Below are 72,089 nucleotides of genomic sequence, written 5' to 3' on the forward strand. Positions count from 1 at the left end.
CTGGAACTCTTCCAAAAGCTTTAAAAAAATTAAAAAATGGAATTATATTTGACATTTCTTGACACCTGCATTAATACTGTATGACTAATAAAAGCATGTCAGTTGCATGAACTGAACCAGTGATCAACATGCACCCAGAATGCACATGAGTAAAAACGCAGTAAAAGGAAGTAGTCTTCACTGCCTATAGGTCACTTCCAGTCAAAGGTTAAAATTCAAAGACTGAATAATCAAAGTGCTCATTTTCTCAGTAGGACTATCTTCTGCTAGGAGGATGATAACAGTGGCATCAACAAGTATCATCATGATACCACCATTTTGTTTTCTTTGGATTCTTGTTACATGTTCACACAAAGAAAGAATTATCTGGTGGTCATCTCTGAGGAGAGTCAAAAGGATATCGACTACTAAATTTAAATAGAAGTTGAAATTTTTCTCCTTCATATAAGGTACCTGGTGCACCTTCCATGTCTACAATCCACTGTGTGATTGAATTTTGAACACTCTTTTCATTTAAAGTCATCCCAGGAGGTGGGTCATTCTGCAAAGCCAACAGTTCTTTCTGTAGTCGTTTCTGCATTGAAGCCATGATGGAACCATCCCCTCAAGGCGAGCGAGGCCAGAGACGCTGAAATTTTATTTTAATGTGAGTAAGAGACAGAGGTGTTTCTTTGATGTTTATATTCTACATCTGTAAGTAATCCTCTAATGCTTGGTGTGGTGGTGTCTGTAATCCCAGCTATCTGAGGCAGGAAGATCACAAGTTCCAGGCCAGCCTGGGAAACTTAGGAAGTCCGGTCTCAAAAATGGGTGTTATAGTCAGGGTTTGCAGGGGAATAGATTTAATACAGGACACATAACTTGTATGATTATTTTATAATATTCACCTAAAAAGGAAAATGCAGAGGAGTACAAGAGATTTGTCTACATGCTAGAGATCCAAAGAATTCAGCCAAGGGCCTGGATCCCACAACAACGTCCCACACAAGTCCAACTAAAGGCCTAGAGCCCAAGGCAATGCTCTCCAGGAGTCCAGCCAGAGGCCTAGAGCCCAGAGCAATGTCTCATGCAAGTCTGTATTGAGGATCTGCACCAGGAAGTCCTGTGGTAGAAGCTAGAAAATTTGCGCTGCTGCGGTGAAGGATCTATGCACCAGACTGAGGGATCTGCCCAGGAGCCAGGAAGTGACAAGTCTAATACCAGAGCCCCCTGATGAAAACAGCAGCTATTCCCAGTGACAGTGAGGACCTGAGCTCCTCTGATGATAACAGCCAAATTCCTTTCAGGAAAACCAGCCATGGCTAGCTTTTCCAGGAAAATCAACAACCCCTCTGGTTCTCCTTTTATGTGGTTGGCAACAATTCTCAGGTGGGTCTTCCATGCCCAGAACCACGCTGACTCAGTTCAACTGGGTGTTCCAAGTTGCCCATTAGTTAATCCACTACAATGGGGGAGAAGGGGTGAAGATGTAGCTCAGTGAAACACTGTGTGTTTAATTCCCAGTACCATACACACACTCACATGCACACAAATCTAATATTTTAATAAAATTATTGTTTATGAAGCATATATTTTAAGATTTTGCCTTCAAAACAGTTAACAATAATTTGAACAAAGGTGAAAACAAAAATTCAATGGTTAGCATTTACATATAAAAATAAATTTTATGGAAACTATATAATGTGATGATCTAGTTTCAATTATACACAGAAGTCTCACTATTTGTTTTTACAAATTTGGAAGAAGAGTAATCTTAAAATAGTAAGGTGCAAAAGATATATGTTAATGGTAGTGTGAGTTTTCAAGTCCTTCATACTGATTCAGTACAGGACAGAGCACACAGAGACCCAGGATCCCCTGCTGGACATCTCTGCCACGGACACGACCCTGGTGGGAAAGGAGCAAAGAGCTCTATGCACAAGCAAGGATGGTGCTGACCTCCCCAGTGCCAGCAGGTCAAGGATGCAGAGAGAAGCAGCCCGTGGAGGTCCAAGGGGGATCTAGACACCTGCCTAGGTGAGGGACCTGGAACTCCCATAAGCTTTCTGCCTGTATGGTCCTCAGGAGCATGCTGTCTGCCCTTCCCCAGTCCAGGCTGAGACCTTCTCCCCCCTCCCCAGAGGTGCTTTCCACAAAGGGTCCAAGATGCAGACCCAGTCCAGACTCCTCCCAAAGGGGAATAAAGAGGGCCAGGGCTCACAATCATCCTGGCACATGGAGTAACTGGTTAATTAACGGGTTAATAGTGTAGGGTAGAACATGCTGCTGTGGCCTCCTGGGATGATGTCCTGGGAGGGTACCTGTGTGGCAGCTACACACCAAGAGGGTCTTGACAGCCTGTTTTGGGTTCTGTGGACCTGGGCTCCCAATCAGTCTAGAGGGACATGTGCCTGGTAGAGCAGGCAAGGAGGGTAGCCTCACAGCTGAACTGTGAAGAGGGCACAGAGGGATGTTGTGGGGGCTCCCTGAGATCAGCCTGGGACACCCCTGCCTTTGCAAGCACAGGTTGAGCTTGGAGCTGCAAGGTGGGCATTGCACAGTGGCCAGGAAGGGTGGACCATGCAGGCATCGCTGAGGGCTCTCCTGACCCACTGTCGGGATGAGCAAACAGAGCCCCAGAGCTTAGGTCATATGAGCAGAAGCATTGAGCCAAGGCCTCACCTCTGCCCTGTATGGCTCTCACAGGTCTCTGACCTCCTGGGTTGCCCGAAGGTAGGACAGGACCCCTTGTCTGCTGCTGGTGGTCAGAAGCTACTTCTCTCAGATGCCGTTGACATCCCCTTCCCCACAGACAGTACCCCTGTGAGCCCTTAGCGCAGCCCAAGCCAGAAGAACCTGGCACTGCACAGAGGCCTGGCTGGCCTCACTAAGCGCCTGGGGGATCCCTTGTGGCCTGTTCCTCTAGCATATGTGGGGGGGGGGGGTTCCTGCTGCACCTCCCCGACTCCTCCCCACCCACTCCCGAGGCTGCGAGGCCACGTCCCTCCTCCTCCAGTTACAGGTCCGGCCACAGCCTTCCAGCCCCGCCCCTCCCGTTACCCAGCGGTCAGAGCCCATTTCTGAGTCAGCCAGGCCACGCCCCTCCTCTTCCTCGCTCTGTCCCCGGCCCTCCCGAGACTCACCCCCGCGCCCTCCCGTGACCCGGCAGGGGCTCCTGAGGAGACCGCCCGAGGTGGCAGCACCTGAGGCAGCCACTCCATGTCCCTTCTTCTGTGCGCCGCCCTGGCTGTGCCCACTCCTCTCCTGAGCCGCGCACGTGCTGCCTAAGTCCACAGCGCTTTACGCCCCCACAGACTGCAGCCTAGGAGGAGAGGCCACAGAGCGCTGGCTGGTGAGGAGTCTCAGTCCCTGGCCTCGGCCTTCCCTCAGGACCCAATCCCAGGGCAACGTGGGCTCTGGGTCCCCCGGCCTCGCTCACCCCTGCCCGCGACCCCTTGGCCCCTGGCCCAGGCCTCCAGGCCCACCCTCCTGGAGAGTCACAGCAGGCCACACTGAGTGGAAGGGCCGAGGCCAGCGCCGCACACGCCTGCTGACGCACGTGGACCTTTGACCGCCAGGGCTTCAAGAACCGACAGCGTGCGCTTTCACAGCGAGCCGGAGGAGGACGTGCCGCTGGTGAGTAGCCCTCAGTCCCTAGAGCAGTGTGTTGTCCCGGAGGAGCCTGAAGGGCTGCCATGAAGGAAGTTTGTGGAGTTGGGAGTCAAAGGAAAATTAGGCAGTTTCCTGGCTTAGTAGAGAACCAAGACCAAAAGCACAGAACATGTATTTATGTTCTTACAGTCACTGAAATATTAGACTAGTTGGAAGATTGTGTTAATGTAGAAAGATTCAAAGTAGAAGATGCACTCAAAACTCTCCAATGTCTAGGCCGGGGACTTAGCTCTGGTGCAGGCACCTGCCTCTCAAGCGAAAGGTCCTGAGTTAGATCCCGGTACCAAAAAAAAAAAAAAAAACAACTCTCCAGTGCCACAAAACTGTATATGCAGATTATCTGGAAAAACTGAAGCTGGGTTGCTCTCCAACCAATGGAAATTCCACAGTCCCCTTCCTTCCAGATAATAATGACTTGTGAACATTGCACTGACCTCTGTGTTGCCATATATTATCAGATAGACTCAGGAGGACTTCTCCTACTGTCCTTGGCAAACATCTGAATGATGCTCAGAAACTGTCTAAATTTGCCATGGAGGGATTTCAAACAATTTGTATGGTTTTCAGATGCTTTCAAATCTCTTTAAAAACATAGTATAAAATACTTTAATAAGCCAAAGCCATGAGGAATTTTGTAAGATGCCTTAACTGTGCCCTCTCGCCCAATGTTATTTTTTTTCACAGAATTTTCTTTTTTTCGTCCATGTAATCAATTTTGCTTATTTTCTCAGATCAGATTACTTGTGATATTCCCCTTAAATTGTTTTTCTCATTTGCAGCATTATCTTATTTAACATATCTATGGTGGGAATTAATTAAAATATTTTTGGTATTAAAATCCATCCATCCCATAACTTATTTCATGAAATCTTGACTTTTAATTGATAAATTGCAGATTCAGGCTATTTCTCTATGATCTTCTGTTTTGACAAAGAACTCCAATTTGCTATTCTGGGAATGTATCGATTCATTTGTTTGAATTTTCACAATTGTTATTGTATCATTATCAACTACATATGGTTATTTCCCCTAAAAGTCTGTAGTAGTTTAAAATGAAATATAACTCAATAGGGTTGTTAATTTTTAGGGAAATATTGTTAGCAAAATGCAGGTAGTACATTGTCATGAAAACTATCTTTCATGGAATTTATTTGGCATGCCTGGTTGCCAATTCTGTTATCTATAATCTCTCTTTACATAGAATACCTTAGAATCATATTTTCCTCAGTGCACGTTGCTCTTAAAACATATTTTCAGTTTTTTAATTTAGTGACACCTCTTCAATTAAACTTTTTGTTTACTAGTAACCACAGGATTGGTGTCTAAATTTCAATTCCAGCCAGTGATGGCTGTATCATAGTGGAGTAAAATGGCTCTCTTGCCATTCAGCTGTTACAGGCTTAAAATTGTTAGGATACCTTTGAATGTCTCATCTTTTCTAGGTTGTCAGTAAGTACTGTTTGTCACATAACTTTTGAGGCACTAGAATACACCTGAATTAAGAATGATTTCATCTTGTACTTGTTTTTATACTTACTTAAAATCAGGTATCCCATCTAAAGTGTGTACCTTGTCTGAAACTCCCACACTTCCCCAACGAGGTCAGAGATGAGAGAGGAGGAAAAAACTTTGACTAGCATGTGGGGTTGGAAGACTGCAAGAATTTTTTACATAGACATTAGCCTTTTATAAATATTACAACCAATGAGTACATAGTAGCAAAAGTATAGTTAAAACATTTGCTCGATAAATTGTTAACTTTTAGAGATATAATAGCTACCAAAAATAGAGTCCTTATACTGAAGGAAAATTGGTGCCATTTTGAAAATGAGATCTTGTCCCATAAATGCAGCTGAACTAAATGTAAATGTTAGTCCACAAATTAATGCTGTCAGAAGAATAAGTAGAAAAACTTTCAACCAGTAACTTTCCATTTTAAATTATGTAGTGTAATCAAACATGGTCATACAGAATTTTTATATTTTTCTTTCTACAGGGGTTATGTATTCTGGGTATTTTTTTAAAAGAAACATTTTAAATCCTACAAATCAACATTTTCTGTCAATCACATATGGACTAAGATTTTTTCAGTAATCTTTGAAATTCCTTCCAATTACATATGTAACAGCAGAAAAACTGGTTTGTTCTTGTATGTAAAGCTACTTCCATCTGAAATGCAGCCACAAGTACTTAATGGGAACTTACCATGTACATGATATTTTTGGAGGTAATAATCCATGAACTTATTTTATAAACTCTTGAAGTATGTATTTACTATATAAAATGTACAGTTTAATATCAGGCATCTGTTAAATTAGCCTATAAACATTGTATAATTGTCATTGATCTAATAATTTTCTTTGGTATATAATTCTTTGATATATTCTGTGATGTAATTTTCTTTGAGATAGTAAACCTGTTAATGGCTGCTTAGGCTCATACACTCGTTTGTCTGCTTGGCACTGACCAAATGAAAGGGGGGGCATATATTTGGATAAAAAGGAAAAAAGGACTTACTTAAAGCTAGCCTGAGGAGATAGAGGGGCCCATTTACCTCAAATCACCATTTCCCATTTATAGGTGGCCAAGGGTTTTTTATAGTAAGGAACAGAGGAGAGGAGTGAACACAAAAATAGAACACAGATCTGTATATTTGCTTTATCATTTATAACCATCTGCAGCTCATCTTTTTTTTTTTAAGAAACCAGGCTCCTGGACTCCTAGGGCTGGCATCTGTATATTTTGTCATTTTTTAAGGTTGAGGGGCGGTGGTAGAGGAAGCTGCTTATACCCTAGGCCTCAGGAAGCCATTTGTCTTTAAAGGAAAAAAAATGTTTTATTTTTTAGTGCCAGTTACATATTCCCCCTTGCTTATTTTAGCCCTCATTCTTTGGGGCATTGAGGTGCCATGTTGTCTGGCTGGCTGCCTTATATTTCACTGGCCTATTGATTTTATCAAAGATAGATGGAACAGGACCAAAGAGAAGCCAGATGTTTGAGCCTGAAAATTTATCACTAAAAAGTAGTGGAGTCAAATATAAAAGAAAGCCAAAGTCGGGGGATATCAGACCAATACAGCTGATAAAGAGCTTTTTGCTTTTAGGCAGTCATGCATGAAAACTCTCTTTTATAACCTTAGTAGCTGTATTTATGTCAGTAGGGTTGACACACAGATGACTCCTTGATGCTCCCAGCTTTTCCCCCTTGTCTGTACATTAATTTTTTTTTAAAGGCATTGCCAATTAAGCATCTGCAGCATTGGCTCCCATTGCTGATTTCCCCAGTGAGGGTCAGTCTGAACATGTCCCACATTGGAAGATGATTGGACTTAGTGACAAAAACTCTTTTTGCCAAATTTGAGCAATAACAGATTCAGAAAGGGTAGCTCTTAGGCTACGTTTATATAGACTTTATTGTCAAGTGTAATTTTCTCTGTCTTGTAGTCAGCACCCTTAAACATACCCATTTTGACAAGTAAAGCTTATAGGCAGATATAACAAGCCAAAAAGAGCAAAGCAAATTTGCTCTATATAGTAGACTTGACCTAAGAAACACAGTGACCAAGTTAATTAAAGAAAGCCAATATTTTTGTGAAACAAGCTTAGTTTTGCCAGAAAGCTATATCAAACATATATGTAAGTCTCCACTTTTTTTAAACTGATGTGAATTTTCACTAGGAGAAAGCATGCAATTTATTAATACCAAGACCAAGAATTATATCTTATTATCACATTTAGGATTTTGTAGGTAAGTATATAGAATTTTGAACAATTATGAATATAGTATGCAAGAATTAGTGTTTCTTTTACCAAGTAAGAGGATATAATTTTTAGGAAGACCAATATTTATTGACTAAGAAGAATGTGACTTGTGTCAGTATTTTGACTATTAGCAATATATTTGGTAACAGTATAACAAAACAATTTAGTTATTTTTATCACATTAAGACAATCACAACTGACTAGTTTTGTTTTAAATTTTATTAAGAACAGATCAATATGTTAAGCTTTATTGTTTTAACTGATTTTGACATTTGTGTATACAGTATTGTAATTTTTAAAGTATTTTTAGAACTAATCATATCTAAGTAGAAATGTTTTATTGAAGAGTTATACTATTAACATATCATCAACTTATAGGAAAAACGTAACTTTCATGTTACCATAAAATTATGCCACCCCAATAGGTCATCAGTCATTTTAAAATTATGTTATTAACTCTTTTTTAAGTCTCAAACTGTCATATATTGATGTAAACACTGTATATCTAAAGAATAACATATATATAGAACATATTTTAGGTAAGAAACATCCAAAATCATTATTTTTGAACCTTATAAGGATTTTTGGTAAAAGTAGTGATTTAAAAATAAAAACTCATTTTAAGTACTTAATTTAAGCAAAGATAGACAATAAAATAATAGCAGATTATTTATTATAGAGAAGCAAGCAAGCATTTTAGTATTTCTTAAAACTATTAGCATTAGGCAGAATAAACAAACCCATTAATAAAGCAAGAAAGTTATAGCTATTAACTCAGGATCTTGCACTTAGGAGGCAGACACAGCACCACTGAGCTAAATCCCTGGTCCCTATTAAATCTTTATAACAAACGATTTTTTATTTTTTTAAACTAACTGCCATTAGAATATTAAATAAATTGTGCTTATATGAATGATTAACATCTTAAAATCATGAATAGATTATAACCCTCAATTGCTTTGAGACTTATTTTTAAGCTCATTTTAATTAGTTACCTATAGTTTGACAAGGGTCTCTTTTTAGATATTTGATCTTATATTAATATTTTATATATCAGAAATCTCTGAAATCTATTTAATATTTACATAAGTTATCCATTATAAATTTTAAGCAAATAACATATGAATTTGTATTTAGCAAATGTTTTAGTGTTTTCAATTAATTGTAAATAACTTAGAGACTTTATTTTTCTACTTAATTTATAACCCATTATCTTTACATCATCAATAAAATTTAAAACATTTGACAAACACAAGTCAATGTCTTAAATCAATCTTTTTGTTGAAGAAGAAAATTTAAAAGTTGTAGTCAGTATCTCAAAATTCCATTTCCATGCCCTATAACAGAATAGTATTTAATTTTTTGAAGGACTTTTTGGGGCTTTTGAACTTGAACCTTTATATTGACTCCAATTATTTTTAACCAAATTTTTATGTCACCAAAAGCAAATTATTTTGGATAATAAGTGTCACTGGCTGGGTCTGAAGGTTCCTGAAGCTGAAATAAAAAGCTTAACCACCCCTTTAAAATAAGTATGCAGATTTGCTGGCTCCCCTCATGGAAAAAGAATTTTCAGGAGGCATTAGTAAAAGAAGCATGAGAATGATTTATTAGAGGTAGATAAAGGATGCACTCAAAGGCAGGGTGCAGGTGGTCAAACAAATAAGGGACACTACAGTTGGGAATTGAGGATCTTTTATGTGTTTTGGGCGGTTGAAATTTGTGGAATTCATTAATTTAGATTCTTATCATGTCTTTATTCTTAGTGGGTGGCAGAGGACAGCCCACCCCCTAGTGAGGGAATGAGAAATCTCAACAGTGATCCATCTTTGTGACCAAAGGAGAAGGTCACTGAGGGAATACAGGTGCCCTGTAATGACCGAGTGGGTAGCCTGGGGAACCCCACTTCATAGAGGAGTTTTACAGGGTGAAACCCACGTGAGTACAATGTGGGCCACAGCCATGAACATCCAGTATTGAGGGATGGGTCATGGGGTGGACTTTAAGACCTAATAGTCAATCAGATTATTACAATTTCTAGGTAAGGGATGGATCCAAACACCCAATATAAAGCAGCTGAGAACAAATCGTCCCTAGGTCCTCCATCTTTCCCAAGCCCACTACTCTGATTTGTTTTGGGTAGCTATCTCTGCTCCATTTTGCCCCACTTCCAATGAAGTATCTCAGAAAATGTCTTCTTGGGCCAGGGATTTAGCTCAGTGGTGCCGGTGCGTGCCTCGAAAGTGCAAGGTCCCGAGTTTGATCCCCAATACCAAAAAAAAAAGTCTTCTTTTTCTTAAACATTATATCTCTAATTTTTTATTGATATTAAGTTTACAAATTCTAGAGCGCTGCTACTTCCATTGTTGGGCAGTGGGGCTGGTTCCCTGCCCTGCAGCAGCAGACAGTGCTCATCCCCTAGGCAGGACAATGACACTGTGCAAATATCCTATTAGCCTTATTATATGACAGGCCACAGTATAGGTATTATGTAAGTAGTAAGGGTCATGTGGGAGATGAATTAGGACCTTCAAATGATATAAAGGAAGTATAGCTCCCAACTTGTTAGATGTCTGATACTCCCAGTTCGTGTTCTCTATAATTGAAGAATGAATTCTAGGAACAACAGAAGTTAAGAGTAGGAAAACACTGAGAGTATAGCTCAGGAGAGGAAGGAAGGGCTCCAATGGACTACCTGAGGACCCCACTTTACAGGGAAGTTTTTATAGAACAAAAGCCATATGGGTACAACGTGGGTTAAAGCTATGATCAACCAATAAGGTTACAAGTGTGGTTGCTTAGGTAATGGTGATCCAATGGGGAAGCAAGTCATGTAGCAAGAGTACATGGAAAGAAAAGAGCTTCTCAGGAAGGTGATGGATCTGGGAGTCTTGGCCACCCGGTGAGGTGACTGGTGCCTATATAGACTTTACTAGGCCAGGTCTTACCACTTGTCTCCTCCCATGGGGAACTATGTAGGCCTGGTTCTTCTGTCCTTATCCTGAGGCCTGGCTTTTCACTGATGTGTCTCTGGCCACAAGTGTGTTGTGTTTTTACCTTTTGTCCTGACTTTCTGAAGGCCCTGTCTTGTCTGACTGCCTATAATATTTTTACCGAACTTAGCTGTCTATAATAAGGAGACACAGTGAGAATACAATTGCAGTATTAGGATCCAGTATGTAGTTACATATTCATAGTAAGAGGCCACTCTGCAGATATTTTATTATGATCAGGACTCCATAGTATGTTATTGTGTTTTTAATAAGGGGCAATATTGTGGAGATTAAATTACCATCGGGGCCACTTTGTAGATGTTATATATATAAGCTACTCTATGGATATTAAATTTAGAAGCCACTCTGTGAATATTAAATCAGTAGTAGAGGCCAGGTGTGGACATTAGTACTAGGGGTCCACCGTTAGACATCATAGGTCCCTGTGTTGCTTTGACACTAGTGTCAGAGGGCACTGTGTGAATAGCACTTTAGTACTGCAGGCTGCAGTGGGGACATTACTTACTCTGAGCCCCAGTGTGGACGTTATCTCAGTCAACTCAAGGCTTGGGTGTCCATTGAAAACAGTAGTCACCATGAGGGACACCCATCAAATGAAGCCCTTCCACTGCAGAGCTCTTGGCAGACCCACCTGACCACCTGCACTCAGGCCACAGACAGAAGCTTCGCACTCATGGTTGCACACCAAACACAGCCACCTCCTGGCCCTCAGTCCTGAACATGAGATGTGGAACTCTGCCCTCTGTGGACTCAGGCCTCTGGCATCCTCCTTGCTGCATCAAGTCAGGAAAATTGGGAGCACACGCCCTCTGGTGGCCATGGGAACTCAGTTTGGTAGGCTCCAAATTCAGGGAGACAGGCATGCCCCCTACTAGCCTTCCAGCAAAACAAAAGAAATCCGGTTTTGTATTCGCATTATTCAATGTCATAGTTTTGGAAATCCTAACTGAAACTCACTGCCCATGTTTGTATCAAAAAATGATGATGGAACAAGTATTTGGGAACCATATCAATTTAAATTCATATAGAGAGAAACTTTGAAATTTAGTCCAAGATTCAGAGGCAGGGAGGGAATGAATTACAGACCAGGCCTTCTTGGTGGAAAATGCAATCTGAGCTTCTCTGAGGGTTGAGAGCAAGATACAATGTACCACCAGGCTGATAGATTTACTGAAACTTTCCCTAACTCAAGAAAAATCAAAAAGGCTTGAGAAGGTGGGGCGTGGTGGCCTACACCTATCCTCCCAGCACAAAAGAACAAGAACAAAAAAAAATGAAGACAAAGGGGAAAAAGCCAAATTCCGGTCTACACAGCTTATAGATGGAACCATGCCTTGGCTAAGAGTCTGTCTTTAAAAAATTAACTAAAGAAAAAAACAACACCACCTTGAGTTGTAGGGTCCTCAAAGATCTCACCCAAAGTCACCTCCCCCAGCACCAGCATTTTTACACACACACGCACACACACACACACACACACACACACACACACCCTTTTGAAGACTAATGGTCCTCTGGACTGGTTAGTTTTGGTAGAGAGGCAAAGTCTAGGGAAGATTGTCATGACAGTCATGTTTTCAAAAATGAAAAGAGAGGGTCTGTGAGTGTAGGTCAATAGGCTGTACTTGCTTGGAAGCAGAGGGTCCTATCTGGGTCTAATTCCTAGTACTACAAAAAAGAAAGAGAAACAAATGGAAAGGAAGGAACCAAGGAGGGAAGGAAGGGAGAGAGGGAGGGAGGGAGAAAGGAAGAAACAAGGAAAGGAGAGAGGAAAAGGAGGGTTTAAAACACACTATGGGTTATGCATGGGTGACAGGAGAGCTGTGGATTCCACTTGACAGGGCAGCAGAGAAGGAAACACCCTAGAAGGAAAAACTGGTCGACCTGCGCACCTGCCAGGAAAAGACTGCAGGTCAAGCACCAGGCTATGATCCAGGGCAAGTGAGGTCCCTACCTGCTGGGCAACTAACTGCCCTTACTCCACAGAAATGAGGGAGGCAACGTTAGGGAGCAGGTTTAATATATGACAATTAAAAGATCGGAAGAATCACAGAAAATAATGACACATGTTTTAAATATAGCAGCTACCTAGGGTAGACATGCACATTCAGCTATAATAACTAGAGAAAGATTACAAAGGAGGATGAATGCAAGAAAGCTTGTATCATGTTATAGCATGAGCAGGGTATTTTGCCAAATTATCTATTCTATCTGAGTAGTAGAATGAGTGGCAAAATGTGAGTATGTGAAACTCAGTGTGCATGGAAGGTTTCTAACATTTATGGAGCATAGAAAAATGTTACAATTGAGTTGAAATAATAATATTTTATATAACTTAGGCACTTAGGAAATGGTGAATCTAACTAGACTAGGATCAATAGCCTAGTTAAACACTCTGCTCTATCATCTATCTGCCTGAAATAGGCAGACCCATGGAGTTATCAGCCTATGCTTCCTAATTGGCAGATGTTGTGAAAGTCTAAATGGCATGAGAATATTTAGTCTTGATAAATACATGGTAAAACGAGGTAGGCATGGTGGTGCCCTCCTGTAGTGTCAGCTACTTGGGAGGTTGAGGTACGAGGATCGCTTGGGTTCATCAGTTCAAACAAGCCCAGACAGCACAGTGAAAACAAGTCTTGGCTTAAAAAGAAAAAACCCAACTCTTACTTCTTCACTTCCTCTTCCTCTCTCTCCCACCTTCCCTGCCTCTCTCTGGCTCTCTTCATCTTTCATTCTCAAAATTTAATCCAGCCATCATTTGACATTTAAGGAGGTGTAAATCCTATTTTACATGTTAACTCCATTTAATGTTCATCATTTCCCTCTCACAACACTTCCTAGGATAACCAATTGTATGTTGCATATAGACTTGTCTCCAAATCCAAGAAGTCACTCTCATATGTACGGAATTTGAGAGAACTGGGGGGATTAACATGAGGAGAAGTTGGAACAAATAGATGAGACGTGGACCCCCTACAGAGGAGTTCCCCTGTGGTAATACAAATGAGTCATGGGCAGTCCATGTAAAACAGGTCTATTTATTAATCTCAGCTTCAGAAAGTCGCAAAACTACCTTCAAATTCCAGCCGTGTCATAATATAGTCATGAATTTACATCATTACTGAAGAGAAATGCAGGTGTTCTCATTTGGAAATAAATAGCTAATGCCTAAGAAGTAACTTCATACTGAAATTTAAATAACCCTCATGTGTAAAAATATGTGAACATATTCTTAATTTAATCATACTTTTTTCTTTCAGTCATTTAGAATCAAAGAATTGAATTCATCTAATTTCTTATTATGATAAATAATTATTAGTTACCCATACAGGGTATTGAATAATTAACATAGTATTAGGATTATAGTTTCCAGGTAGCTCACATATGACCCATGAAATGTAGGACATTCTGCCTCAGAGTGCATCTTAATAAGGAGCTGGATTTTAGGTACTACTTCACTAGTGTATCAGATGGAGTGAGTTGAAATTCTTCAGACTCTTTTGCTCTGCACTTAAGATTCTTCTTGCCATTCAGGGGTCATGAGACACAGACACAGCATTGACATTGTGACCTGGTAACGCCTATACTTTTCTGTGGAAAGTATTCAAAGCTAGACTTTCTTCATGAGTGTTAGAGATTCATGGAACATGTGCTACCAATCTTAAATAGATTCCACAGTAGCCTGGCTAGAAATCCATATATACAAAAGTAGAGAAAGAAGTTGTCAGAAAGGAGGAATCTAAATTGTCTGAATTCCTGACCTGAGAACTAAAATGTATGGCATCAATTGTCCTAAGAGGTTTAGAAAACACCACAAGGTGGGTAGTACGTGAGGTTTAAGCTTGTGGAATGGGTCAGGAAGGAAAAAGTACTTGTGTATCAAGCCAAGAGTAACAATCTAAAAAGTATTGAGAGTAGCTCTTTAGATTTGGAAGCAAGTGTCTATATGCCACCTATGGCAAATTATGCTAGGATTTGGTTTTAGAAGATATAAAAATTAAGGGTAATTGACACGTGAGAGTATAATTTACATTTCTCTAGAAGTAAAATGGGTATACAAATATATTCTTTTTCTTAGGTGCTGAGAAACAAACCCTAGCACCCCTCCCACAGAGCTATTTCAAGCCCTGTTAAATCTTCCTTTTGAAGCAAGGTCTCAGTTGAGCATGCAGGTCTCAAATATGTGATCTTCCTGCCAACTAGCTGTGATTGTAGGCCTGCCCCTCCAAGAAAATTGAACATATTCCTTTTCAGCATCAATAACTAAAGTTTGAACTTAGCCTTGAAAGAGAAGTGGGCTCCCTCTATTTTTCAGAAATCCCTGCAAGTACATGTGGGTTGGGTTTGGAAAGGACACTCTCAGAGGGTGTTTGGGGAACTCAAGACTGACATTACTGAAACTTGTGGAGAATACTGCATTTCTGGGCTTCTTCCTCCTTGGTCAGCTCTGCCTGTTTTTGCTAAGGTTATTTCTCAATGAGAGTACAGAAGAAGATGGATCACAGACGAGTTTTTGAGAATGAATCCCCAGATAAGTAGACATATGTTCTTTTTCCAAAAATGGCAACTGTTGCCAGCAGATGAACAAGTTTCACCTTTTCGCCTGAATTTTATATGTAGCCAAAGATCTTTAAGGATCTTATTTCCTGGTACTTTTCCCTAGGGCTGTCTGATGGTTAGCAGAACACAGACTGATATAGAAACAGTCAGCTTCCCAACATTGACCCTAGTGAGTCCAAGACCTATTAAAAATGTCTTGAACAGATACATAGATACAATTTGTTCTTTCTCTTTATACCAGATTTAAGGTAGGAAAGTCAATTAAATATTTATTTTAATGCAAACAATGGGCTTAAGTTCTGATAAACAGAAAATAGAGATGAGGTAGAGAAGATGAATTCCTGGGTAGTAGGAATTTATCACAAAAGACAAGTCAGTCACACCAGTTCTTAGGATGAGGCTCTGAATGCTTTAACAGAAAAGAGGTGGGGAGTTTCTCTTCTCTAGATATGGAATGGAAATGGAATGATCAATTTTTTTCCAACTTTATATTTATTGAAGTTTTGGTAGAATACATGTGAAACTTTAAAAACAAAAATAAAAGATAAATTTTCTATTTCTCCATGTTTGTGTATTTAAACCTTCCTTCCATTCACTTACTTTTGGACTCTTCCCATTGTTTGCCATTACCACTGTCACTTCCATCCATGTATCCATCCACCAGTCATTCACTCATCCATCTCCCATTCCTTCATTTTAGAACAAATTTTATTGCAAGTATAATCTTAAAAATTCAACAAGGATGGCTCTACAAAGAAATATATATTTTCATCATTATTGAAATTTCTAGAATTAACAAGTGTTGGAAAAATGATAACTTTCGTACAAATCGGGAAATAGTTTGACAATATTTTTATTAAGAATTCACAGCAATTTAGAAAAGCGAAAACATGTTTTCATTTGTTACAAGTTATGGACTCAAAAATAATAGACATATGATATTTGATGGCAAAAACACTGAGTTGTCCCACTAAAAATGAAAGTAATGGAAGCAAGCCCATCATCAACTTTAATACTCAAGCACCAAGTTTGCCGTGTGATGAAAAAGCAGAAATGGGCTACAAATAATAAAGGCGAGAATAGAAAGCCACAATTACAAAATTATGTACCTTAAAAGTCTAAAAGATTCAGAAATTACAAATACACAACTATGAAAGCAGGTCAAGTTTGATATAAGAAATAGCACTTTATTCTTTTTAATTCTTTTATTGGTACATTTGGGTATACAACACAATTATATTTCTCATTGGGAACTTGTACCTTTAGATGATGCATCTTGGTTCTTATTTTTTCCCCATTCCTACCCCTCCCTTCACCCCCTCCACCCTTTCCTATTTACAAAGACTTTATTTACATTTTTTCCATTTCTCATCATTTTTCCTTTCCCTTCTTTCCTTTCCCCTGCCCCTCCCACTACCCCTACCCCTTTGGACATTTTCTTCCTATTTTGCATTATCGATTATTCATTCTAATTATTGGTACATTTTAGGTAAACAATATAATGACTTTCATCATTGGAAATAGAAATAGCACTTTAAATAAAACATAAAGTGCATGAAAATGTTGTAGATAAATACATTTATTTTCACATTATCAATAAAACCTAAAGAATTTCTGGATAGCTATGACAGAAAAATCATTGCAGATATATTATTTATATGAATGTAATATATACAAAATAAGGTACAGATATATAGATACATGTCTCATATTAATAAAGGAAGATTAAGCAAGAAAATGGAAATATTTAGCCAACATTGATAGAAAAACTTACAACAGCACACTACATGTTCATCCCCTAAATTAACATTTGTATAAATTCAGTACATTGCCACTTAAAATTCAATAGTTTTTGTTATAACATGTAACCAGCCAGAATATTAAAAGGCGATTGTTAGAGAAATACATAGCAAGCTATAAAAACATACTATAAAACCAGCAAATTATAAATCATGGTTCTCCTTGAAGAGAAAAAAATTAAGGCAATTCAAAAATATAGTGATCTGCAGGTGAGAGTTACCCTATGAAAAAATTATGAAAAGAAGGGTCAGTTGTTCACTTAAGTCAAGAGCATCTTGTAATTTAATATCTGACTGCCAAAAGAAAAAAATAGTGCAGATTTGTGTTGACCCTCCACATATTTTAGGAAAAAGATGTGCTTTAACTTAAGAAGGCTTCTTTCTCCCAGAGTGTGTTTTATCTCTGAATTCATGTAAGGAATTTCTATCTGGCCTTAACAAAATAATGTAGCACTTAGGGGCAAAGATGCAGCCTAGCAGGCCAGCACTGGAGGCCAAGATGCAGAAGACCTCCATGGCCACCATGACCTTCCCTTTTGTGCTGTGGTACACAGGGAGGAAAGTGATCCAGACACTGCAGAACACCACCATGCTGAATGTCAGGAACTTGGCTTCATTGAATGTGTCGGGTAGGTTTCTGGCCATGAAAGCAACAGTAAAGCTTGCCAGGGCCAGGGAGCCCAAGTATCCCAAGACACAGTAGAAGACAGCGAGGGAGCCCTTGTTGCACACAATGATGATGCGGCCATGTTCAGAGTGTACATCTGTGTCAATAAAGGGTGGATTTGTTCCCATCCAGATTCCACAGAGAGTGAATTGAATCAGGGAGCAGAGGGGAATGATGGAGTTGGGTGCCCCTGATAGTAACACCTGCCTCATCCTTCTGCCTGGTAGAGTGATCTTAAAAGCCAGAACCACAGTAATGGTTTTGGCCAAGACAGTGGAAACAGCCACAGTAAACACAACTCCAAATGTGGTCTGCCTGAGGATGCAGGTGGCCGTGTTAGGACGGCCAATGAAGAGTAAGGAGCAGAGAAAGCAGAAGGAGAGGGAGATGAGCAGAATGTAACTGAGTGCCCGGTTATTGGCCTTGACCACGGGAGTGTCTCGGTGTTTCACGAAGAGCCCAAGAACAGTAACTGTGAGAATAGTGAAACTCAGGGCTGTGCCAGCCAGTGTCATTCCCAAGGTGTCTTCGTAAGCCAGAAAAGTCACCGATTTTTGGAGGCAGTGGTTTTGCTGAATGTTGGCATATTGATGAAGTGGACATTTCACACATTCTTCCATATCTAGTAAAATTTAAACTGTCATTAGTTCAAGTTTATTAGTTCCCTCTTGTTCACAGACTCACCTCCAGAAGCACAATGGACTTGTTAAACTAAATTTGTCAGATTCTGTTTTTCTTGTCTTTTTTTCTGTCTCTTTACTTTAAATTTTTTGATACTGGGTATTTTATTCAGGCAATTTTAGTGATCTATATTCCTATCTTTTTAAAATTTTATTTTATATTGAGTCAGAGTCTCCTTAAGTCAGTACATTGCTCTGACCACTTCAAAGTTGAAATCCTCCCACTTCTCACTCCCAGTGTGCTGGAATAGCCAGTATGTGCCACCAAGGCTGGTTTCTCTTTTACATTACTAGACACAAAGGAAAAGAACATCATACACCGAACAACTCCCAATTAGTACTAGTCATTTTTTTGTGGTGTAGTGAACAGTGCTGTTATTTATTCTAATTATTCTGCCATTATTATAAAAGTGTCTTTCTCTTTTCCCAAAGCAGTAAAAGACCTACCTATCTAAATGAACCCTGCCTAAGTGATGCCTGGGATATTTACTAATGAGCAATCAGTTACTCAGAAACCAAAACCATTTGCTAATTTCAAGGAGAATATATATGACCAGTAGTACCTAATGTCTTGCAAAATTGTGCCACCCTATAAATATCATAGTTTCGCCCCAAAATACTGAAAATTTTACTACATTTAAATTCTTTCAGATCAAATAAAAAAGTTCTGCACTTGTTCAACCTCTCTATGTATGAACATGATTACTGAATCACTTTTTACAAGTTTATGTTCACAGATGTTTTTCTATAGTTTAATGATGTTATTTTTCAAAACTCTTTCAGGATACTTCACTAGATATTTAATACTTTTAAGATGTATAATATGTCGTTTTGTTTTTTTGCTACTAGGAATCAAACTCAGGACCTTGTGCTTACAAGGAAGGCGACAGAACCACTGAGTAAATCCCCGGCCCTACAATATGTCATTTAAAAAAATTCCATCTATATATGTTTTATGACTCAGATGCAGAAATATATTTTTAAATTAATCTTGTATTCCATCCCTACTATATTCAATAATTAATTCATTAGTTTTGTGGTCTTTGTATGTACACACTGATACCATTGGAAATTATTATCAGTTTATATTTTGTCCTGTTCAACATATTTTTGGGTGTTTCTGTCTTTTCTTGACTCTATTGAATTGGCCAGAACATCCAGTTATAGGTAGAAATGGTGAAATAAAAAATTCTCTCACTAGCACAAAGAATCAACAACTGGGATCTCATCCTTTTAAAAAGCTTCTGCACAGCACCAGGGATTTAGCTCTGTGGTTCCACTGCCTGCCTTGCAAGCACAAGGTCCCGAGTTCTATCCCCAGTACCCCCCCCCCCAAAGTTTCTGCACAGCAAGAGAAACCACGAATAGAGTGAAAAATAAATATTTTTTACCAGCTGTTCTTCAGACAAAGGTGTACTATCTAGAATATATAAAGAACTTAAAAAAATCAGACCTCCTGAATGTAAAGGCCCAGTCCAAAAATAGACATCTGAAATGAACAGACATTTCTCAGACAAAGAAGTAGAAACAGCAAATAAACATATGAAAAAATGTTCAACATCCCTGATCATTCAAGAGATGCAAATGAAAACAACTCTGAGATTCCACCTCACTCCAGAAAGAATGGCTGCTGTCAAGAAATCAACCAATAACAAATACTAGTGGGGTTGTTCATGGGGGTGCAACCACTGTGGAAATCAGTATGGAGATACCACAAAAAACTAGGATTAGAGGTCTCATTTGACCTAGGTATTTTCCTACTGGATTTCTTCCCAAAAGAATTAAAAGAATCATACCACAGTGATATATGTGCACCCCTGTACATAGCAGCACAGTTTGTAATAGCTAAAAAGTGGAAAGAGCCCAATTGTCCATCCACTGGAGACTGGATAAAGAAGATATTTTTTTTATTTTATAAAATGGAGTACTGCTCAGCCATAATGAATGAGAAACTAGAGACATTTATAGCTAAATGGATGCATATTAAGGCCATGTTCTTAAGTGAAGTAAACAGGACACACATGTAAATATTGAATAGTTTCTCTAGTGTGAGAAACTGAAAGTGTAAATAGGGATCAAAATGTATGATAGATAATGTGAAATAGGAAGAAAAGGTCAAAGGGGAAGGGGAAGTGAAAGGCATGGGGAAAGGAAAGAAGGGAAAGAAAAATGAAAAAAGGAAAAATGGAAACAAAGTTTTTGTAAATAGGGAGGAATGGAGGGGTTGAAGAGAGGGCAGGGGAATAAGGAAAACATAAGAATCAAGATATATCATATAAAGGTACAAATTCCCAATGATGAATGTCATCATATTGTATACCTAAAATGTACCAATAAACTTAATGAGTTAAAAAAAATTCTTCTATCACTCCTGATTTCAAAATTGAAAGACAAAATGTGAGAATTATTTTAGCATTTATAAATTATATAAATTATATAAATACAAATGATGGGATTTATACAGTTTCCACCTACTCCTAATTTAGTAAAAGTTGTTTTTGTTTATTTGTAATCCTAAACAGGTGTTTGATTTTATTACATTTTTTTCATTTATTGACATTACATCTATTTTCCAAGAAACTAGCACACTCAATTATATTCCATAAATTTAATTTTGTCATGGTATACCCTCCTGAAAACATAGATCTCAATTTCAAATAGAATTCAGTACATGAAATTAGATGGAGAAGGAAAGTAGCCTGTAAACTTTGTTTTATACAGTGGCATTGCCAAATGTGAGTAATAGAATTTAGCTATTCTCTTAAAATAAATTGTTTTCCCCCTTTTACTTTTTTGTAAAAGAGTTTGAGTGAGTATTGGTGTGTTGTAGAATAATTATAAATTTCATCATTGATAGTCTTAATTCACATAAAAATTGTGTGAAAGGACTAAAATATGAACTCAAATTTGTTAATAGACCTGGTTCTATAAAGGGCCCCCTCCTTTAGGACTGATTTGCTTACTTTTCTTGTGATTTTCTAAATTTTAAGACAACTTTCAAATAATTGGTTTGAAATTATTAATACTATATTTTATATAATAAATTTCCTGTATATCTCTACAAATGAGTCTCTTTTAATCATGATATTATATTATTTTGCAATACTTTTTCTTTCTTCTTATTAAAATTTATCAAGAATTGTTAATTTTTTTTACCAGAGTCAATCTAGTTCTGTTTCCCTATGTATTTCTTTTAATTTCTTAAAAATCCCTATCATATTGTTCCTATTTTCTATTTTTCATACAATTTGCTTTTCATTTTTTACTTTGTGATGAATATCACAGGGGGAAACTTCAGCCTTTGTTCATTTAAATATACATAAGAGCTTGTAAGTAGATGAAATATAAAATATACATTTGTCCCTAAGCTGCAACTCACAGGATTTAACAGGTAATATTTTCAATTACAGATGATATTTAACTTGCATCTTAATCCATGCTATAAATTACAGATTGTCATGAAATGTATTTTTTTCTCTTTTCTTTTTTTCAGTATATAGCATCAACTCCAGGACCTTGCACTTACCAGGCAGGTGCAGTGCCACTGAGCTATATCTCCAGCCCACGAATTGTAATTAATAAACAGGAAACATGTAGCAACTGACATTGATGGGTGTATTTCTTTGTATGCAAACATGGAACATTTACATAAAAGTCCATATCACCAAATATTATTAAGAACATATATCCAAACTAAGTAGATGGTACACCTCATAGTCGTCTTGATCTATTTAAAATCATACCTAGTATGACTTATGTTGTGATCAAAACAAACATCAGCCACAAAAACGTTAGAATACACCCAGTACAAAGCTAATTTCAGCATGTTATAATTTATCAAAAATTCAAGAATTTTATGATAACTGGTACTTGTGGTATATAAAAATATTCCATATTGGTTTCTGTAACTTTTCTGCCCCATGTCTCAAGTCCCATCCTCATATTATTTGTGTTTCAATGACATGGTACACAAGTTTATGCTCTTTGGGTAGAGATGGAGGGAGGTGGGAGGTAAAGGAGGTACAGGGGATGAAAAAATAATGATGCATTATGGACCACCACCCCCAGCACTGAGGAGCAGGGCTGCCCCTAGCACAGAGCAGGTGAACATTCTGGGCTGCAGTACCCCCCCCCCCCCAGCACCGAGGAGCAGAGCTGCCCCCAGCACAGAGGAGGTGAACCTTCCAGGCCACCATACCATTGCCCCCAGCACTAAGGAGGTGAGCCACGTGGGTGCCAGCAGCACATATCCCTCCCCCTCCCCCTCTGACCCACACTGAAATGAGAAGACATGTAAACAAGGCTCAAAAACAGATTTCCAGATCACCTAAAGCAACCCCAAAGGGAAAAAAGATGGAACAATCTGATACTCAACCACCTGGACTCCCTGAACTGGCAATGAAAGAGGATCTGGAAAAAATGAAATCAGGAATAATTTCTCAGATAGCAGCAGATATTGGGCCCATAGTGCAAGACATGATTAATAAATCTAGAGAGGACACAGATAAAAAACTAGAGGAGCTGAGAAACATGATGGAAACCCAACATAGGAAACAAATGGAATCCATAAAACAGATGCAAACAGATGTCCAGGAGATTAAAAACTCCACTGAAAGTTTACACAGCAGAATGAGCCAATATGAGGACAGAATTTCAGACATAGAAGACAAGGTTGTAATTAGTGATCAGGAAAAGAAAAATTGCTTTAAAATTGTAAGGGACCACAAGAAATCAATCTAGCAGCTGCTACATGATGCAAAGAAGAATAACATAAGACTGATGGGAGTCAATGAAGAAACAGGAGAGAGTGCAGATGACATAAACAAACTGTTCACAGAAGTAATGGGAGAAAACTTCCCAAGCAGGAGAAAAGAACTTGACATACAGACAAGTGAGGCATATAGGACTCCAACTAGCCTTGATCAAAACAAATCTACACATAGGCATATAATTGTTAAGATTCCAGAAACACAACAGAAGAATAAAGTTCTACAAACAGAGAAAAGAAATAAATCAAATACAAAGGAAAGCCCGTCAGAATCACAGCAGATTTCTTAACACAAACCCTCAAGGCAGAAGAGCTTGGAGTGCTGTATTCCAAGCCTTAAAGGAAAACAGCCTCCAACCCAGATTGATGTACCCTGCAAAACTATCTTTCAAAATTGATGGAGAAATAAGATACTTTCATGACAAAGAGCACCTTAGGAACTTCATGAATACCAAACTAGCACTCCAAAAAATTTTCGGCAACATCCTAGGAAAAGACAATGAGAATCATAAACCCAGGAAGCCCAGCAGAATGAATCCATGAGGCAAGAGAAGAAATTAAATGCAAAGGGGGAGAATCCAACAAAAACAAAAAGTCATGACAATGATGTCAATACATGTCAGTTATAGCCATCAATATTAATGGTTTAAATTCACCAATCAAAAGAAATAGACTGGTAGAATGGGTCTAGAAGCAAGATCCAACAATATGCTGCATACAAGAAACACACTTAATTCAAAAAGAAACTAATAGACTGAAAGCTAAAGGAAGGAAAACAATACTCCATGCAACTGGAACCTGAAAAAAAGCAGGAGTAGCTATCCTCTTTGCAGATCAAGTGGATTTCAAACCAATAATGATTAAAAGAGACAAAGAAGGACACTGTATCCTTGTAAAGGGAACAATCCAAGAGGACAAGATGAAACTCATAAACATATATGCACCGAACACTAGTGCACCCAACTTTATAAAACAAATACTAACAGACATGAAAAATCAAATAAGCACTATACAATAGTAATGTGGGACCTCAATACCCCACTGTCACAAATAGATAGATCAAGTAGACAAAAAACAAGCAACAAAATACTAGAACTCAATCAAACTCTTGAACAAATGAACTTAACAGATGTTTAAGAGTGTTCCATTCCACAAAATCAGAATACACATTCTTCTCAGCTGCACACTGGTCATTCTCCAAAATAGACCACATACTCATGCATAGAACATGTTTAAGTAAGTGCAAAGGAATTGAAGTTATCCCCTGTGTACTATCAGATCATAATGCGATGAAACTGGAGATCAATAGCAAAAGAAACTGCAAGAGTTTCATGTGCACATGGAAATTCTACAACACACTTCCAAATAACCAATGGGTCACAGAGGAAATTAAAGAAGAAATCAGACAGTCCCTATAATTAAATGACAAGGACAATACAACCTATTGGAATCTATGGGACACAATGAAAGCAGTCTTACGGGGGAAATTCATAGCAGTGAATATTCATATTAGGAAAACAGAGCAAGTTCAATTAAACAACCTGATGCTGAATCTCAAGCTTCTAGAAAAAGAAGAGCAGGACAACCCCAAAGCTCATACAAGGGAGGAAATTATAAAGATCAGAGGAGAAATCAATGCAATGGAGACCAAGAGAACAATGCAAAAAAATCAATGAAGCCAAGAGTTGGTTCTTCGAAAGAATCAACAAAATTGACAAACCCTTACCCAACCTTATCAGAAAAAGGAAAGAAAAGGCCCAAATCCATGCAATTAGGAATGAAAAGGATGAAATTACAACAGACCCAGCAGAAATTCAGAGGATCATCAATACCTACTTCAAGAACCTATACACCAGTAAGATGGAAAACACGGAAGAAATGGTAGATTCCTAGATAAGTATGAATTACCAAAGTTGAATGAAGCAGACTTAAAAATTCTAAACAACCCAATATCGATCAATGAAATTGAAAACCTAATTAAAAACTTACCAAGAAAGAAAAGTCTGGGTCCTGATGGCTTCACTGCTGAATTCTACAAGACATTTAGAGAGGAACTACTGCCACTACTGTTTAAACTCTTCAATGAAATTGAAAGGGAAGCAATACTCCCAAATTCATTCCTGGAAGCAAGCATCACCTTGATCCTCAAAGCAGAGAAAGACCCTACCGAAAAAGAGAACTACAGGACAATCTCACTAATGAACATAGATGTAAAAATTGTTACTAAGATACTGGCAAGTAGAATGGAGAAGATCATCAAGAAGATCATACACCCTGACCAAGTGGGATTCATCCCATGGAGGCAGGGATGGTTTAACATATGCAAATCAATCAATGTGATACACTGTATCAATAGAGCCAAGGATAAAAACCATACGATCATCTCCATAGATGCAGAAAAAGCATTTGACAAAATCCAACATGCATTTATGATAAAAACCCTACAAAAAATCGGAATAGACAGTCTCTACCTCAGTCTGATAAAAGCCATCTATGAAAAAACAACAGCTAATATCATACTAAATGGTCAAAAAGTGAAATCCTTAACACTAAAATCAGCAACAAGACAAGGATGTCCACTATCACTACTCTTGTTCAATATAGTTCTGGAAACATTAGCCATGGCAATTAGACAAGAGAAAGAAATAAAAGGAATAAAGATAAGAAATGAAGAAGTCAAATTGTCATTATTTGCAGGTGACATGATACTCTATATAGAAGACCCCAAGAACTCCACCAAAAGTCTTCTAGACTTAATAACCAAATTCAGTAAATAGCTGGATAAAAGATCAACACACAAAAATCAATAGCTTTTCTCTACAAGAGCAACAGACTCATGGAGAGAGAAGTAGGGCAAACAATTCCTTTCATAACAACATCCAAAAAACTGAAATACCTAGCAATCAACCTAACAAAAGAAATCAAAGACCTCTTCTCTGAAAACTATAGCACTCTGAAAAGAGAGATTGAAGATGATATCAGAAAATGGAAAGACATCCCTTGCTTCTGGGTAGGAAGGATCAATATAGTGAAAGTAGCCATACTTGCAAAACTGCTATACAGATTCAATGCAATCCCAGTTGAAATCCCAGCAGCATACTTCATGGACCTTGAGAAAGCAATCCAAAAATTCATTTGGAACAAGAAGAGACCCAGAATAGCAAAAGTAATTCTAGGCAACAGAGACATGGCAGGGGGTATCACAACCCCCAACTTGAAACTATATTACAAAGCTACTGTGATAAAAACAGCACGGTACTGACAAAGAAACAGACCTGAGGACCAGTGGAACAGATTAGAAGGTGCAGAAACAACGCCAGACACATTCAGCCATCTCATCTTCGATAAAAGAGCCAAACACCCTCACTGGAGGAAAGATAGCCTCTTTAATAAATGGTGCTGGGAAAATTGGGTTTCAACTTGCCAAAGATTAAAACTAGACCTATTTCTCTCACTTTGCACTAAAGTAAAATTGAAATGGATTAAAGATATAAATATTAAAACAGAAACACTAAACCAGCCTGAAGAGAGGTTAGGTAGAACTCTTGAAGACATTGGTGTAGGAAAAGATTTTATGAACAAAACCTCAGTTGCCTGTGAACTAGCACAAACAATCAACAAGTGGGATCTCTTCTTATTAAAAAGCTTCTGCACAGCAAGAGAAAGCACCAACAATGTGAAGAGACAACCCACAATGTGGGAAAAAATTTTCACCTTCTCTTCCTCAGACATAGGTCTACTAACTAGAACATATAAGAACTTAAAAAAATCAGACCTCCCAAATTTAAAGACCCAATCCAGAAAATGGGCATCTGAAATGAACAGACATTTCTCAGACAAAGGAGTAGAAATAGCAAATAAACATATGAAAAAATCACTGGTCATTCGAGAGATGCAAATGAAAACAATGCTGAGATTCCACCTCACTCCAGAAAGAATGGCTGCTATCATGAAATCAACCAATAACAAATGCTGGCAGGCCTGTGGGGAAAGAGGAACACTGCTCCACTGCTGGTGGGAGTGTAAACTGGTGAAATCAGTACAGAGATACCTTAAAGAACTCGGACTGGAAATTCCATTTGACCCAACTATTCTCCTGCTGGGTATCTTCCCCAAAGAATTAAAAGAATCATACTACAGTGATATATGTGGACCCTTGTTCATCGCAGCACAATTTGTAATAGCTAAAACTTGGAAACAGTCTAATTGCCCATCAACTGGAGGCTGGATAAAGAAAATGTGTTTTTCTTTTTATAAAATGGAGTACTACTCAGCCTAAAAAATGAGAAATTGGAGACATTTATTGCTAAATGGATGCACAGTAAGGCGATATTCTGAAGTGAAATAAATAGGACACACATGTGTAAATACTGAATAGTTTCTCTAGTGTTGGAAACTGAAAGTGTAAATAAGGACTAAAAGGTATAATAGATAATGTGAAATAGGAAGAAAAGGGGCAAATGGGAAGGAAGTGGGAGAGATAGGGGAAAGGAAAGAAGGGAGTGGAATTAATATGAGAAAATGAAAAAATGGAAACAAAGTTTTGTAAATAGGGAGGGATGGAGGGGTTGAAGGGAGGGCAGGGGAATACTGAAAAAGTAAGAAGCAAGAGAGATTATGCAAAGGTGCAAATTTCCAATGATGAATGTCATCATATTATATACCTAAAATGTACCAATAATATTAATTTAAAAAACGATGCATTATGTCCATGTACCAACTCATCACAATGAATTTGGCCATTATGTGCTGCAAACATGTCCTAACAAAACTACCAATTAAAAATAATTTTTTTCATTAAGTTTATTGGTTCTTTTTAGGTATACAATACAGTTACATTCATCATTTGGATCTTGCACCTGTTCATGATGTATATTGGTTCTTACAAAAATAATGCTTTGAATATAGAAAAAAGTAAATCAAATTTGTAAAGGAGAGTAATATACCACTTTGGTCACTTCTGCTAATTCTAAAAATTTATGCCACCCCTCAAATTTCTCATAAAACACTAATTCTACAACTGCTAAACGTCTTTCACACTCTCCCCAAAACTGTAAATGTCATCAGTTTTAAAATATCTTACTCTGTTTGATATTATCATTGTAGCTGCATGGCACAAACCATCATTCATTACATAGGATGTTCCTAATATTCACCTAAGAATTCAAGGGTAGCAGGGATAAAATCCTAGCAATTAAGGTTATGGTGTACTATAAATATGTTGTATACCAAAGACATGCCTTTGTCTTGAACCTAATACAATAACTCTGAGCTCCTGCTTTGTGTAAAAAAAAGTAATAGGAACTAGAAAATGAGAACATGCAAAATCTTTGTCCTTACTGTATTCTAAGTGTAATTTGAAAGGAAGAAAAAAGTTTGTGTTAAGTAATATTTTATGTTTAACTTTATGATGGAGATGGAAGTTAGAAACCACTGGATGAAGGAGAGGGTTTTGTTTTGTTTTTAAAAAACAATGCTTTCATGGGTCTAGAAATATGAATCAAAATGGCCAGGTGTAGTGGCACATGCCTGTAATCCCAGCTAATCAGCAGGCTGAAACAGGAGAATTACAAATTTGAGTCCAGCCTGAGCAAGTTATGTGATTCTGTCTCAAAGTAGCAAAATAGAAATGATTGGGAATGAAGCTCAGAGGGAGAGGATCTCTCCATCCAATCCACAGCAATGTCAAAACAAACAAACACCAAATGAAAAGAAAAAGATGAATGAAAGTGTGTAGTTAAAGGGACAAACTGGGAGTATTTTAATGGGTAAATAGTATTGAGCAGAACAAACTAAAGAAAAAAAGATAATTTTAGATAATTTTTTCATTAAGATACACTCTTACCAGTGTCATTGGCCACTTCATTTTCTGGACAAAGGATACAATTAAAACAACAGGCAGCCTTTCCCTCCTGAGGAGTTTTCCTAAATCCAGGATTGCAACTCTCACTGCATATGGAGCGGGGAATCTAAGGGAAAAAATATATTTGGGGAAAATTTTAGAATTTTACTTACTCCTTTAGAATAGGAGGAATAAACTCAATTTGAGTATACACATAAATTTGATTATATAGTTAAATGGAATAGTTAGTTAATAAGAAATATGTAAATATTTGCAAACATATAGTTAAGTAAACATGGTCCTTTTCTGTTTATCACAAAGCTGGTAAATAAGAAAATTTCTCAAATTGAAAATCCAGCTGTTCAATATCTACATGGCCATTTCCTGAGCAAAATTGGGGCCCAAAACCTTCAACAATATGTTGATTATAACAAAGTGCGATATGATTAGGTCAAACATACCTGGTGAATTGCTATGGCCCACTCTATCATATCCTCAGATAAAGACAATTGTTGCACAAGTGGAACATGTAAGGAAAACGTTCCTAATTTGACCTTAAGTCTAAGGCCTTCTGGGAAGTTCCAAAAGTTGAGAATGTCATATTCTGCATCCAGTTTCCCTTTCTCATCCAAATTCACTTGATCTCCAGCAGGATTCTTAAATTGGATGTTTCTCAGAAAGGGGTGCAACTAAAACAAACACATCATTCTATAGTGAAAAAAATCCATGTTTGAGACAGAAAACATGAGCAAAGAATGAATTAATGAAGAAAGAATAAACTCCTTTTTCATAATGCCACTTTAACCTTGGCATCTAATAAACTACGTCACACATAACATCCTACTGAGGACGAATATATCTATATATGTCTTAAAATCAGTTTCAGTAGAAAATATTTGATCCAATGCCATTTAAACAAATACTTTACATGTGTGTAGGACAAAAATCCACTGTGCAATCAAAACTTCCAACAGTATCTGTCTGTTAAATGAAGTTATTAACCCTGAAAGCGATTGCAGAATTAAATGAAAAATTCATATAATATATCCACTGTAGGGTTTGATACTATATAGGTTCATAGAAGACTAAGTCTTCCTGTTGTACTTTAAGTAATTCTTGGGAAATGTTTAGGTTTTAAAATGACGCACTAGGTGGGCAGGGCATTGGCATCCTTTACACCAAAGCAATGATCTTGCCTTACATTTCCTCCTTGCCACTGATTCCCTGATGGTTATTTCTATCAAGCTCAAGATTTACCTCCTTAGCAATGAGCCTGCTATGAATTTTTTTGTAGTTTGGGTGTAAAGATTATAAACTTCATGGATACAGCACAAGTGGGATAATTTAAGGAATGAACTTTGATGACAGTCTGTGTGCCATTCAGTGGAAGAAACATTACCTGCCAGGGGGAAAACACCACAGCTTTTCTGTTTCTCACTGGTGGCATTCCTACTTGTTGAAGAAGCATCTCATGGAGGGCATGGGCCACTGCATACACAGCATTGTATATATTGTAACTCCCATCCTTCATGGCCATGTCAAAACGATTCACAGGCAGCCATGCCAAAGAGGCATTGGGTGTACAGTCCTTCAATGTGCAATCAGAATCAGAGAATGAACAATGAAAATTATTGAACCAGTAAGTAGTGAGGTAAGTGTCTTCTGGGTATTTGAAAGGGTTAACTGCCTGGACAAAATTTTTGAAACCCGAAATTTCCTCATGGTGGTTTGAAAAAATCAGAGTCCCATGGAATGAGTTAAGTATAAAATTTTTCCCAGCCATGTCAGCATGCCATTGCGAGTTTGTGATCCAGACTCTCCATGTGGCTATGTATGGCTCTATAGCATAGTTTACATCATTTAAGGCATCAATATCATAGTAAATTACAACCACAGTTACCAGTGATGTTTCCCCAGTCAGGATAGTATGTTGATGTGCAGTTGGCATATAGGATGCAAGGGGAGTTGGAAGCATTTTCACAAATGCTGCACAGACTCTGTTCCTGGACATCTCTGCTTGCACATCGGAAAGAAATTGATGACCTTTATGACCTTCTGTAATGACAAGTCCTACCCAAGTCCAGTTGAAATGAAGCATCAAGGAAACCATGCCAAGAGCCAGAGATGTCTCCTTTCGGGACACCTGATAGAGAGAAGGAAACTGGCCATTTTCTTTCAGCATAGGATCATAAGATCCAAAGGAAACCTAAAAGGAAAGAAAATTGGAAGCAATATGATGAAGATTGGTGGTATAAGGCCCAAACTCATACCTGAACATTGCTAAGTAGTAGCTTGAAGTGATAGAAAGGGATACTTCCTCATTCTATCTTTCTAATCATCTTCCTAAGACCTTTTTCAGAAAATAACCAATGAGATCCAGACTTTCAGAAACCTTTGTGTTCCTCCTTGTGTACAGAAAAAGTAACTCTGAGCAACCCATTAAATCTATGTGTACTTACTCTTTTGACTATACCCTTTTGAAAAGTGAATGACACAATCTTCTTCTTTCACCCTGTCATTATCACCTGATAATGACAACAAGGATATTTTCATTTTTTCCCATTCCACCCAGCCTCACCTGTGGAAATTTGTAGAGTTCCAGTAATGCTCCAATTCGAGCAGAAGTTGCCCATGATGATTCTGTTAATACTGCTACCGACTTGCTTTCTCCCCAGCATGTGTAATTGGGGATCCCATCCTGTCTTGTGAGCAAGATAAGGGAACTCTCCAATATTCTCCAATGACTATTCAGGAAATTATGGAACTCATATCCCAAAGATATGTTGGGTAAAAGATGAGGATTCCTGTTGATCTCTTCTATGGCAAAGATGAAGGCTAGAAAATTCTGGTAACTGTTGGTCTTAAGCCTGCATAGAGAGCACAGAGTTCCTCATGGAAAAGGCTCAATCTATGATTATCTTCCAATCCAGTAAAATACCAGTTATAAACTGATTGTTTGTGTTCCTCCTATATGTTTTTTGTACAAAGAAAGTAAGCATGAATGTACTGGAATTATTACAGTTTTCAGGAAGTAATTAGAATTAGTGAGGACTTGAGGGTGGAATTCTGATGAATGAGGTCAGTATCCTTACAACTGTCCATAGAGAAATGGTTTATCGTTTTGCTATGTGAGGACACACTGAGAATACTATCAAGAATAAACTAGGAATCAGATGCAGTCTTTATTTTCTCATCTTCAACCAAAACTATGCTGCATGCAAGAAACACTCAAAAAAGAAATTTAACTCAAAAAGAAATTCATAGACTAAAAATGAAAGGATGGAAAACAATACTTCATGAGACAGAAAGCTGAGAAAAAGCAAAGGTAGCTATGCTATTTTCAGACAATGTGAACTTCAAGCCAAGACTGATTAATAGAGACAACGAGAACTGGAGATTTAGCTCAGTGGCATCACGCCTGCCTCACAAGTGCAAAGTCCTGAGTTCTGTCCCCAGTACAAAAAAAAAAAAAAAAAAAAAGAGACAAAGAAATTCTCTACATTCTTATTAAGGGAAGACTCCAAGAAGAAGAAATAATGATCATAAATATATATGAACCAAATACTGGCGCAACAGACTATATAAAACATAATAACAGAATGAAAAATTTAATAAGCACTAACACAACTGTATTGGGGGACCTTCATACCCCACTGTCACAAATAGACAGACCAACTAGACAAAAAGTCAACTAAGAAATATCAGAACTGAATCAAACCTGTGAAAAAATGGATTTAGTAAATGTCTACAGAGTGTTGCAGTCCACAACATCAGAATACACATTCTTCTCAGATGCACCTGAGATATTCTCCAAAATAGACCACATATTATCCCATAAAACATGCCGAGTTAACTGCAAAGTAGTTGAAATTATTCCATACATGTTCTCTGACTACAGTGCACTGAAATTGGAAATCAGTGGCAAAAGAAACCACAAAAACTCCATAAACACATGGAAATTAAATAACACCTTCCTGAACAACCAATGGGTTATAGATGAAATTAAAGAAGAAATTAGACAGTTTGTACAAGTAAATGATAATGCTGCTACAACATATCTGAAGTCATGGGACACAATGAAAGCAATCCTAAGAGGGAAATTTATAGTGGTGAACTCTCAAGTCAGGAAAACAGAACAAGCTCAAAAAAACAACCTAATGTTGAACCTCAAACATCTAGTAAATGAAAAACAGATGAAGCCCAAAGCTTGTGCAAGGGAGGAAATTATAAAAATCACAGCACAAATTAATGCAATTGAGGCCAAGAAAATAGTACAAAAAAATCAATGAATCAAAGAATTGGTTCTTTGAAAGATTAAAGAAAATTGATAAATCCTTAGCCAACCTTATCAAAAAAAAGGAGAGAAAAGACTCAAATTCATGCAAGGAATGAAAAGGGCAAAATCATAACAGATCCTGAGAAAATCCAGAAGATCATCAATACCTACTTTGAGAATCTGTACTCTAATACGATGGATAACACAGAAGAAATGGACAGATTCCTAGATACATATTAATTATCAAAGCTGAATCAAGAAGATATAAAAAATTTAAATAACCCAACATTAGTCAATTAAGTTGAGAATGTAATTAATAACCTACCAACAAAGAAAGGCCCAAGCCCTGACATTTTCAGTGCTGAATTCTACAAGAAATTTGGAAATCTAGTGCTAGTTCTCTTCAAACTCTTGAACGAAATAGAAAATGAAGCAATTCTCCCAAAATCATTCCTGGATGCAAGCATTACCCTGATACTAAAACCAGAGAAGGACCCAACCAAAAAGAGAACTACAGGCCAATCTCCTTAATGAAGTTAGATGCAAAAATCCTCAGTAAGATATTGGAAAACAGAATGCAGCAAATCATCAAGAAGATTATACACTATGACTAAGTAGGATTGATCCCAGGGACTCAGGGATGGTCCAGCATATGCAAATCAATAAATGTAATACACCACATCAGAGCCAAGGACAAAAATCACATGATCATCTCAATAAATGCAGAAAAAACATTTCAGAAAGTCTAACACCCATTCATGATAAAACCCTACAGAAAATTGGAATAGAAGGCCTATATTTCAATCTAATTAAAGCCATCTATGACAATCCAACAGCCAACATAATTCTAAATGGTCAAAAATTGCAAGCTTTCACTTTAAAATCAGGAGTTAGACAAGAATGTCCTCTATCACCATTTCTATTCAATGTAGTTCTGGAAACATTAGCCAGAGCAATTAGGGAAGAGAAAGAAATAAAAGAAATAAATATAGGAAAGGAAGAAGTTAAATTATCATTATTTGCAGATGACATGATACTCTACATAGTAGACCCCAAAAACTCCACCAAAAGACTTCTAGATTTAATATTTAAATTCAGCAGCCTAGCTGGATGAAAAGTCAACACTTATAAATCAATAGCATTCCTGTACACAAATAACAAACTCACTGAGAGAGAAGTTAGGGAAACCAAACCCTTCACAAAGCATGAAAAAAATGAAATACTTAGGAATCAATCCAACAAAGGAAGTAAGAGATCTTTATAGTGAAAATTACAGGACTCTGAAAAAGGAGATTGAAGAGGATATCAGAAAATGGAAAGATAACTCTTGTTCTTTGAGAGGAAGAGCCAACATAGTGAAAATGACCATACTCCCCAAATTTTTACACAGATTTCATGCAATCCCAATCAAAATATCATTAACATACCTCACATAACTAGAGAAAGCATTCCTCTAATTCGCTAAGAACCAGAAATGTCCTAGAATAGGAAAAAAATATTCTGGCAACAAAGGCAAGGGGGTGGGGGAATCACAATCTTTCTGTAGTATACTACAGAGCTACTGTGATGAATACAGCATGGTATGGGCAAAAATAAAACAGACCTGAGGATCAGTGGAAAAGATTATAAGATGCTGAAACAACCCCAAACACACTTAGCCACCTTATCTTTCACCAAGGGCCCAAACATGTTCACTGGAAGAAAGATAATCTTTAATAAATGGTGCTGGAAAAACGGGCTTTCCACACTCCAAAGCCTAAAACTAGACCCATGTCTCTCACCATGCACTAAACTAAAATAAAAATGGGTAAAAGATCTAAATATTAAAACAGAAACACAAAATCTTCTGGAAGAGAGAAAAAGTAGAAATTTTGAAGACATAGGTGTAAGCAATGACTTCATGAACATAACGCTGATGCTATGGGAAATACTATGAAGAACCAACAACTGGGATCTCATCTTATTAAATACAAAGCTTTTGCACAGCAAAAGAAATGACTAACAGAGTGAAAAGGCAACCCACAGATGGGGAAAAAATTTCAGCAGTTGTCCCTCAGACAAAGGACTAATATCTAAAACACATAAATAATTGAAAAAAATCAGACCCCAAATTTAAAGACCCAATCCAAAAATGAGCATCTGTGATGAACAATGGTTAAAAGTTAATGATTATTATTTTAGACATCTAGTTGGTGCTACAGTTTTGTGTAGCATGATGAGTTAAGGTAACACCCTAACTATGAATAAACAGCCAGTAAATTTAATCTGTCTTTGGAAGAACTGGCCCCTATGAATTCTTAGAATGTATAGTTAAAGAAATATAACTTTGGCTTTAGATAGACCTTACTCATTTTCACATACAAGAAGGGAAGTTTGAAAATTGGAGAAACAGATTAGAATCATTTGGGTTTTGTAAATGGACCTTGGTATCAAGAACTAAAAGAATTGCACCCATTAACACATCATTAAATGGTTCATATTACAAGAATGATAGTCAGATGGTGCTAAAAATATCAGTGAATAGAAGGAATAATGTTAAGTGTCTGTGAGAAGCAGAGAAACATGAATCTATGGAATGATTGTGGTGTATCAGGCTTGCAATTAAGTTACCCAAATGTATACACATCAAAGATATGTAGCTGCCAGCATCAAAAACCAGGAAACCCAGATCACCAGAGCCCTAAGTAAAAATAAATCTTGACAATGCAGGGACACCTGATGAAAGCATGAAGCATTGGAAGGACTGGAAACTCTTAGAACTCTGTGAAACACAGCATTGTAAATTTTAAACTGATCAACCTGTTATTCTTTAAAAACATAAAACAATGTCAATGCAAAAATCAATATTTGTACCATCGCTTTTGTAAAACAGCTCTAGCATCATCACCTTTCCTACAATTTTGAATACAAATTATCTCCTGGAAAATGACAGTTTCTTACATTTCTATTCCCTGATATCTAAAATGTAAGCGAGACTACAATGCACTATTGTCTTGTATTATTTTTAAATTGTCTTGTTGTGTTGATGATTTTTCCTCAATAGGCTAGTTTATTTTCATGTGCTGTTAATGCTTCCTGTGTAACTGTTAAAAACATCTATTCTTACTGTTTCTGCAGTACTGTTTTTGCTGTAGGTCAAACCTTGAACCTCGTATACTCCGCAAATGCTTTACCACTGATCTATATATTCAGCCCAGAACATGTATCTTTCAGTTGATAGATATACTTATCTCTAGGTGACTAATAAATTAGACTTACTAATTACATTTTTAAGTATTCTAGTAATATACAGATATAATTTATTTGAAAATAGATTATTGAAATTCCTCAGCATAATGCCATATATTATGCAATATGTTCTCCTTTTTCCTCTTAATCTTTTTCCTCCTTCTATCATCATCATCAGTGATGATTGTCATTATCATTTTTCCTCTTAAGGATATATTATCTTAACATATTATATAAAGTCACAATTTATATTTCTTTGCATATTCTGAATTTCTATACTGTTGTAAATGGAGCACACATTTTATTTGTTATTATTTCTAATAGTATATTTTTCCTATATTCCATTAATCTAAAATTAACATAGACACCTTAGATTTATTCTGTTGGGTGTTTTAGAGTTATTGCCATTATATCTTGGAATTTTTCCACGTTCATTTTGGTTTACACATGTCTTTTATGAAAAAGAGAGGTAAATTATTGATTTTTCTATCCTATTAGATGAAATTATTCTATTTAAAATCTGTGAAATTTTATATAGTTTCTTTGGTTACAGTACTTTTTGTATTTCTCTCCATTTTCAGATAACTTTAAATTACTTTCTAGGTTTTTACTGAGTTGCATTTGTGTTGGTTATTTGACTATATCTCCTCCACGTGGTGGAGAGTTACATTCTGTAATTAGGCAGAGGAGACTTCTCACCAAACTGTGAAGGTTCTAATCCTCTGATCCCATCTATTTACTGAATAAGAAAATTAAGTGTGCATCCCAGCAATCCCATTGCTTAAATAAGACTGCCTTGGGTGTTCCTATCCCTGGTAAAATTTGAGACTTTAGCAAAATATTATACTGAAAATATATTAAAACAAACAATAGAAATATTTTTCTAAAAACCCTGTGTTAATATTGCCTTGAATATGTGCTAAAAACAAACTTTGTAAAAAGATTGAAAATTTAAAATTGTCAGTATTAAAAATGTTAAATTGCATGTAGATAACCTGGATTTGGAGAAAAAGGAAAGAATTGAATTCAAAATTAAAATCTTCATGTAACATTGGGCAGTGAAAGGAAGACAACAGATTGTGCACTTATGATATCTGCTCCTTTAACATAAAAAAATGTAAGGATGAAACAGGTTTGTCATTATAACTTGCTCTTTGAGATGATATCTGTATGTAAAAGTATTAAAGAAGGTAAAGTTGATTAGTGATTATGTATGCATATATATGGTATATATAATGTATACATATATACATACAGTCTGGTATATATAGATACATATAAATTGGAGTGTATACATACACATGCATTAGAAAAATATATATGGTAAAGTCTCATTTGTTATACAGATTTTATTATTAAAATCTGATATGGACCTACACACTGTTATGTGATCAATAACAATAACAATAACATTTCTCAGTCTTAAACTATAAAGAACTTGTGTATTCTGTTAATCTGGTAGAATTACATAATTTCTAAATCATACCCATGATTATCTACTTATATAACTCAAACTTTCTACCTTAAAAATAGAAAGCCTAAAGTAAATTTTATCTTCAACAATTAAGTTCTTAATTATAAACATTACTGAAATCCACAGAAGAGAGAGATCTTTTAGTCAGTCACAGGAATTGTAATCCAGTGGACCCATCAGAGGAATGGGCAATTTTGAAATCTTATTTATTAAATAACAAACACACACACATATATCACAAACCTTATTAAATACAAAAAGGCAGTAAACAGTTCAGACAATGCATAAATCAAGAGTTGCTCTGATGAATTACCCTTAGGTTATACAGAAAATCAAAACAAGGATTAGAAAAGAGTAGCCAGGATCCTCAGAGAAATAGAAAGGAAAAGGTGGAAGAACAAAATTTTGCTCTGAGAAGTAATATATGAGTATTGAGCTTCTGACAAGAAAATGAAAAGGAATAGTATGAGCACATGAAATAAGCCTTCACCTGAAACCAAGGAAAAAATAACTTTAAAATATATAAAATAATTCAGTTTTAAAAATTAAGAATAGAAAAGCAGTCCACAGAAATCAGTAAATTTGTTTCTATGGGAAGATCAGTTAAATAGATATTATTTGGGCAAGGGAAAACAAACATTAACATTAACATTAAAAGAATGGGACTATGAAGAAATCCATGAACACAATTTTAAATTCATTACATTTGTTTTTATAAAAGACCTGTTTTAAGTTTTTAAAATTAAAATTTAATTACCCAGGATGATTGATATATGAAAAGAAGATGAATTTATACAAATATTGACCCAGGGTTTCTATAGAGTTGAAATAAGATTCCCAACATATACCAAGGCTGAGTGAATTTACAGATTAGTTACTTCTGAAACACGAGAATAGAAGGCAGGCATGGTGGTATACACCTGTAATCCCAGCACACTCAGAGGCTGAGGGAGGAAGATGGCGAGTTCAAGCCTAGCTGGGCAGCTTAACAATTTTGCAAGTATCTGTCACACTCACACACACACATACTCACACACACACACAAACACAAAAACTGCTGGCGATGTAGCTCAATGTGCAGGCCCTGGATTCAATCATTGGTATTGAAAAAAACAAAAAGCAAAATAAAAATATTTACTAGGAATATCTTAAATAAAACAATATAGTTAACAAAATCAAAGTGTGCTTCCTATGATGTTGACATGAGCTTGCTAGAGATACTCAAAACAAAATTTAAGTAAAGAATATCTTAAATGAGTCCTTAGAAAATTTGACAGTTTAAAAAATATCTTTCCATTTCTGCAAGAAAAAACACTGTTTATTGAAGTTTATGCAGCACTTGATACTAAAAAGCATCCACTTTTATTGAATGTATTAGTTTAGGATAAAGCTATTTCTTCAACATTATTATTTCAATGTAAATGAAACAAAATGCCTGTCCACATTCATCGATGTGGAGAAGTGTAAGGGGGATGGATATTTTACTATGCTTGATTTAATCCATTGATAATGTAAATATGTGTATATATAAAATCACATAATAATGCATTTCATAAATATACAGAATTAGTATTTGATAATTAAAGATAAAAATGGAAACTCTTTCAAGTAAAAACTTAGATACTGCTTAAAGAAAAAAGCAATAAGTCAACAATGAGAGTGGGTGAGGGGCAGGCATAGAATGTCATCCTCTTTCTGGGGGAGGCGTGGCACAGACAGCTACTCCTCCATCCTCCCCTGACAGAGCTTATATTTGGAAAATTATAAAGCACACTACAGATAAAGTGTATTTTCCCTTAAATGTTGAGCTGAATATTTCCTTTTTATTACATTCATGTACCTGGTTTATTACAGCAAAAGGAGACAGATTACTATCACTCAAAGAAACAGAAACATGGGCAGTGCCACTGAGCTATATCCCCAGCCCTTGACAATAGCTTTTAAAGACTGGTACAAAAAGCACACTAATATCAACAACAAAGCATCCTGTAATTTAAGGGAAGTCCTGAGATTATGTTTTAATTTCAGTAGTTTAAAATTTACTATCCATGTGTGGAATATGATACTAGAGACCAGTACAATGTCATCCAAACCCTTGCAGTAAACATTTGTGAACTGTGTAAGGGGCTATGAGAAATAAAAAGCAGACAGTGTAGCCTTTGATTTAGGGTCTTAGCACATATCACACACACAAAAAAGAAGGAACTTACGGCACAGCAAAGGAGTCCTTTGTAGGCTGTATGCCAAGGATACCAGTGTAGTATATAGAGATATAAAGGGAGAAAAATGCCCCAATTACCACATCTCCATCTTTGTACACACTGGTGCTTCTTTCTCGAAGGCAGGGATAGTTATCAAAATTACACACTAAGACAGGAAACTGCAGGAGAAGGAAGATAATAAAAAGGAACATCTTAGAAATGTCTGCAAAACCTTAAGCTTGAATGAAGAAGAAACCTGCAGTGTTGGCCAGCTTAGTACATATATTATGTGCTTTCATGTGTGTATTACTGTTTTTTGACTCAGAAGGACACTCTTATGCCCCTGACTCCTTTCAATCAAGCCTCCTGTATGTCCCAAAAGGAATTTGCCACCGTTATTCTCCTGGGCTCTGGTGTCCAGGTGAAAAACACAAGTTGGAAATTATATTTGAGTATCATTCTCCCCACCTAGAGGCACCATGATTTCATCCAAACTCACTTATAGAAACATCCCAGGGGCTGCCTCCTGTTGGAGAGATTTGCTCCCATGACTATGCCATTAAGCCATCTGCATAGATAATATTTGCTGAGTTGCTGATGGATTGCATGAGAACATTTAATCTTAGGTGTTTGTTGGAATTTTCTGTAAAGGCTTATGCTCAGCCAAGCACATTGAGACAAATGTATTTTCCTATTTGAAAGATACGCCCCCCCAGTCTTTATTATTATTTGCAAACTATGTAGTTTTAATAAAAATTTACTTTAAGTGCAAAATCTCTAATGATTAAAAAATTTAGGGGATAACAAAAGTAGAACATTTCAATAGTAATTTTATTAAGTCTATGCTATTAATATATCAAATCTATTGAATATATATATTATGTAAAATAGTGGGTTTCCATGTCTCATAGTCTGTATATTGCAAGTTGTTCTAGGTACAAAAGCAAACACACATGAGCATGTGGCTGAGAGCATCACATAAATATTTGATATCCATATTCAAGCCATGTTTTCTAATTTGGGCCAGATATTGTTATGAATGGAATAATGTCTCCAATAAATGTTATGTTGAAGTCTGAACTCTTGGGCTTTTGAATATGATCTTAATGGAAAATAGGGTGTTCACAGATGTAATAGTTAAGGCCATTAGAGCAGGTCCCAATCCAATATAATTGGAGTGTTTATAACAGAGAAATAGCACATGATGACAGTAATAGACTGACATGGATTCTACTGCTATCCACGGTCACCATTTAAAGCTAAGAATAGACAGGGACAGATTGTATGCAGCTTCCCAAATAAAGGATTAATCTGATGAAATCTTGATTTCAAATATCTGCAGTCCAGTATTGTCATAGAATAAAATTCTGTCATTTAAGCTGGCATGTTGTGATACTTTCTGAGTGCCCTAAGAAAAGAATCCAGTTATAGGTGGGAAGTAATGTAAGAGATATCAGAGGCATACAACAGAACTTTTAATCTCTCCTCCGATTAGGAGTGGTTTTTAAAAATCTCTCCATTGCCATATGCCAATTGTTGTATTTCCCAGTGCAGACTGCCAGTGCAGGACAATATTTTCTGGAAAGTGAATTGGATTGTTTGAGACACAGATGTAACAGTCGTTGGTGAGTACTCTTTTATGGGAATTTTTGGGATTAGTGTCCTAAAGTGGGGGAAAATAAATAAAATCCACTTAGTACTTTTGTTCTGATATCTAAAAAAATTGAATCTGATGCAATTAATGATGAAACTAAGAAAGCTTCTACAAGGTATATTGAATAATGCTATAAGGTTTCAAAAGTAGAAAATCTTATTGCCATAAAAGACATATTGCCAAAAATGATGGGGTAAGTGGGTTTGTGCAAGGGGCTGTATTTGAGAGTGGTTAATAGTAATGTGTCTTTTACTGTAATATTTCAATACTAACAGTATTTGCTGATCAACCCCTATTGGTCAAATGTTTGTGGTAATTTCTGTTCAATAAAACCATTCCTGTGTTATCTCATCTATCTTAATCACTGGTAACCTGTAACTTCTGGACCTTCCCTAAAGTTTAAATGACCATGAAAGATAAATATTTTGGAAGTATTCTGGATAACAAAACAGCCACAACAGTGCAACTGTGGAAGTGCAACTACAAAGGAAGACTTTAAAACTGCTTCAGAAAGTAAGTAGCACGAATTTACTGAGATAAAAATATTTGAAGTGAGCAGGAGCATTCTGAGCAGGATTAATAGCAATGTGTCTTTTTCTGTAATATATTTTTAAAATTTGAAATATAAATAAGCAAAAGAGTAAAATAAAAGAGAGATGTTAGTAAACAAAGAGACAGATCTTTTGTAGATGGGGAAGTAGATGAGGGAGAAGGAGGCAGGTGTAGGTTAAGAAGGTATATAAAAATATTAAAATATGCTTCATACATGTAACAAATATATACTAATAAAAAGCTATGAAGAAAGAATTGATGTTGGAGCCGTTCCAGTAATATTGACTGAAGAAGACCTGAAAAAGACACTGGGGAGCGACTAGATAAAAGAAGGGAAGCCAGAAGCCCGATATCAGAGAATTCTAGAAAAAAGTAATGGTCCCCAAAGGTGGTCATCAATTTGACTTTTCTTCCATTTCAAATAAAACAAAGATAGAAATACATATTGCATTTATTTATGATAAGATAGATGATCTTATTAATATTTATTAACAGGGGGATTAGCCATATTAATATAATGGGTAAACCACTTGTGAGCCCTGCAAGTCAAAATTTGAGGGTGATATGAGGAAGTGGTGTTTCTCAGTTTTGATTTAGAGGAAAGTGGTTTCCTTATAATTTAGAAATTAAGTTCAAATGAGATTTCTTTCCAAGTTAACAATATTTACTTAGCTTGAATATGAGGGGATGGTTGGAGCAGTGATGGAGTTCACGATATTGAAAGTTTAATTTCAAGGTAATTAATTAATTTAATTAAGAATAATCAGTCATGATGTTCTGAGGAATGACAAAGGGACACAAATTTAAAATTAAAATGTAGGAAGTAGTAAAAAAATGTAGGAAGTAGTTATCTAGGATAGACATGACAATTCAGATATAATAGAGAAGGAGTAAAAATGAAAATGAATACAGAAAAATTTCTAAGTTTTATGGCATGAGCAGAATTCTTTTGCCATATTGTCCATTTTTTCCATGTAGCAGTAGGTAAATGACAAAAAGAAAAATATATGAAAGTAAGTAAGCATGAAAGAAGCTTTCAAATATTAATATATTAAAGTAATTTAGTGAATAATCGAACCTAATAAGATGAGGATCCATAACTTGTTCAATATGTTCTGCCCAGTGAGGCAATGATACAGGCAGAAAACTGTCGTTGCTAAGCTTGAGTTCTCAATCAGCAGGTATGGAAAAATATCACTGGGATATCAGAACACTCTGACTAGGTAAGCATGTGATCAAATGGGTCACTAGACTGAACTGAGCAATAAAAATGAATACAGATTGGCCTAATAGGTGAGAGGGAGGGTTCAGTCAGATGGCATTCCCTTGTGGTAAGGCCAACAAGTTACATGCACTAATACTAATTGTATGGATAATCTAGAAGGTAACGATTCCAGATCAAACTAATGAATGAATGATGTGTGCCTATGAGGATGAACATTTTTAGGAGCGTAAGCTTGAAAAGAATACTGATCTAAGTTCAAAATTAGGTGATGTCTCATTATACTAATACAATTTTATTATTAAAGATTTGGGAATGATAGCTATGCTCATTTGGAACTGGGCAACAAATTTGTACTTCACATTGATGAACAAATAAGCCAGTGTGTGTAAAACCTCAAGAGAATAATCTCTTTTTTTCTTTCTTTTTCTTTGGTACCGGGGATCGAACTTGGGTCCTTGCGCTTGCATAGCAGGTGGCGAAACCACTGAGCTAAATCCCTGGCCCAAGAATAATCTCAATTAATACAATCTTACATCTTCTTTTCTTTCGTTTTAGTCACATCAGGATCAAAGACTGCAGTTAATCTTACACTTGATTAAGACAAATAACCACCATTTATCCATGCAGTGTATTTAATTATTAACACCATGTTAGATAGAATTGTAGTTTATAAAGTCTTCCCATACAGTAATATGAAATGTAAGACATTATTCTTTATAATGAGTATTAATATAAAACAGGATTTACTTCCTATTTGAAGAAAATGTCAGATGGGATGAATTAAATTTCTCCAGACACTTGCCTTTTTTCCCCCCTTAAATTCTTTTATTGGTACATTTTAGGTATGCAATACATTTACATTTATCATTGGGGACTTGTACCTTTACATGATGTATCTTGGTTCTTAGTTTTTCCCCATTCCCCTGCCCTCCCTTCAACCCTCCCTATTTAAAAAGACTTTGTTTCCATTTTTTCCTTTTCTCATATTTTTTCCTTTCCCTTCTTTCCTTTCCCCTACCCCTCCCACTTCCCCTACCCCTTTGGATCTTTTCTTCCTATTTCACATTATCAATTATCCATTTTAATCCTTATTTACACTTTCAATTTCTCACACCAGAGAAACTATTTGGTGTTTACATGTGTGTCCTATTTATTTCACTTAAGAGTATCTCCTCAATGTGCATCCGTTTAGCTATAAATGTCTCTAGTTTCTTGATCTTTATGACTGAGTAGTACTGCATTTTATAAAAAACCCACATCTTCTTTATTCATTCTTCAGTTGATGGGCAATTGGGCTGTTTCCAAGCTTTACCTATTATAAACTGTGCTGCTATAATTGAGTGCACATATATTGCTGTGGCATGATTCTTTTAATTCTTTTGGGAAGATACCCAGCAGGGGAATAGCTGGATCAAATGGGACCTCTAATCCTAGTTTTTTGAGGTATCTCCATACTGATTTCCACAGTGGTTGCACCAGTCTGCACTCCCACCAACAATGGAGAAGGGTTCCTTTCTCCCCACAACCCCACCAACATTTGTTATTGGTTGATTTCTTGATAGCAGCCATTCTTTCTGGGGTGAGGTGGACTCTCAAGTGTTGTTTTCATCTGTATCTCTTAAATGACCGGTGATGTTGAACATTTTTTATGTGTTTATTTGCTGCTTTTACTTCTTTTCTCCAGACACATTCACTCTGTAGTTTTTGTTCCTTGCTGCCATGCAGTGGTCATGGTTCACAACCCTAGCTTTATAACCTGGGTACACCTGGAACTAACCTGTGATAGACTTGCCTTATGGGAGTTGTGAAATTTTATAAAATGTTCCAACTATTCTTAAAAAGTATTCCATAGTGGCCTTGAAATAAATCCATATAGAGAGAGGCAAGGGCAGTGTGGTCAGATTGAGAAACATTTTCCGAATCTCTGATATGGAGCAGCCACAGCATGTATGATCAGTTTTCCTCAGAGGGATGGGAAGCAGGAGAGGGTGGAAAGTTTGTGAAGGTCCAGATTTATAGCATGGATAGGAAGAAAAACTACTTCTGCACCACTCTCAGAGTACCGAATTTTAAAAAATTGAGTGTGACTCTTTGGATTTGGAAATATATATCTATGTATGACATGTGTCATGTTATCCTACAATTTGAGATCAGATAGAATATGGAGAATACTTTTGAACATTAAGAATATTAACATGGAAAATTATTTTTCATTCTTTATATGCAAAATGGAGGTATGAATATATTTCATATGAGCAGTAATAGCCAAAATCTCAAATTTAACCTTGGGAGAGAAAAGAGATCCCACTGTTGCCAGAGGACAATGCATGTGTATATGGGTTGGGATTAGGGGTTACTCTTAGAAGAAATTTGAAGCATTCATGACACCTATGCTGAGAACTGTGGAATAGATTGGATCTCAGAGCTTCTTCCTCCTTGGTCTGCTCTGCCTGCTTACTGCACAGGTATCTCTTATTGAGAACACAGAGAAGACAGGTGAAAGGTGAGTTCTTGACTGTGAAATTCCAGATGTGTAGGGATCTATTCTTTTTTTTTTTTGTACCAGGAATTGAGCTTAGAGCCTCATGCTTGCCAGGCAGATGCTGTGCTGCTGAGTTACATCACTGGCTCCTGTAGAGACCTATTCTTCTCTGAAAATTGTATCTGTTGCCTGAAGGTGGAGAAGTGTCTCCTCTTGGTCTAAATCTTAAAGTATGCCCAAAAGCTGTTCAGGAATCTGTGTTCCTGGTAAATTTTAATTAAAAATACTTATAACAGATCTTCTATAAAGATGAATACAATTAATTTAAAATTGCTTTCATGAATTTCTTCATGGTTGCCTTGTCTTACTAATGTTGTTAATGTTTTCCCTAAGGTTGTTTCTCTTTTTGTCTGAATAATATCTATTTTAATGATTTTCCCTAGAAACAAATTTGCTGATTTCTTTGAACAATTTTCTCTTCTTAGTTTTAATACTGAATTATTTTACATATTTAAAAATTATCCTGTCGCCTTGCTTTGAGATGAAGGGTTATTTCACATGCTCATATTATTCCTTTTAATTTTCTTCACAAGCAACCCTAGACTTAGGTATTACCTCTTAGACCAGTGAGAGTTGTTGTCATAGTTACTTTTCTCTCATTGCTGAGACAAGATACTCCACACTTAAAGTTAAAAGGAGGAAAGGTTTATTTAGCTTACAGTTCATAGAGGTTTCAGTACATAGTTGGCTGTTTCCAAAACAGAGTGACATATGGCAAGGGAAATCTCTGAGGAGAACAACAGTTCATGGTGCCCACAAGGTAGCAAAAAACAAGAGATCTCAACAGCCTCTTTCTGCCTCTTTTATCTTATCCAGACTAATGGGATAAAGGTGGTGTCAAACTCATCAATGGATTGATTTGGTAATCACACACTCTTAATCCCAGCATCACACACTCTAGAGTCACCACTTCTGAAAAATCCCTATGACCACAGGAGGCTTTGGGGGGACATCTAGACACAAAGCATAACAGTTGTAATCTAGAATTTAGGAAAATCTTTCAAGAGAGAAAGGCTGTTCGTTGTTTTGACTGTACCCTTTGTACAGAGAATGAGATTGTCAATGACATGGTAAGAGGATGACTTATGGTCAAACACTCTATGTCTATTTTATATTAACCTCATCAATACAGAAAATGGCAAAAATATCAAAAAGGTCAACAAAGAAAAAGTAATTTTCTTCTTAACAAATTAATGTTGTACTCAGTATTTTTAGTCTTTATATGCACTGTACTTTGAACACTATGATTCATGTATATACCTTTGCCTTATTGGGAATTGAAACCAGGAGTGAAGTGATTTCTCACTGAGCTACATTCTCAGCCTTATTTATTTATTTGGTCTCATGGTATTTCTTAAAGAAGAAAAGAAAATTTAATGAGTTGTATATCAGAAACAGCAATTTACAAAGAAAAATTAGCAAACTAAAAAAACTAGTAAACAATTGTGGAGACAAAAGTAAATAAGGTAATCAAAATTAACCACAAATAATAGGATTTATTGCAGATTTAACGGAAAGAACACAATATGCAGAAAAAAGTAAAATTGAAATGATGAGTCTTACATATGGTAGTGACTGTAAAACTATTAGAGAAAGAAGTAAACATCACTTATTCATTAAAGCAAATCTCACAGTTTAATCTATTGAACTAGAAAAATAGTGCAGAATTGTCTAAGACATTCCCTGTATTTTAGAAAAATGTATGCTTAAAGCTAGGAAGGCTGTTTTCTTCCAGAATGTGTTTTACCTCTGAATGCTTTCAGTGAATTTTTTCTGGTCTTAACAAAATGATAGAACACTTAGGGGCAAATATACAGACTAGTAGCCCTGCACTGGTGGCCAAAATGAAGAAGACCTCCATGGCCACCATGACTTTCCCTTTGGTGCTATGGTAGACTGGGAGGGAAGTAACCCAGACACTACAGAAAACCACCATGTTGAATGCCAGGTACTTCAGTGAATGTGTCAGGCAGGCTTCTGGCCAGGAAAGCCACAATGAAACTCCCCAAGGCCAGAGAGCCCAGGTATCCCAGGGTGCAGTAGAAGGCAGTGAGTGAGCCCTTGTTGCATATAATGATGATGTGGCCATGCTCAGATCATGGTTCTGTGTCAACAAATGGTGGATTTGTTCTCATCCAGATTCCACAGAGGGTGAGTTGGATCAGGGAGAGGAGGGGAATGATGGAGTTGGGTGCCCCTGATACTAGCAACTGCCTCATCTTTCTTTCTGGAGTAGTGACCTTAAAGGCCAGAACCACAGTTATGGTTTTGGTCAAGACAGTAGAAACAGCCACAGTAAACACAACTCCAAATGTGGTCTGCCTGAAGATGCAGGTGGCTGTGTTAGGATGGCCAATGAAGAGTAAGAAGCAGAGAAAACAGAAAATGAGGGAGGTGAGCAGGATGTAACTGAATGCCTGGTTATCGGCCTCAACAATGGGAGTGTCTCTGTTCTTCACAAAGTCCCCCAAAACAACGCCTGTGAGAACAGTGAAGCTCAGGACTGTGCCAGCCAGAACATTCCCCAGTGGGTCTTCATAATTCAGAGAAGTCACAGATTTTTGGATGGAGTGGTTTTTCTGAGTGTTGGTGTACTGATAATCTGGACATGTCACACACAGTATCTGGTGAAAAATACAAGTTGTCATTAGTACAGGTTCAATGTTGATCTTATTCACAAACCCTCATATACATACAAAGAAATTCATTGGACTAGGGCCAAATTGTTCTCCTTTGTTTTTCCAAACATCAAATAAAGAAAGTTATGCAGGGAAGAACCCTATATTAATACTGTCCATATTTTTCATGGCCCACAGAACAATACTATTCTTTCTCCTTACTAATCTGACATATTCATGAAAGTACTTTTTAATTTTCACAAAGCATGTGAAGACCTACTTATCTAAATTGAACATCTCTAAGTGATGCCTGATATATTCATTCTATGTCCAAGCATTTATTGTGAAACTACCATAATTTGTTATGTTCCTGAGAAGTAGACATGACCAATCATACTTCATGTTCAATAGAGTAAGTAGTTGCACTCTACAACAAGTTGTAGTTTTCACCACATACATATTGAAATTTTGGATACAACTGGATTGAATCAGTAGATGAAATTGGAAATTATTAACACCCTTCCATTGAGTCTTTCAATCTATGAGCATGCTTTCTCTGACCACTCACTTCTATTTGTGTAAATTGTAAAGAATAGAAAAGTTTTATCAAAGGTAGGAAAAGAAACTCATTCTGCCGAGTGAGTTTGGGCCAAGTGAAAGTAGGAAAATAAACACACTGTGCAGGAGAGAATTGGCTACTGTGCTGTAGTCTCCTAGAAGTGGTTTCAAGGTTCCTTGTGACTTGAACAAACAGTTGGTAAAAACAAGCACAAACTGATTGTGTAAGTTTAAAAAATAATTTATTGGTAGAATCTTTCAGAACCTTCACAGAATTGTTGCTTAATGTTTCACACTTTAAGGATATAGTAAGCGCTGCTTTAAAAATTCTGTTTCTGAATGAATCATGAATGAGGTCTAGAAATAGGGTTTATATACAAATTTTGTTTGTCACCACATTATTGCACTGGCCAGAACATCAAGCCTAATATTTGTAGAAGTATTAACAAGTAGAATTATTGTCTCATCCTTGCTTTCATTATTTAATGACAAAATGTGATGGACATATTTATGAATGTAAAATATTTCCAATCTGCAGATAGCATATATACCCAAATTAACTACATGGTAATACATTCTCAATATATTTCAAAACAAACTTAAAAGCATACTATGTTATGGAATTAAAACATATACCAGCCGGGCCAGGGATTTAGCTCAGTGGTTACGCTGCCTGTCTTGAAAACATATACCAGCCATAAAAATACGTTTAAAAATGTCTAGTACAAAAGTTATTTCACCCGTGGCATAATGTAGTATTAGAAATTCAAGTATTTCCAAAGTGGTAAATATGAAATGAAAAATTTCTATATTCTACCTCTTCTGAGCAATCAAAGTAACACAAGATTCATCATGTGAATATATTTCCAAAATAGTTAAAAACACCACAATATAGAAACAAGACCAAAATGCTAAGCAAAATACATTGGGCACAGAAAGCTACATATTACATTGATTTTCTCATATGAGAAATCCAGTTATTTTTTAAAAAGGGGGAAATAATGGCAGAGTTTTGGAATAGAGAGTAGGAATCAGGGGAAGGTAGATGAGGAATAGTAGGAAGAGGGGTCAAAAATGATCAAGATGTGATATAGGGACCAATTTTCTCAAATAAATGTAAATGTCATGTATTGCAAAACATACCAATAAAAATTTTGATATTGGATTTCTGTACCTTTTCTACACTGTGTTCCAGCCCATGAACCCATCATCTCTGTGTTTTAAGAACACTGAACCTAATTACATCATGTAAATATTATATAAGGTGGGAATTTCATTTGCCACTCATAATTTTGAGAATTTATTACACCCCTTATTTTTCTAATATATGAATGCTACTGTGTCGAAAGCCAGAGGAGAATTGAGGCATTAGTCTCCTTTGTGGGTTCAAAGGAGAAAGTCTGCACTGAAGGTGATGGTGTATTGCAGGTTTTTAGGAAAAGTTAAGAGACAAGTTGTTTATCAGAGAAGGTACTAATGGATATCAGAAAGTAGATGAATCTTGTGTTCTTTTTTTTTTTTTTTTGGTACCGGGGATCAAACTCGGGTCCTTGAGCTTGTGAGGCAAGCAACGGAACCACTGAGCTAAATCCCCTGCGCTCTTGTGTTACTTTTATTGCTTGTACCTGTGTTTGGGTGAATAAAGGCAAGATGAGCCAGATGCTGGGGTGGGGGGAGAGTAGGGGGTGCTCCTTTGCCCACTGAGAGGCAAGAGGCCCCTGGCTGCCTGCATGCTAAACTGACTCCTGTCTCTTTGTCATTCATCTTCCTTCAACCAGGTCGGGGAGAACAAAGTAGCGGGTCTAGGTTCCGGAACAAGGCCAGCCGGTGGGCTGGCCACAGGTGCTGCCCCACATAGGGTTCTGAACTGGGCTCAGCTCCATTACTGTCTCTGTGAAAAAGTGTATACAACCCTTCCCAAAATATAGATATCATCACTTACTGAATCCCACAGTCTGTGTGGACATCATTATTGTAGCTCGGTAGCACTAACAGCAATTCAGGCCATTATATGTTCTCTCTCCTGCTCACCTATGAATTCTAGGAAAGCAGGGATTAAAAATCTAGTAATTGATGTTATGCTGCACTATAAACATAGGATATACCAAAGACATTTCTTAGAAATGTCTATTTCTCAAAAAACCTAAGTTCCTGCCTTTTGTCTAAAAAATGATGATGATGATAATAATAACAATACCTTATGTTAAGCAGCATGAAGTAGACGGAATTCTGTAACCATGGCATAAAAGTGAGGGATTTTCTTGAGAAACTAATGCCATAAATGGGTCATAAAAATATATTACACACAGAAGCAGGTGCCTGTAATCACAGCTACTTGTAAGTCTAAAGCAGGAGAATCATGAGTTCAAGGCCAAGCTGGGTAACTTACTGAGACAATCTCTCAAAAGAAAGAAAGAAAGAAAAAAAGAAAGAAAGAAAGAAAAAAAAGAGAGAAAGCTGGGAATGTAGCTCAGTGATAGATCACTCCTAGTTTAAATTCCCAGTAATGTCAAAATATATACACGAATCACTGTGTGCCAAGGACAGTGCACGTGCCGAGGACAGTAAAAATACTGAGAATAGGGGCCAGGGATTTAGCTCAGTGGTTTTGCCGCCTGCTGCGCAAGCACAAGGACCCGAGTTCGATCCCTGGTACCAAAAAGAAAAAAAAGTACTGAGAACAACGTTAATTTGTTAACTGAAGGGGAAAATAATTTTATCTTAGTTGACCTTTTCAAGACTTTTGCCATTTTCTGTATTGATGGGTTAATATAAAATAGAGGTAAAGTATCTGTCCATAAGGCATGCTCTTACCAGTGTCACTGGCAATCTCATTCTCTGGACAAAGGATGCAATCAAAACAACAGACTTTCCCTTCTGAGGGAATTTCCTAAATCCCAGATTACAACTCTGGCTACATACAGAGTGGGGAATCTGAGGAAAAGAAGACATGTGTGGGCAACTTCTTATTCTTTTATTTAATATTTAATAACTAGAGTGATAAACAATTTTTATACAAACAAATTATTTAATTGTATGTCACATTTATGAAATTTATAAATATTTACAAAAATTAAATTAAATAAATGTACTTTTTCCACTCATTAGGACACTGATAAAGAAATCCTTTAAACTGGAAAGTAAGTTGTTAAAATTCAATATGTGGTGATTTCCTGAGCAAGGCTGAGTGCACGAAACCCATAAAGAGATTTTGATTATGCTGACTAAAATGCATCATGATTAAGTCCCATGTACCTGTATAATTCCTGAGGCCCACTCTTGCATACCTTCAGATAAAGACAGTTGCTGACCATGTGGAACATATGGGGAAAATGGTCCAATTTTTACCATAAGTCTAAGACCTTCTGGAAAATTCCAAAAGTTGAGAATGTTATACTCTGCCTCCAGTTTTCTTTGCTCATCCAAACTCACATGGTCTCCAGCAGGATTATTAAACTGGATGTTCTTCAGAAAGGAGTTCATCTAAAAGAATTACATCATTCTGTGATGAACAGGTCCACAGTATTAAGATAGAAAATCCACATGAGGAAAATCTCTTAACTGTCTTTAGTTCTTATTTCATAATGCAATTTTAACAATGGCATCCACTGATGTAGAATAAATGAATGCCTATGGAAGACTGAATTATCATAGTGTTCCTGCAATGTCAGTCAGTTTCAACAGAAAATACTCCAATGAACCTTATTTAAATAAAGCTTGCTCATGGGCATTAGGTAAAACTCAATAGTGGAATCAAAGCTTCTCACACCTATTTTCTCTCTGATTGCTCCTAGAGCATCTACCTGTATAATGAGAATGCTAATAACAAAAGTATTTGTGAATTAAATGAGAAGAAAATTCATATAATGTATTCATGTAGTGCTTAGCATTACTTACATTTTTATGAAAATTAACACACTTCTTTTGTTCTCATTATTTATAATTTGTTTTTATTTTCAGATAATTTCTAAATTATTTTCTAGGTTTAAAAAAATTCATTGTTAAGAGTAAAGGCTATGTATGACAAAGTCACAGCCAGTAGCATTCTGAATGGAGAAAATCTTAAAGCTTTTCTTGTCAAATCAGGAACAATCAAGAACATATGCTCTGACCACTCTTTTTTTTTTTTTTTTAGTACATGCTTGGTCCATAATGAAAAATTCACTGTGGGCATTTGTAAATGTCTGACCACTCTTTTTCAATATAATTCTTCACATGTTAGCAAGAGCAATTAGGGAAGAGAAAAAATAAAAGGGATACAATTAGGAAAAGAAGTCAAATTATCCTTGTTTGCAGGTCTTGTGATCCTACACTTTGAAAACCCTCAATATTCTAGAAAAAGAATTTTAGAACTCCCTTCTCCCCGGCGGTTAGTGCTGAGAGTGCAGAGTGTGTGCTCCGGGCTCGGAACACACATTTATTATTAAAAAATCCCCCCCCAAAATCTAAAAAAATTCTTCAACACCCCCCCCCCCCCTTTAAAAAATATCCGCGTCTCCCCCGCCGGAGACTTTTATTTTTTTTCTTCCTTTTTTATAAAATAACGCGGTGAAGCAGCCGAGACAGCCCCGCCTGCCCGCGGCCCCGCAGCAGCTCCCAGAAGTAACCCAGAGACCGAGGCCTTCCCGCCGCTCAGACCGACACCGCCAGACTCTCCTCCCCTCCCGGCGCCCGCCCGGCCGCCCGCCCGCCCGCAGCAGCGGATCGACCCCGTTCTGCGGCCGTTGAGTAGTTTTCGGTTCCGGTTGATTTTTGTCCCTCTACGCTTGCAGGTCCCCGCCCCCCCGCCCCGCTCAGGCTCCCGCCCGGCCCGGCCCCTGCAGCAACTCTCCTGCTCTCGGAAAGTTCGAGGCCTGTGGCCCTGCGGGCAGCTGTGCCGAGATGAACCCCAGTGCTCCCAGCTACCCCATGGCCTCCCTCTACGTGGGAGACCTACACCCCGACGTGACCGAGGCGATGCTCTACGAGAAATTCAGCCCGGCCGGGCCCATCCTCTCCATCCGGGTCTGCAGGGACAGGATCACCCGCCGCTCCTTGGGCTACGCGTACGTGAACTTCCAGCAGCTGGCCGACGCGGAGCGTGCTTTGGACGCCATGAATTTTGACGTTATAAAGGGCAAGCCAGTACGCATCATGTGGTCTCAGCTTGATCCATCACTTCGCAAAAGTGGAGTAGGCAACATATTCATTAAAAATTTGGACAAATCCATTGATAATAAAGCACTGTATGATACGTTTTCTGCTTTTGGTAACATCCTTTCCTGTAAGGTGGTTTGTGATGAAAATGGTTCCAAGGGCTATGGATTTGTACATTTTGAGACACAGGAAGCTGCTGAAAGAGCTATTGAAAAAATGAATGGGATGCTCCTAAATGATAGCAAAGTATTTGTTGGACGATTTAAGTCTCATAAAGAATGAGAAGCAGAACTTGGAGCTCGGGCAAAAGAGTTCACCAATGTTTACATCAAGAATTTTGGAGAAGACAAGGATGACGAGCGCCTTAAGGATCTCTTTGGCAAGTTTGGACCTGCCTTAAGTGTGAAAGCAATGACTGATGAAAGTGGAAAATCCAAAGGATTTGGATTTGTGAGCTTTGAAAGGCATGAAGATGCACAGAAAGCTGTGGATGAGATGAATGGAAAGGAGCTCAATGGAAAACAAATTTACTTTGGTCAAGCTCAGAAAAAAGTGGAATGCCAGACGAAACTTAAGGGCAAATTTTAACAGATGAATCAAAATAGGATCACCAGATACCAGAGTGTTAACCTTTATGTGAAAAATCTTGATGATGCTATTGATGATGAACGTCTCCGGAAAGAGTTTTCTCCATTTGGTACAATCACTAGTGCAAAGGTTATGATGGAGGGTGGTCGCAGCAAAGGATTTAGTTTTGTATGTTTCTACTCCCTAGAAGAAACCACTAAAGCAGTTACAGAAATGAATGGTGGAACTGTGGCCACCAAGCCATTCTACGTAGCTTTAGCTCAGCGCGAAGAAGAGCACCAGGCTCACCTCACTAACCAGTATATGCAGAGAATGGCGAGTGTACGAGCTGTGCCCAATCCTGTAATCAACCCCTACCAGCCAGCACCTCCTTCAGGCTACTTCCTGGCAGTTATCCCACAGACTCAGAACCGTGCTGCATACTATCCTCCTCGCCAAATTGCTCAACTAAGACCAATTCCTCGCTGGACTGCTCAGGGTGCCAGACCTCATCCATTCCAGAATATGCCCCGTGCTATCTGCCCAGCTGCTCCTAGACCACCATTTAGCACTATAAGACCAGCTTCTTCACAGGTTCCACGAGTCATGTCAACACAGAATGTTGCAAACACGTCAACAAAGACAATGGGTCCACGTCCTGCAGCTGCTGCCGCTGCAGCTACTCCTGCTGTCCGCACCGTTCCCCAGTATAAATACGCTGCGGTTTCCGCAATCCTCTGTAGCATATGAATACACAGCCACAGGTGACCATGCAATAGCCTGCTGTCCATATACAAGGTCAGGAACCTTTGACTGCTTCCATGTTGGCATCTGCCCCCCGTCAAGAGCAAAAGCAAATGTTGAGTGATTGGCTGTTTCCACTTTTTCAAGCCATGCACCGTACTCTTGCTGGTAAAATCACTGGCATGTTGTTGGAGGTTGATAATTCAGAACTTCTTCACTAGCTTGAGTCTCCAGAGTCCCTCCGTTCTAAGGTTGATGAAGCTGTAGCTGTACTACAAGCCCACCAAGCTAAAGAGGCTGCCCAGAAAGCAGTGAACAGTGCCACTGGAGTTCCAACTGTCTAAAATTGATCAGGGACCCTGAAAAGAAACTCGTGCTTCACCGAAGAAAAATATCTAAACATCGAAAAACTTTAAATACTATGAAAAAAATTGCAAAATATAAAATAAATAAAAAAAGGAAAGGAAACTTTGAACCTTATGTACTGAGCAAATGCCAGGTCTAGCAAACAATGCTAGTCCTAGATTACTTGATTTAAAAACAAAAAAATACCAAAAAAGTAAGATATAAAAACAAATTAATGTTTTATAGACCCTGGGAAAAGAATTTTCAGCAAAGTACAAAAATTTAAATCATTCCTTTCTTTAATTTTGTAATTCTTTACTGTGGAATAGCTCAAGACGTCAGTTCTGTTTTAAGTAACAGAATTGATAACTGAGCAAGGAAATGTAATTTGGATTATAAAATTCTTGCTTTAATAAAAATTCCTTAAACAGTAAAAAGAAAGAATTTTAGAACTGATTATTGAATTCAGCAATGAAGTAGGATATAAAATCACCAATAAAAATACAATAGCTTTACTATATACCAATAATGGACTAGTGAGGAGAAATCAGGAAAACAATTCTATTCATGATAGCATAAAATAAAATAAAATAAAATACCTAGGGATCAATCTAACAAAGGAAATGAATGAATTGTAAAATTAAAATTTTAGAATATTAAATAAATTGGGAAAGATAATAGAAATGGAAATACCTTCCATGTTCTTGCATTGGCAGAATTAATAATGTTAAAATGGCTATATTATCAAAAGCAATCTACAGATTCAATGCAATCCCCTTTAAAATACTGATGACATTCTTCACATAACTAGAAAAAGCAATCCCCCCAAATAAGATAGAAACACAAAAGACCCCAAAAAGCCAAAACAATAATAAGCCTAAAGAAAAAGACTGGAGATGCAACAACATCCAATTTCAAATTATACAGCAAAGTCATAGTACTAAAAACAATATGGTACATACATTAAACTAAAATCAAAGTGGATTAAAGATCTAAATATTAAAACAGATACACTAAACTTGCTGGAAGATAAGTTAGGTAGAACTCTTGAAGACATTGGAATAGGAAAAGACTTTATGAATAAAATCTCAGTAGCATGGGAACTAGCATAAAGAATCAACAATTGGGGTCTCATCTTACTAAAAAGCTTCTGCACTGCAAGAGAAACCACAAACAGAGCTAAGAGACAACCTACAATGTGGGAAAAAATTATCAGCTGTTCCTCAGACAAAGGACCATTATCTAAAATATACAAAGAACTTAAAAAAATCAGACCTACCCAAATATAAAGACACAAGACCTTAAATGCAATAATGTTAGGACAATTCATTCACTAAAATATGACCAATCCAATTATTAATTCAAGAAAGACAAATATATCAAGGAAATGGCATTTATACACTTTTTAAATTTAAAGCTAAGGTCATTTTTATGTAAAGTTGAAGGAAATAATACTCTCCTGCATTAATGGTAAAAGTTTGTATTATTATGTTTCCAGGTGATTCTTTTTTTTTTTTTTAATTCTTTTATTGGTACATTTTAGGTATATAACACATTTACATTTCTCATTAGCAACTTGTACCTTTACATGATGCATCTTGGTTCTTATTTTTTCCCCATTCCTAGCCCTCCCTTCACCCCCTCCACTCTTCCCTATTTACAGAGACTTTATTTCCATTTTTTCCATTTATCATCATTTTTCCTTCCCTTCTTGCCTTTCCCCTGCCCTTCCCACTACCCCTACCCCTTTGGACCTTTTCTTCCTATTTTGCGTTATCGATTATTCATTCTAATCATTGGTACAATTTAGGTATACAATATAATGACATTCAACATTGGAAATTTGCATCTTTACATAATTTCTCTTGGTTCTTATTTTTCACCCTTGCCCAGCCCTCCCTTCAACCCCTCCAGCCCTCCCTATTTACAAAGATTTTGTTCCTATTTTTCCATTTTCTCATATTAATTCCATTCCTTTCTTTCCTTTCCCCCACCCCTCCCATTTCCTTCCCCTTTGACCCTCTTTTTCCTATTTCACATTACCTATTATACGTTTTAGTCCTTATTTATACTTTCAGTTTCTCACCCAGAGAAACTATTCAGTATTTATACGTGTGTGTCCTATTTATTTCACTTAAGAGTATCACTTTAATGTGCATCCACTTAGCTATAAATGTCTCTAATTTCTCATTTTTTATGACTGAGTAGTACTCCATTTTATAAAAAAACCACATTTTCTTGATCCAGTCTCCGGTTGATGGGCATTTGGGCTGTTTCCAAGTTTTAGCTATTACAAACTGTGCTGCTATGAACATAGGTGCACATATATCACTGTGGTATGATTCTTTTAATTCTTTGGGGAAGATCCCCAGCAGGGGAATAGCAGGGTCAAATGGAACTTCCAGTCCTAGTTCTTTGAGGTATCTTCATACTTATTTCCACAGTGGTTGCACCAGTCTACACTCCCACCAGCAGTGGAGCAGGGTTCCTCTTTCCCCACAGCCCCGCCAGCATTTGTTATTGGTTGACTTCATGATAGCAGCCATTCTTTCAGGAGTGAGGTGGAATCTCAGCATTGTTTTCATTTGCATGTCTCGAATGACCAGTGATGTTGAACATTTTTTCATGTATTTATTTGCCATTTCTACTTCTTTGTCTGAGAAATGTCTGTTCATTTCAGATGCCCATTTTCAGATTGGGTCTTTAAATTTGGGAGGTCTGATCTTTTTAAGTTCTTTATAGATTCGAGATAGTAGATCTTTGTCTGAGGAAGAGCAGGTGAAGATTTTTTCCCATATTGTGGGTTGTCTCTTCACACTGCTGGTGGTTTCTCTTGCTGTGCAGAAGCTTTTTAATAAGAAGAGATCCCATTTGTTGATTGTGCTAGTTCACGGGCAACTGAGGTTTTGTTCATAAAATCTTTTCCTACACCGATGTCTTCAAGAATTCTACCTAACCTCTGTTCCAACTGGTTCAGAGTTTCTATTTTAATATTTAGATCTTTAATCCATTTTGATTTTAGTTTAGTGCATGGTGAGGTAAATAGGTCTAGTTTTAATCTTTGCCAAGTTGAAGCCCAATTTTCCCAGCACCATTTATTAAAGAGGCTATCTTTCCTCCAGTGAGGGTGTTTGGCTCCTTTATTGAAGCTGAGATGGCTGAGTGTGTCTGGCATTGTTTCTGCACCTTCTAATCTGTTGTACTGGTCCTCAGGTCTGTTTCTCTGCCAGTACTATGCTGTTTTTATCACAGTAGCTTTATAGTATCATTGGGGATTGTGATACCCCCTGCCGTGTCTCTGTTACCTAGAATTGATTTGCTATTCTGGGTCTCTTCTTGTTCCAAATGAATTTTTGGATTGTGTTCTCAAGGTCCATGAAGTATGCTGCCAGGATCTCAATTGGAATTGCATTAAATCTATATAGCAGTTTTGGAAGTATGGCCATTTTCACTATATTAATCCTTCCTACCCAGGAGCAGGGGATGTCTGTCCATTTTCTGATATCATCTTCAATCTCTCTTTTCAGAGTGCCATAGTTTTCAGAGAAGAGGTCTTTGATTTCTTTCATTAGGTTGATTCCTAGGTATTTCAGTTTTTTGGATGCTATTGTGAAAGGAATTATTTGCCCTATTTCTCTCTCAGTGAGTCTGACATTTGTGTAGAGGAAAGCTATTGATTTTTGTGTGTTGACCTTGTAACCAGCTACTTGACTGAATTTGGTTATTAAGTCTAGAAGACTTTTGGTGGAGTTCTTGGGGTCTTCTATGTACAGTATCATGTCATCTGCAAATAATGACAATTTGACTTCTTCATTTCCTATCTTTATTCCTTTTATTTCTTTCTCTTGTCTAATTGCCATGGCTAATGTTTCCAGAACTATATTGAACAATAGTGGTGATAGTGGACATCCTTGTCTTGTTCCTAATTTTAGTGTAAAGGAATTTAGTTTTTGACCATTTAGTATGATATTGGCTGTTGGTTTTTCATAGATGGCTTCTACCAGTTTGAGGTAGAGATGATCTATTCCAATTTTTTGTAGGGTTTTTCTCATAAATGCATGTTGGATTTTGTCAAATGCTTTTTCTGCGTCTATGGAGATAATCATGTGGTTTTTGTCCTTGGCTCTATTGATATAGTGTATTACATTGATTGATTTGTGTATGTCGAACCATCCCTGCATCCCTGGGATGAATCCCACTTGATCGGGGTGTATGATCTTCTTGATGATCTTCTGCATTCTGTTTGCGAGTATCTTACTAAGGATTTTTGCATCTATCTTCATTAGTGAGATTGGCCTATAGTTCTCTTTTTCAGTTGGGTCTTTCTCTGCTTTGGGGATCAAGGTGACGCTTGGTTCCAGGAATGAATTTGGGAGTATTGCTCCCCTTTCAATTTCATTGAAGCGTTTAAACAGTAGTGGCAGCAGTTCCTCTCTAAATGTCTTGTAGAATTCAGCACTGAAGCCATCAGGGCCCGGGTTTTTCTTAGTTGATAAGTTTTTAATTATGTTTTCAATTTCATTGATTGATATTGGGTTGTTCAGAATTTTATGTCTTCTTCCTTCAACTTTGGTAATTCATATGCATCTAGGAATCTGTCCATTTCTTCTGTGTTGTCCATCTTATTGGAGTATAGGTTCTGGAAGTAGGTATTGATGATTCCCTGGATTTCTGCTGGGTCTGTTGTAATTTCACCCTTTTCATTCCTAATTGCATGGATTTGGGCCTTTTCTTTCCTTTTTCTGATAGGGTTGGCTAAGGGTTTGTCAGTTTTGTTGATTCTTTCGAAGAACCAACTCTTGGCTTCATAGATTTTTTGTATGGTTCTCTTAGTCTCCATTGCATTGGTTTCTCCTCTGATCTTTATAATTTCCTCCCTTGTATGAGCTCTGGGGTTGTTCTGTTCATTTTCTAGAAGCTTGAGGTGCAGCATCAGGTTGTTTAACTGGGCTCGTTCTGTTTTCCTAATATGCGTATTCACTGGTATGAATTTCCCTCGTAAGACTGCTTTCATTGTGTCCCATAGATTCCGATATGTTGTATTGTCATTGTCATTTAATTGAAGGAACTGTCTGATTTCTTCTTTAATTTCCTCTGTGACCCATTGGTTATTCAGAAGTGTGTTGTTCAATTTCCACGTGTTTATGAATTTTTTTTGAGTTTCTTTTGCTATGGATCTCCAATTTCATTGCACTATGGTCTGATAATATACAGGGGTTAACTTCAATTCCTTTGCACTTACTTAAACATATCTTATGTGTGAGTATGTGGTCTCTTTTGGAGAATGACCCATGTGCAGCTGAGAAGAATGTGTATTCTGATTTTGTGGGATGCAAGACTCTGTAAACATCTGTTAAGTTCATTTGTTCAAGAGTTCGATTGAGTCTGTAGGTGTCTCTTGATGGCATGATGATGGTTGATGATAGCTCCCTAAACCTGGATGTCTCCCATGATTGCTCCTCACTCAGTGACTGAGGATGGTGCACACTGTTAGAGTGGTGACAGAGCCTTCTCTCCCGGGGACTCTCCTGAACCTCTCTCTGTGCATCTTTCATCTGGTTTCTCATATCTGACCTTTATTTCAGCCTGTGTAATAAATCAGTGTCCTCTCAGGGTGCCTTAGCAAAATACCTGAAAAAATTTGTTGTCTATAGTTCTGGAGCCTGGAAAATCCCAGATGAATACATGGGTAGATTTTATGTCTGTTGAGAGTCCACTCTTCATAGATTGTGGTTTGAACTGTGTCCTCACATGGTAGGATATTAAAAGAGGCTCCCTCAAAGCTTTTTTTTTTTTCCTAGAAGGGCTCTTTTCCACTCTGCTCAGTTCCATGTGATTTAGACTTGCAGCTTTTGTCCCCCAACTGCAGCAGCACTAAGAGTTCTCATACTTTTGCAATACAGTTAGATCACTTCTTAAAACCTGTATTCCATCTTTAGATATTTTCAACTCCTCAATAATTTAATCTAATCTGAACTGATTGTGATTTCCATAGGTCTTCTAAGATGGATAGTGCCTAGTACCCTCTATTAAATTGTCATACTGAAGACTTCTAACCTCACCCCATGCAACCCTATTCTACTTTTCATCTCTGTTATTTTACTTTTTGTAGCAAGTCACATAGAAGGGGCTGCATGGTGTGTAGCCAACTGACATGGATTTATCTCATAGAAATGTTTATTTCTTAGGAAGACAGAGGTAAGATTTAGCTATGACTTGGTATAGGCTGATAATCCATTCCTATTGCTGAATATACTGCACTGCATGGGTTTAACATACCTGGGTTTTGCATTCAGCTGCTAAAATCCATCATGATTACTTTGGGTTTTGTCCAGGATGAATAGAGCTGCTGTATGTATGTATATGCTGTTTTTGTTTTAGTGTGTTTTGGTTTGGATGTAATTTTTCAAAGGAATTATCTAAACACAGATAATTTAGAAATGTATTTCTTGAATCATAAGTTTAGACTTGTTTAGTTTGGAAAATAATTGCCCATGGATCTTGCAGTGTGTCCATTGCATAAGGGACCCTACTATTTAGGGCTGTAGGTTTTGCCCAAATCAGTGAATGAAAATTCCAGTTGTCCTTCATCCTCCAGAAATTAGTATTGAAATTTTACTCTTGCACACTTTATTAGTTCTAATCACTGTGATATGCTATTTCATTATTCTTTCTATTTGTAATTACCCAAATGATATATGATATCGGGCATCCTTTTGTATAGCCACTGACTATCTTTGTTTTTTTTGGCCAGTTATCTGTTTTGATACCTATTTTTGTTGGATTAATTGTTAATATTGAGTTATTTGTATTTTTTAAATACATATTTGTTGTGTCAGATATGTGATTTGGAAGAAGTTATCCTCCTATTTAGCTTAAGTTTTTACTCTCTAAACAAGGTCATTCACAGAATAGAAAATTCAGCTTTACAAAGTTCACATGACTGATATAGTTTCTTTTGTGGATTGAATTGTATGGGTTTCCATATTCAAAATCACGATTAGGTCCAAGGTCTCATAGAATTTCTTCTGTTTTCTTTCTGAACTTTGAAAAGTGAATCTATGTCTAAATTTTAATGTTTCTGTCTACATCCATTTAATCTAATGTTTCTAAAATACTTATCCCAACACCATTTTTGGGTCAAAACATGGGTAGTGGGTTTCAGCTAGAATTTCCAAAATTATGTCATACGTGGATATATTAGCCAACTTCATTCATTGTGCAGGAAGGCCAGGAGGGGGCGCACTTGCCCTGTTGAATTGCGAGCCTTCGAAGTTGAGTCCCTACACCCTGCAGAGGGCGCATGCTCCCGCCTTTCCAGCCGGAGGCCTGAGTCCACAGAGGATAGAGCTCAAGTCTCACCCTGAGGACTGACTGCCAAGAGGCGTCTGTGTCTGCTATTAAACCATGAGTGGAAAGCTTCCTGTCTGCACCCTGTATGCAGGGCATAGGGAGTGAGTCTCCAGAGAACTCAGCAGAGGGAGGACTTCATGCAGAACATGTCATGCCCAGTGACTCCTATTTCCACTGGACAGCTAAGGCCCGAGTTCCCTAATAAAATGTCCGCACAGTGGCCTGTAGTGATGAGATTTTCCCACTGTGGCCTGCAATACTAAAGTGCTATCCACATGGAGGCCTCTGATTCTAGTGTCAAACCAACACAGAGTCCTATGAAATCTAAACAGTGCACCCCTGATACTAATATCCACACAGTGTCAGTGAATGCTAATTTTATGTCCACACAGTGCCCTGTAATACCATCAATTATACATGTTTCCAAAATTTAGGAGTTTGTGAATTGTGCTGATATAAAAATGGGAATGCGTGTATCTCTCTAAGATGACTTTACCTCTTTCATGAAGATACCCTGCAATGTTATACCTGAGTCAAATGTATCTCTGTTTTCAGTTTTTTGAGGAATCTCCAGAGTGAGTATACTAGCTTTCATTTCCTTCAACATTGTTTCCTTTCTCCCACCACAGTACCTGTATTTTTTGAGTTGTTTATGATGGCCATATATACTGGAATAAGATAGAATCTCTGTGTGGTTTTGATTTGCATTTCTTTAATGTCCTAAGATGCTGAACATGTTTCTTCATATACTTATTGGCCTTTTGTTTTTCTTTTTAGAAGTGTCTGTTCATTTTGATTTCCCATTTTATTTGATTGGGTCTTTTATTTTGGAGGGTCTAATTTTCTTTGAGTCTATAGGTATTCCAGATGTTAGCCTTCTGTCTGAGGAATAGCTTACAACTTCTCACTCTGGAGGTTGTCTTTTCAGTCTGCTGGTTGTTTCCTTTGTTGTACAAAAGCTCCTTAATTTGGTATAATCCCACTTGTTGATTCTTGGTATTATTTCTTGTGCAATTTGGATTTTGCTTCTTGACCCATTCTGCCAGTCTATTACTTTTGATTTGTGAATTGAGACCATTAACGTTGATGGTTTTAACTGAAACGTATTGACTTGTCATTGCCATGACTTTTTCTTTTTGTTGGGTTCTCCCCCTTTACATTTAATTTCTTGTCATGCCAGATGGGTTCATTCTTCTTTGCTTCCTGGGGTTGTGATCCTCAATGTCTGTTCCCAGGCTATTGTGTAAAATTCTTTGGAGTGCTGGTTTGGTATTCAAGAAGTTCCTAAGGTGCTCTTTGTCATGAAAGTATCTTATTTCTCCATCCATTTTGAAAGATAGTTTTGCAGGGTACATCAATCTGGGTTGGAGGCTGTTTTCTTTTAGGGCTTGGAATATGTCACTCCCAGCTCTTCTTGCCTTGATGGTTTGTGTGGAGAAGTCTGCTGTGATTCTGATGGGCTTTCCTTTGTATGTGATTTGTTTCTTTTCTCTGACTGCTTGGAGAACTTTGTTCTTCTGTTGTGTTTCTGGAATCTTAACAATTATATGCCTATGTGTAGATTTTTTTTGATCAAGGCTATTTGGAGTCCTATATGCCTCACTTATCTGTATGTCAAGCTCTTTTCCCCTGCTTGGGAAGTTTTCTGCCATTATTTCTGTGAAGAGATTTTTTATGTCATCTGCACTCTCTCCTGTTTCTTCATTGAGCCCAATCAGTCTTATGTTATTCTTTTTTGCATCATCTAGCAGTTGCTGGATTGATTTCTCATGTTCCCTTATAATTTTGAAGCAATCTTTCTTTTCCTGGTCACTAATTGCAATCTTATCTTCTATATCTGAAATTCTGTCCTCACACTGGCTCATTCTGCTGTGTAGACTTTCAATGGAGTTTTTCATGTCCTGGAAATCTATTTGCATCTGTTGTATGGATTCCATTTGTTTCTTATGTTGGGATTCCATCATGTTCCTGAGCTCCTCTCTAGATTTATTAATCATGTCTTGCACTAAGGGCACAATTTCTCCTCTTATCTGAGAAATTACTTCTGATTTCATTTTTTCCAGATCCCCTTTTGTTGCCAGTTCAGTGGGTCCAGGTGGTTGAGTATCAGAGGGTTCCATCTCATTTCCCTTTGGGGTTGCTGTAGGTGACCTGGAAGTCTGGCTTTGAGACTTATTTATGTGTTTTCTCATTTCGACTGGGGCGGGGGGCTGTTAGAGCCTGCATGGATTACCTCCTCTGAGCTGGGTGAGGTGGGACAGGGGCCGTGAGCAGCGGTCGGGATGGTGACCCAAAAGCCCTTTCCTGTGGGCTGGGAGCAGCCGGAGGGATGGTGGCCGGGAAACCCCTTCCTCTGGACCAGGAGCAGTGGGATGGTGGCCTGGAAGCCCCTTCCTCTGGACCAGGAGCAGTGGGATGACGGCTCAGAAGCCCCTACCTCTGGCCTGGGAACAGTGGGACTCAGTACCTTGGTCTGGTGGTCTGGTGTCCTCTGCGCCTTGGTAATGTGGAATCAGGTGGCCACCTGTCTGCAGTGGGGTGATTCGGTGTCTTCTGCATGACTCAGGACCTCGGTAGGGCATGCACAGACCTGCCTGTCTGCAGCAGGCTGATTCGGGGTGTGTTCCGCGGGACTGGGGACCTTGTCAGGGCGTGGGCAGACCTGCCTGTCTGCAGCGGGGTGACCCGGTGTCCTCTGTGTGACTCAGGACCTCGGTAGGCCATGCACAGACCTACCTGTCTGCAGCGGGCTGATTTGGCGTGTTCCCTTGTGCAATTTGGATTATGTTCAGAAAGTTCTTATCTATACTTATGTCTCCAAGAGCTTTACCTATTTTATCTTTGAGCAGATTCCATGCTTCTGGTTTAGTATCTAGTTCTCTAGTCCATGTAGACTTGGTTTTAGTACATGGTGTATTAGACATCGATCTGGATTCATTCTTCTACATAAGGATAACCAGCATTTCCAGCACCATTTGTTGAAAATGATGTATTTTTGCCAGGGTATGCTTTTGGCCCTTTTCTCCTAAATGAAATGGCTGAAAGTGCCTGGGTTTGTTTCTGTGTTCTGAATGCTATTATGTTGATTAATATGTCTGTTTTTGTGCCAGTACCAGGATGATCTTATCACTGTAGTTTTATGGAATAATTTTAAATCTGGAATTATGATGCCTCCTGGTTTGCTGTTGTTACTTAAGGGTGCTTTGGCATGTCTGGGCTCTGCTGATTTCTTATAAATTGTGAGCGTGTTTTATAGTTCTGTGAAGAATGCTGATGGTATTTTGATTAGAACTGCCTTAAACATATATATCATTTGTGGGAGTATGGCCATTCTGACAATACTCGTTCTGCCTACTCAGAATAGGGGGTGTCTTTCTATTTTCTAGTGTCTTCTTTAATCTTTTTTTGGTCCAGATTATTGTAGCTTTTGTTATAACAGAGTTTTACTTTCTTTGAAAGGTTAATTCTGAGGCACTTCATTTTTTTTTGAAGCTATCATGAGTAGGATTTTTCCTGATTTCTTTCTCAGTGAGAAGAGCATAGAAAGATATTGATTTTGTTCCCTGAACTATTTGCTGTCTTTATGTTTTCTTTGGTCTAGTATGGTCTGGTTCAGATATTATCCATTTTTGTTTGGATTGTTTGTTGTTGACATTAGGAGTTTTGTGTATTGTGAATGCAAACTTATTCTCAGATATATGTTTTGTAAAGAAATTATACAGAATGTGGCTTGTCTATTTAATCTCTAAACAGGGTCACTCACAGAGAAGAGAATCTGGTTTTATAAATCACACATGATTGATATATTTTCTTTTAAGAATTGCATCATATGAGTTTATTTTATTTTTATTTTTTTGTACCGGGGATCAAACTCGGGTCCTTACACTTGCGAGGCAGGTGGCGGAACCACTAAACTAAACGCCCGGCCCAGCGTATGAGTTTATATATTAAAATTTCTCATTAAATCCAAATCACTAAATTTTCTTTTTTCTTCTTAAACTTTTGTAGATTTGTTTCTAAAATTTTATTCTAGGAAGTGTTTCAGTGAGTATTTGAAAGTTCTGACTACTTTCATTAATCCTATATGGCTTCAAATTACATGTAATATCACCACTTTTGGACAAAACCATGGATAGTAGGTTTTAGTTAATTACCAAAATGATAACAATGAATACTGTGGATTTTCCTGAATTAGAATGAAGGGCAGGAGAAGGTGCATGTGTGCTTCTCACCTTTGAAACTACTGGTCTTAATCCCAGAGATGCCAGAGGGTGGGCTAGGGCTAGAAATAGGGTTAACGTTAAGGGTAAAGTTAGGGGTTGGGGTTCAGGTTGGAGTTGGGCATAGGAATAGGAGTTGGGGGTCAAGGTTTAGGGTTTAGGATAAAAGTCAGGGTCAGGTTGGGGTTGGATTGGGGCTTGGAATAGGGTTAGGGATAATGTTAGGGGCAGGATTAGGGTTAGGGTGGAAGGGGCCAGAGAAACTCCTGCCTCTGTTGTCAGATCCTTAGTGTGGAAGGGGACATAGGTGATGCACATGACCCACCCTTTTCATGTGGCTGGAACCTGGGTCACCAGCCAGAGCATGTCTAAGACTCAAGTCTTACTTGATGGAGAAGGAATATTGTGGATGAAGTGGTAAATACATTTTACAGCTAACAAAGTCTAGAACTGCCTGAGGAAGCATTTGTCCTGGCCAAGACAACACAGTTGGTGCTGCAGAATTTTATTCCCATAAATGAGTGAAATCGCAATGGATTGAACTTGATAATCACAACAGTTGTGAAAGAAAGCATGAGAACCATAACTTGCGGTGTCGTGGATGAGCTCTGGGGGAGCCAAACGTTCTCATGGAGTTTACATGGCAAGGATTTTCATTCACTGTGGGATGAGGCTGGCAGAGATCTGGGGAATGCATAGAAACTGGCCAAGCCTTTCCCAGCTCATGAAGGATCTTGGTCCCAGGTCTTCCTGAGTCAGCAGTGCTAGTGCAGCTCAGGTGAGCACTTGCCCTCAGCTTGAGCTGGGTACAGGTCTGGCATGGAAGTTACCACGGCCTCCTGGAGGGGATGGGCACAGGAAGTCCTGCTCAGACACCTGCACACCTTCATACCTGAGACATGTACCTAGGACCTCATACTTGGGTTCCACCCCCAATGTGTCTCTGGAACTTTCTTTGGAGCAGAGTTTGCACCTGCAGGAGACCACTATCACCCATGTGCTATGCAGGAGGATGGGGTGGGGTCATGAGGGGGGTTTCTTAGTCATATTCCTGGTTGCTGAGACACAATACCCAACACCCATAACTTGAAGGAGGAGAGGTTTATTTTAGAGGTTTCAGTCCATAGTCAGCTGGCTCCAAGGCAGGGCAGTGTGACAGGGAGCATGGAAGAGGAGAAGCAGAGTTAGGGGTGTAAGGGGAGGAAGATGAACTCTTCAGGCCACACTCCCAGTGACTGGTCTTCTCTGACAAGATCTCACCTCTGAACAGCACAGTATTTAGCTATGAAGTAATCAGTGAACTAATCCCCCGTGAGCATCATGCCCCAGAGGCCTAACTATGAGCACGAGTTTTGGAGACATCTAGATATAAACCATGACAGAGGGATGGCTTCAGCACCTCCCTCCAGATTCTATGGGGTTGGGGTTCACCTGAGGGTGGCCTGGTGTCAGCAGTTGGGCCGTAGGGGAGCTCACCAGGCCCTGTGTCTGGGCAGGTCTCCAGGCTTGGTCCTAATGAGGCATGCAGTAATACAGAATCACCACCAGAGTGCAGCCTCGCCTCTCGTTGAGGTCACACAGCTGGGGCTGCCAGGAGTCCAGCCCATGCTAACTGGAGTCTGGGAGAGATGGGGGTTGCCCTGAGCCCTCATCCACCTCTTCACTCCAGCCTTGGGTGTTTAATGATATTATTTTCTACTAAAATTATGTGAGGATGCATAGTATAAAGAGAATATATATTAGTATATTTATGTTTATTTCTACCGCCTTATGTTTGTCTTGCTTTTTCTAAGTATGTTTAAAATCTTTTCTTTATTTCCTCAGAAGTAATTCACCTCACCTACTTTTTCTTTATTCTCTTTTCTTTCTTATTTTGAGACCGGTTCTCTCTATGTAGCCCAGGCTGGCCTCAAGCTCTCAGCAATCCTCCTGCCTCAGCCTCCAGAGTTCTGGGATTACAGGTGTGTAATCCCAGGGCTGGCTCTGCTTTTCTCATTGCTGAAACAAAATAACTGACACTCAAAGTTAAAAGAGGAAAGGTTTATTTAGCTCACAGTTTGTAGAGGTTTCAGTCCATAATCAGCTAGCTCCAAGGCACAGTGGCATGGCAGACAGGCATCACAGAGGAGAAACAGTTCTTGGCAGCAGAGGGCAGCAAAGCAGAAGGCAGAAAGTGGAGAAACAGCAAGCAACAAGGGAGAAGCAGTGACCTGCTTCTGTCCCTTATATCCTATCCAGGCTACCCACACTTGGCTACCCACTCCCAAGGTAGGACTTTCCATTATTCATGCCCAGAACTATGCTAAACAATCACTGGGCTAATTTAGTAATCACACATCATTGATTCCAGCATCACACACTCTAGATCAGGCCACCTTTGAAAAGCCTCCCCATGACCGCAAGAGGCTTTGGGTGGGCAGCTAGACACAAGCTCTCATACCACCAGCTCTCAATTTTCTCCTAGACTTAGGGGTTATACATCCAGTTTCTGTTCTTTTCATGATGACTCTGGAAATCATGCCATGAATTATTATTGTTATTTTAGGTTTTTGAAGTTTTAATTATCGTTTTGTTTAGAAGAGTTTTAGCTTTACAGGAAAACTGAGAAGACAGTTGTCTGGCACAATCCACACCTAAGGTGAGGACTTAGGTCCTCCAGAGGGCAGAGTATCTCCATCAATTACTCAAGATTCTTCTGCATGGAAAGTTCATATCCCTTCTCCGTTTATTTATTTATTAGCCATTATTTTGGCCGTCATGACACCCTGTATTTATCCTTGTTCAAATGTCCTCACTGGGCGTATGAGCTCTGCGGGTGAGTCCTGGGTCACAGTCACTCTCAGGTGACACCTGTCCCGGGCCTCTGCACCCTTGGACTTCCGGTGCTCTCCGTGGTGCTGACCGGGGACAGCACGCAGTGACTCAGGACTGCCACCAGGGGACGTCTGAGCCTACACAATGGCCCCAGGGACGGGAGGTGCGGGACTAGGCTGTGAAGGTGGATTGGATGCTGACCTGGCTGTGCCTCAGGCTGGGCTGAACCTCTAGTGGCAGCAGCGTTCCCCCCCCACCCCGGAACCCAGCCCTGCACAACTGGGCGCGGATGGGGGCGGCTGGACACACTCCCTAGGAGCCCCCATTCTGTCTTTGCCCCTAGGTATCCCCCACTTTGGGCATCCAAAGTGTGTGTTGGACTGCTCCCTGGAGATACCAGGTCCAACTTGCTGGAAGTCTGGTTCGGATCTGCGACCACATGCGGGCGTGCACTCTAAGCTGGGGCTACAGTTGGGAGCACCGAGCTTAAGGTAACCCTGCACACCCCCTTGACCCACGGCGCTCCCACCCTAGGGAGACAGGGCACCACCGCAAGACTCCTCTCAAGACCTGACGTCCCCCTCCCCCACCCTTCCCCAAGAGGAGGATGGACCCCTCCCATCCCTGGCCCCCATAAGACATCTTTTTCCCTGAGCAAGGCAGACAAAGTCGTCCCTCCAACCAGGGCTCCCCCCCGAACAAGACCTGGATCAGGGACCCCTGATCCCTGCGAGAGCCTCAGGCTCATGTGCAGCCCTTGGATGACCACAGGGGGACGGCAGAGTCCCGCCCTCTGGAGGATCTCAGGGTCTTTCCCCACATAGGGCTGAATCTACTCTGAACAAATCAGGTGGGCCTGACTGCAGCCTGGACTTGGTGATAACCCCGCCCCTCGCCCTGCGTCCTTGGCCCTTGGGTCCTGCATGGTGACCCCGTGGAGGGAAGCTGGGCTTCAAGCCATCAGCAGAGGGCTGCACCCACAGGTGGCCTGGGTTCCCCCAGTCAGGCTCTGCTGCTTTCCCCAACAGTCTCAGGTAGCCCTGATGACCACCTGGGCCCCATGATGTGGCTTCTTGTGTCTTGTGCTCCCTCTGGCAGGCTGAGAAGAGGGACTGGATCATGTCCGTTTAGGGTGGGTAGAAGGGATGACAGAGGTGGAGGGTGAGGTGAATGAAGGTGGAGGTGGTAGTGAAAGTCAAGGCAGAAGTGGAGGTGGAGCAAAGGTGAGCCACTGCAGGGGCACCTGTTCTCGATACCTCTACAGGCAGGTGCGCAGGGGTACATGGCCCACCCTGTGACATGGGGTGGGTGGTCACGGCTGGCGTCAGTCAGGGTCAGAGGGCGGACATGATGAGTGCCCAGAAGTGAGGACAGGGTCTGAGGTCAGGTGATGGGGAGGTGAGAGACCTTGCTGAGCCGACCCAGTTGAGGTCCTGCAGAACCTGACCCACTGGGAGCCCCAAGAGCCTGGCTGGTTTGGCTGAGAGGGACGTTCATCAATAGCAACACTGTGAAACCATCAAAAAACCTGTCCTCTCTGTCCCGTTTCCACCAAGTTGACCCCAACCCCCGTGGGTGTAGGAGTTGCTGGAGGCCTGGGTGGGCAGTACTGCGCATGTGGACTCCATCACCTGCACAGGTGAAGATGCATACCTGCCGGCGCTTGCTGTCACGGCTCTGTCCCTGGAGCAACCTGGCTGGTCCAGCCCAAGCCTGGGATCTGGGTCCAGGAGGACACAGTGGCGCAAGGAACCACTAGGGGGCGCGCGAGCCACTCTGTGGCCCCAGGGAGCGGCAGGGGGCTGGGCACAGGCCCCATGGGGGGACCTGCTCGAGT

At 38.3% G+C, this 72,089-nt stretch overlaps 1 protein-coding gene, 1 long non-coding RNA gene and 3 pseudogenes across 2 annotated transcripts; 2 read left to right on the forward strand and 3 right to left on the reverse strand.

Annotated features, from left to right (window-relative positions):
- Positions 1-155: 155 nt before the first annotated feature.
- Positions 156-617, reverse strand: LOC110347134 (ubiquitin-conjugating enzyme E2 W pseudogene; annotated as a pseudogene).
- A 2,331-nt stretch (positions 618-2,948) lies between these two features.
- LOC147828351 (uncharacterized) lies at positions 2,949-21,736 on the forward strand. Its single transcript, XR_015450948.1, has 2 exons — positions 2,949-3,615; positions 21,629-21,736. It is a non-coding gene; the product is annotated as an uncharacterized LOC147828351 (long non-coding RNA).
- On the reverse strand, positions 16,688-30,939 carry LOC147828352 (vomeronasal type-2 receptor 116-like). The gene is made up of 4 exons (XM_087210298.1): positions 30,145-30,939; positions 29,207-29,434; positions 28,749-28,872; positions 16,688-18,077 (listed from the first exon to the last, which is right to left on the reverse strand). The coding sequence occupies exons 1-4, from the start codon at positions 30,925-30,927 to the stop codon at positions 17,155-17,157; spliced, it is 2,058 nt and encodes a 685-aa protein (XP_087066424.1). The 5' UTR covers positions 30,928-30,939; the 3' UTR covers positions 16,688-17,154.
- Positions 30,940-47,593: 16,654 nt separating this feature from the next.
- LOC101716278 (vomeronasal type-2 receptor 116-like) lies at positions 47,594-53,475 on the reverse strand (annotated as a pseudogene).
- Positions 53,476-53,914: 439 nt separating this feature from the next.
- On the forward strand, positions 53,915-56,313 carry LOC101711425 (polyadenylate-binding protein 1 pseudogene; annotated as a pseudogene).
- The last annotated feature ends 15,776 nt before the right edge of the window (positions 56,314-72,089 follow it).

Source organism: Heterocephalus glaber, unplaced genomic scaffold, assembly GCF_053883595.1.
Source record: "Heterocephalus glaber isolate CG9 unplaced genomic scaffold, H.glaber_assembly_v1.0 deba00001140, whole genome shotgun sequence".
Taxonomy (NCBI): Eukaryota; Metazoa; Chordata; class Mammalia; order Rodentia; family Bathyergidae; genus Heterocephalus; species Heterocephalus glaber.

Coding starts and splice junctions, on each gene's coding strand:
- LOC147828352 (XM_087210298.1), bottom strand. CDS start 30,927: ATGCTGAAAGAAAATGGCCAGTTTCCTTCTCTCTATCAGGTGTCCCGA. Junction 29,435..30,144: donor TGGTGTTTTCCCCCTGGCAG/GTAATGTTTCTT, acceptor TGTTTGTTTTAG/TTGCACCCCTTTCTGAGAAA. Junction 28,873..29,206: donor GGGCCATAGCAATTCACCAG/GTATGTTTGACC, acceptor TTTTTCCCTTAG/ATTCCCCGCTCCATATGCAG.